At 40.2% G+C, this 72089-nt stretch overlaps 2 protein-coding genes across 5 annotated transcripts in view; one reads left to right on the top strand and one right to left on the bottom strand.

Moving 5' to 3' along the window:
- epha7 (eph receptor A7) overlaps positions 1-19343 on the bottom strand; it is a 205492-nt gene extending 186149 nt beyond the window's left edge. For 2 of the 3 annotated variants that reach the window (XM_061927748.2, XM_061927749.1), the window contains exons 1-3: positions 19035-19343; positions 15473-15537; positions 8284-8953 (exon numbers count right to left, since the gene is read on the bottom strand). In XM_061927748.2, the coding sequence (XP_061783732.2) occupies positions 8284-8953; positions 15473-15537; positions 19035-19128 (829 nt within the window). In that variant the 5' untranslated portion in view covers positions 19129-19343. The remainder of the gene's footprint in view (positions 1-8283; positions 8954-15472; positions 15538-19034) is intronic. The other variant, XM_061927750.2, reaches the window with a different exon arrangement.
- Positions 19344-36359: 17016 nt separating this feature from the next.
- ufl1 (UFM1-specific ligase 1) lies at positions 36360-69456 on the top strand. 2 transcript variants are annotated; one of them, XM_061929230.2, is made up of 20 exons: positions 36360-36603; positions 39465-39610; positions 45143-45171; positions 47501-47598; positions 49581-49695; positions 51729-51859; positions 51949-52007; positions 52089-52235; positions 55402-55577; positions 55651-55830; positions 56912-57038; positions 57233-57355; positions 59462-59582; positions 59668-59831; positions 61994-62124; positions 64403-64483; positions 64796-64881; positions 64954-65134; positions 67436-67630; positions 69080-69456. In XM_061929230.2, exons 1-20 carry the CDS (start codon positions 36527-36529, stop codon positions 69332-69334), a joined length of 2622 nt encoding a protein of 873 aa, XP_061785214.1. In that variant the 5' UTR covers positions 36360-36526; the 3' UTR covers positions 69335-69456. The 2 variants fall into 2 exon arrangements, with proteins under 2 accessions (XP_061785214.1, XP_061785215.1); XM_061929231.2 differs by lacking the exon at positions 69080-69456 and having other exon boundaries at positions 67436-69049.
- Positions 69457-72089: the final 2633 nt, after the last annotated feature.

The raw sequence follows: 72089 nt of genomic DNA, 5'->3' as shown, positions 1-72089 counted from the left end.
AAAATATGACCCCTTTAATGCGCCTTTTGTATGAAAAAAGACCTGAATAGAGCCCGCTCATCGGCAGTGCGCCCTTTAATCCGGTGCGCCCTATGGTCCAAAAAATACGGTACGTCACTGTATTTTAATTTTGGTCATTACAGTGGTACTTGGAAAACCAAGTGTTTTCTGAGGTGGTACTTGGTAAAAAACCACTGGTTTATAGAGTATAGCCTCCCATGGTTGACTTAATTTCATTAGTTCACAAAAATGCAAGAAAAGACCAACCTTGTGTGCTTATTAGAGGATATTTAGCTGTTCACTGCACTTAAAAAAGTGCTGCATTATTGCTTGAATTAAAGCTAATATCAGAGATTTTAGATGCAAGTGCAATGGAGGCCAGCCACTGTGGCTTAATCATATGTACGTTGGTGAATCCCCCTCCATGTCCACCTCAAGAGCAGTAATGGCTATTGGGTTGACCAGGCGGTTATCAATATCAGCTCAAGACACCCCCAACCAGAACAGTTCTATTCATCATTTTGATGATCATCATTTTATCATATTGTAATTATATGCATGTTCGAAAAAAAACTAACCATAACACAATAACGCCCGCATTTTTCAACAGTTTCAAACCATTCATTTAAAACATACAGGCTATCTATTTTCAATATTCCAAAAATTCCTGGTTTTCGTAAATTCCAAATTATTCTGCTCAAAGATGTTTCACATTTTCTAACCATTCCAGCTTTATAACATTGATGCTAACATTTTTTAAAAATCCATAAATGGCCACTTTTCCCATTGCTCCATATTTTCTATACATCATTTTAGTTCAGTTTCAACATTTACATGCAATTTCTACAGGAATAGCCTATTCTAGTATAATAGAAACTTTTGAGTCTGACAGCTCCCAACCAGGCTTTGACAAGCAGTAGGAACAGGCCTGGAGTGTAAAGACACTGTATTATTTTCAGGAAGCAGACTCAGACAATGACAGTTGTGCTCAAATCCATCACTTATATGTTTTTAAATGTTTATGATAACCAACCATTTGGATCTCCTCAAGATTCCATTGCATGTTATATTTAATCTGGTTGTCAGTTTTAATATATTTCATTTGATTATTTTGATTGATACCTGAACCTTCAGAGTGGCATCCACATATATCAGGAGCTCCTGACTGGAAGACTTCTATTTTTATTACGGAAATGTAGTTTGTAATTGCTTGACTGCTTAACAAAGGGCACATTCATCAGTCAGTCTCTACCTTGCTCCGTGACAGTCAAGATGGATGGTAGCAGCATCTTTGGTATTTTGTCTAAAGCATTCTTTATGTTCATGCGAAGACTCTTGTTCAGATTTGTTTTACTTTGAAAGTGTGTCACTTCCACATCTGGGTTATGTTATTAGTTTTGACTCCTATTACATTAAATAGTTTGAAATTGAATTTGATGCATTGATGGCTACTCTTAAATCCGTTTAACTCACGTTCTGATATTGTTATAGTCAATGTCCCCTGGCCCTGTTTACACTGCACACTAAATCTGATTTTTTTGCCCTCAAGTAACACCGATCAGATTTTTTTTACCAGTTTAAACGCTCCAAAGTGCTTCAAATCGGATCTTTTTGCATCAGATTCAGGCCACATCAGGAGGTAGTCCAAATCCAATTGGAATCTGATCTTTTCAAATGGGACTGCAGTCTAAATGCAATACGACCTGAATGCAACCCGTGTGTGACTTTTTCGTCAGCTTTGGGCAAACTACGTCATTCGTGTGCGCGGGGAAAGATTCAGACCGCCAGAGGAAGGGGATACTTCATCACTACATCCGGTTTTGGTGAGCCAAATTTTTGGTGCGTCAATCGTCAATAGCCAAATAATAGGCTACCGGGTATATGTAATTTATGAATATATATTTTTATTACGAAGAAATAGCGATTGTTGATGGACCGGAATTTATGCTGTTACCATGATCCGTTGCCCGAATCATGTTTTATTTTAGTTTGACTCCCTTAGTTTTGTTTTCAGCACCCCTAGGTGTGTGTTTCTTAGTTGCCATGGGTGCTGATTATTTTCACCTGCCTCTGATTAGTGTTCGGGACGCTCACCTGCTCCCGGGCACTAATCAGAGAGCTTTTATTCATGTCTTTCACCACACTCGGTCTGGCGGTCTTCTTTGCTTCACGCAACAGTTACGTTCGTATACCTTTTTGATTCCTGTTCTGAGCTTCGCCATAGCTTCCGCGCTATCGGCACGCTTTGGCTACATTTTGTGTATTCCTGACTGAGTTATGGAAAATAAATCATTTTCCGACCTGCACGCTGTCTCCTGAGTTCTGCCTGCATCTTGGGGAAACGACCAGCACATTAACATGCGACCCCACCGTAACAGCTAGAGCCTTTTGAAATAAAGCTAACGTGGATCCACGCTGATGTCTGTGCCTCTTCTACTTAACAGCCATAAAAATATTAGAACCCTCCCAAATATATTACACACATATATATATATATATATATATATATATATATATATATATATATATATATATATATATATATATATATATATATATCCATTCGTACATTTTATTACTTTTGTTTATTTTCACGTAAAAAAAAAAAAAAATTGAGTTGAGGGAACCGTATCTATGGTGGCGACTTTTATTTTATTTTGTAGTAGAAGTAGCAAATACGGTCAACTTATTTTGTTTTCAGTTTATCGAACTGCGCATGCAAGTAAAGTCGAGGCCACATTGGGGCCACATTGGGGCTTGTGCACCTTTACACTTTACACTGATAAAAATCAGTGGTGTAAACAGTCGGCCGGAAGAAAAAAATCGGATTTCGAAAAAAATCAGATTTGGGCCACTTTGGCCTGCAGTTGAAACGTAGTCATCATGGCCCCAAAGTTGTTTCTTAGTGACCGCAAAAAATTCTGAATGTAAGATTAGGCAGACATTAAAATTTTACAAGAACACAATTACAAAGTATTTGCTTTGTCAACTGTAACACAAATATTAGGCTGTTAGTTTTTAATTATATCTAACTGTTGAGCATATATGCATTGTTTGTACATTTAATTAAGTAATTAAAAAGTTAATATAATCAACACATGAAGGCCCCGGTATCTTTCCATTTTCTGTATTTGGTCTTTTGTGGTTTGGACACCCTTCTTTATAGTTGGAACGACAGCTTTGTTTTAATTAGTAAGTAGTAGTAGTATAGAAATTAGCACATGCTGATTTTACGACATTATAATTGACACTTAAAATATGCAAGAACATTTTCTGCCATTGTTGATATTACATCTTGGCGTACCGTATTTTTCGGACTATAAGGCGCACTTAAAATCCTTTCATTTTCTCAAAAATCGACAGTGCGCCTTGTAACCCAGTGCGCCTAATGTACGGCATAATTGTGGTTGTGTCCCGTCCTTGCACGCTACACCGCTACAACAAAAATGACGGGGAGAAGACGCTGTCGAAGGTGAGCCACGTAGGTAAGACCGCCCACAAAACGGCGCATACTGAAGAGACGCTCAGAAAGCTACTTGAAAATGGTCTGTAAAACATAATTAATTCAACACTTTCACCAAAGAACCACCATTACATCTAATGTAGACCACAAGATAGTGTTTTAAATTGAGAAAAAAATCATAATCTGCCCCCTTTAATGAGCCTTATAATCCAGTGCTGTCACGATGGGGTCGCATATTCATGCGGGATCGTTCCTTCAGTGCACAACACGGACACTCCGGACAAAGACGTGAAGGTAAGAAATGATTTAATTACATAAATCATAGGCAAACAGAAAACAATCAAAAGAAAAGCGTGCCGAACGCACGGGAAGCTAAGGCTAAACTTAGCACAGGACTCAGGAACATGAAAACAAAAACGTGAATGTAGCTTACCGCAAACAAGGAGCACAGGACGAGTGAACAGAAAGGCAGGCTTAAATAGTGTCAGTGATGGAAAACAGGTGCGCGTCGGGAACACAAGCGGCAGGTGAAAATAATAAGTAACCATGGTGACGAAACAAACTCACAGGTGCACAAGCAATAACTAAAGGAGTCCAAAACTAACCAAACATAACTAAACAAAACATGATCCGACCACGGATCATGACAGATCCCCCCTTAAGGACAGATTCTAGATGTCCTAAAAAACAAAACACATGCAGGGTCAAAAGTCACGGGAGGGCGGAGGGAGGACTTGGGGGTGGGTCGCCAGGCCAAGTGTCCCCGAATCCACCGAGGCAAAGTCAAGTTGCAGCGGCGAGTGGAACGACGATGCAGCCGGCGAGGCGGGCGCCCAGGGAATGGCCACATTGGTGGCCGACTGGGAGGTGGGCGCACTTGGCAAGGCGGACGACCAGGGAGCGGCCACATCCGTGGTCGACGGGGAGGTGGGTGCGTCGGCGCCGTCATGGCAGGCTTGGACGCAGCAGCAGACGAGTCAGGCGTGGACGCAGGTACAGGCGGCGAAGCTTGGCGTGGTGCAGGCACAGGCGGCGAAGCTTGGCGTGGTGCAGGCACAGGAGCTTGAGCCAGCCGAGGAGCAGGCACAGGAGCTTGAGCCAGCCGAGGAGCAGGCACAGGAGCTTGAGCCAGCCGAGGAGCAGGCACAGGAGCTTGAGCCAGCCGAGGAGCAGGAACAGGAGCTTGAGCCAGCCGAGGAGCAGGAACAGGAGCTTGAGCCAGCCGAGGAGCAGGAACAGGAGCTTGAGCCAGCCGAGGAGCAGGAACTGGAGCTGGTGCTAGCCGAGGAGCAGGAACTGGAGCTGGTGCTAGCCGAGGAGCAGGAACTGGAGCTGGTGCTAGCTGAGGAGCAGAAACTGGAGCTAGCCGAGGAGCAGGAACAGGAACAGGTGCTAGCCGAGGAACAGGAACTGGAGCTGGAGCTAGCCAAGGAACAGGAACTGGAGTTAGCCGAGGAACAGGAACTGGAGCTAGCCGAGGAACAGGAACTGGAGCTGGTGCTAGCCGAGGAACAGGAACTGGAGCTGGTGCTAGCCGAGGAACAAGAACTGGAGCTGGTGCTAGCCGAGGAACAGGAACTGGAGATGGTGGCGTCTGCAAGCCCACCGGAGATAATGGTGGCGTCTGCAAGCCCACCGGAGATGATGGTGGCGTCTGCAAGCCCACCGGAGATGATGGTGGCGTCTGCAAGCCCACCGGAGATGATGGTGGCATCTGCAGGCCCACCGGAGATGATGGTGGCGTCTGCAAGCCCACCGGAGATGATGGTGGCGTCTGCAAGCCCACCGGAGATGATGGTGGCGTCTGCAAGCCCACCGGAGATGATGGTGGCGTCTGCAAGCCCACCCGGGCTGAGGTTAGCCATGAGCATGGCGGAGGCGGTCTAGCTGGGGGTTGCGGCTTGACATGCCGACGGACTGGTGGTGGAGGACGAGCTGGAGGTTGCGGCTTGGCAGGTCGAAAGACTGGTGGTGGGGGCCGGGATGGAGGTTGATGCCTGGCTGGGCGCAGCTGAGCAGCCCCACCAGCACAGCTCCCGGCCCCAGCCCCCCCCCCTCAAGGGGCGGATACCAGACGCGCTCCGGAACAGTCTTTAAGGGTGGGTGGCGGGCGGTAAGGAGGGGGGTAGAATTCTCCCCTTTAAATTGTCCAGAAAATCTTTTTTCCTCCCCCACCTGAGATTATGTGGGAGGACAGAGGGAAAAAGTCCTTGACGTGGGCGGGGCTAGAGTCCTTAGGGGCGGAGTCAGAGTCACTGGGGGCGGAGGTGATTGAAGTTGACAGAATCTATTTTCAGAAAAAGTGTCCTGATGGTACTTTATTTTTGGAAAAAAGTCTTTTGGAGATGGCTGATAAAGGGAGACAGACGGAAAAAAAAGAAAATCCTGATCATAGTCTTCCCTTGACGACGCCGGCGGAATGATGTCATCGCCGCGCGCCGTTTCAGTGACGTCCTCGGAAGTGGGCGGAGTGACGTCATTCAAAATGGATGGAGTTATGATGTTGTCAGAGCTACTGGTAATTTGGCTTGCAGCCCAATCTAAAAATTAAAATGAGTAACCGGATTACCAAACAACTGAGGGGAGGAAGACTGAGCTGTTTGTGGTGACTTGCTGTCCGGAGGAGGAGTTTGGGGGAGTGACGCATTTTGGCGGCGAAACGAAGCCTTTTTGGCTGGCTTCCGTCCTCGCCAGCGCGTCTCTATCTCCTCGAAGCCCGGGGCGAAGGAACTGTCAGCTGTGCTCCTTCTGTCACGATGGGGTCGCATATTCATGCGGGATCGTTCCTTCAGTGCACAACACGGACACTCCGGACAAAGACGTGAAGGTAAGAAATGATTTAATTACATAAATCATAGGCAAACAGAAAACAATCAAAAGAAAAGTGTGCCGAACGCACGGGAAGCTAAGGCTAAACTTAGCACAGGACTCAGGAACATGAAAACAAAAACGCGAATGTAGCTTACCGCAAACAAGGAGCACAGGACGAGTGAACAGAAAGGCAGGCTTAAATAGTGTCAGTGATGGAAAACAGGTGCGCGTCGGGAACACAAGCGGCAGGTGAAAATAATAAGTAACCATGGTGACGAAACAAACTCACAGGTGCACAAGCAATAACTAAAGGAGTCCAAAACTAACCAAACATAACTAAACAAAACATGATCCGACCACGGATCATGACAAGTGCGCCTTTTGTATGAAAAAAGACCTGAACAGACCCGCTCATCGGCAGTGAGCCTTTTAATCCGGTGCGCCCTATGGTCCGAAAAATACGGTATATGTATGTTAAAATATAGACATTAAGTTCTGTTTATTTAATGGCAGACTACACAAGATTGTGTGCTTTACTTTATATTAGATACTAAAATATTACACCATGTGTACACTTCAAAGTCCACAATTAAAAATTGGTTAATCCATTTGATGACTTTGTGTTCTCTGACCGGAATTTACATACACCAGTTTCAGAGTTTAATAGCCAAATCACAAATGTCTCCTCATTTTGTCCCTCAAGAAGAAGTACAAGAATGTTAGACAAAGATGTTTTTTGTTGTTGTTTCATTTTTCATTCAGCAAGGGTCAACACTGATTTATCAGTTGCAAAATTTTGTCATGAGTCAAATTCTGACAGTGTACATTTATGGGTAAAACAAAGGCACAAATGTCCTCCCACAAGGTCCCTCTATCTCTCCCTATCTATCTCTCTCTCTCTCTCTGTAAAAATGACTTTGACTTTGAAAATAGAATGAGCATTGCATGGGCTGCCTCCAGTGCAACACCAAACCTTACAAATGTACACAGAGAGCAGCAAGTAGAGAAAAGTGACATGTGCCGACACATACCATATAATATTAGGAAAAACATAGATGTTACTAATGTTACTGTTTTTTTTAAATATATGTATGACATTTTTGGGTTTTGTGTGGACTATGCAGCTTTTACCATGGAGACACTAGATAATTTACTGCACATTCATGTTATTACGGTCCTGCCTGTGGTGTTTAAATGCGTACATGGGAGAGAGGCTGCTATTACTGTCCTCAAAACGCAAAAGAAAATGCATACTTCAATGAGTTTTTTAAATATAGGAGATATGTTAATAATACAGTATATATTCTAAATGGAAGAAATTATTGTTATTCAAAAAATGCCAGCAGACACCAAAACGCATCAATTGAACTCGATGCCCTTTAACTCACCCAACGTGCAGCTATAAAATTTTAAAAGAATCTTGCTGTATAGACGATGTGTCTAATATTTTTTATTACTGACAGACCATGCCACTGGTTGACCGACACATTGCTTGTTCCTCGTCGGTCTGTGCAGCGTGAGCACCAATCCTGCAGTGGTCTGTGTAACTGTCAGTTTGCGCTTACTTTTCAGAGGTACTCGATAAAACGCTAAATAGTGATCGCAAAACAGTGATGACTGTTGATAAATCACATTGCATGTGCTATTTTGCTCACTTAACAGACGCAATCCACTTTGCACACGTTCAGTGGATCAGCTTTGTTTGTGGTATCAAGTTTACACGTGTTTTAGCTAGGAAAAACCCCGGTATACTGATGAAAGCCATGTTTATGTGTTATTTGCTGCAGGCCAACAAAAAACTGTACTGTGGACCAACAAAAAAGATAGCTGCATACCGCAAAGGGCCCCTTGGGCATACTTTGGACACCACTATGATGAGGAAGCTTTGTCTCAAAATGTGACCATACAGTATATATTTTTTTTTTAAAACATACTACCACAAGTGGAAAATACCATACTGAAGGCATAGGTAAATGATTTGTGATTGTGAAAAAATTAAAGCAACTCACGTTCACATGCATCTCCTCTCTGATGAAATCCTGCTTTGCATATGCATTTTCCAATGGGCACCAGCCATTCCCCCTCAGCGCTGCAGTGCATCTTGGGAAAGTTGTCCACCTCCTCCTCTGCGTCATTCACACATATTCCCTCAACCTCCACCAGGGAGGAGAACTCAGATCCTGTCACGGTGTCTGGGAATATAGCCAAGTTCTCTATGATGGACCAGCACTTCTTGTAATACACTTTGACAGACACCAGGGCAATGCACGCCCCAACATCTTGAAAGGCCAGGTAAAAGCCCTGTTTGGATAGGGGGCCAATTATTCGCACTTCAGTGTTGAGCTTCATCTTCCGTTCCCCCAAGTCGCCCTGAGTGAAGCTTTCATCAGCTGCAATGGTGTCGATTTTCACGTACTGGTTCTCTCGCATGCTCCGACCCAACTCTGAATCTGTTTCTTGATAATACAAGTTGAACGTCTCCTTGCAGCTGCCTACCACACCAGGTAGACTGTTACAATCCCTTAAGGTAAACTTGAGTTCCACAAAAATTCTTTGGGCCTTGCCCTTTTTAATCCAATTAGTTCGAAGCCAGTTATTCTGATTAGGTTCCATGACTTTGCACACCTGATATGTGCGAATGGGTGTATAATTTTCATCCACGCCGCTGATCTCTTCCCACTAGGAAAAAAAAAAGATGCATTCATAAATTTGTAAAGGAGAAAAGTCAAAAACACTAATTGCCGAGTGGAAACAGCAAAACTATAGTGTAGCTAATTGTGTAGAAATACATTCTATTTCTCTTATAGCTGAAAAACACCCTACTACAGGGGTGTCCAAAGTGTGGCTCACAGCTCGATTTGTTTTGCTAGGGCAGGGGTGTCGAACTTGTTTTCATGGAGGGCCACATAGCAGTCATGGCTGCCCTCTTGTAACAGTGAATGTAAGAATATAAAATATATATTGTTGTCTATGCATTTGGTTATTTGATTTTTCTACATACAAATTGATGGATAACTTGCTTTGAAATCGTAAGTCAAGGTGACAAGCAGATATTTAAGTATTTATTGTTAATTTTACAAACTATCATACGGTATATAATAGGGATGTCCCGATCCAGGTTTTTGCACTTCCGATCCGATACCGATGTTGTTTTTGCACTTCCGATCCGATACCGATACTGGCCGATACTGTATGTATTAAAGTTTAAAGTTATTTAGCCTACTTAGTTGTCAGATTCATGTTGAAAAGGGTTTTAGTACTCTTGATAACAACTAGCCAGCTGAATTAGGTGAGTTTGAATAATACACAATGGTTGGTAACAAGAAACTGACCTGTTTATTCAAGGATAAACACAAAATAGACAAAATTATACATGACAAACAGAAATGGCATCATTGAACTAGGGCTGGGCGATATGGCCTTTTTTTAATATCGCGATATTTTAAGGCAATATCGCGATACATGATATATATCTCGATATTTTGCCTTAGCCTTGAATGAACACTTGATGCATATAATCACAGCAGTATGATGATTCTATGTGTCTACATTAAAACATTCTTCTTCATACTGCATTAATATATGCTACTTTTAAACTTTCATGCAGAGAAGTGAAGTGAAGTGAATTATATTTATATAGCGCTTTTTCTCTAGTGACTCAAAGCGCTTTACATAGTGAAACCCATTATCTAAGTTACATTTAAACCAGAGAAGGAAATCACAACTAAAAAAATCACTATTTTTTTTCATATGGTGTTGATCTGGAAATGTTTGCCTCTGCATTTTGATGGTGTGGGCGTGTGGCACCGAATGGAGATGTTGACGTGCAGAGTTTCAAACACTATTCATTCACTAGCAGGGGACTTTTCCAAATGATGCTACATATTAGCAGTAATGCTACTTTTTATAGCAACGCTTTTGCTCTACACTTGACAAATTACGGTTGTCTGTTCGACATATTCCCACTTGAAGCCAACCGACCGCCAGACGATGGACCCCCTGCTGTTTTTTGGGGGAATTAATTCTTCCTTCATTCGTATAACCACTCACATGGCTGCGCTAGCATCACAGCTAACGTTAGCCATGCTGCTACCTCTCTGCTCCGCGAGGGCGTATACGTATGTGACGTATGACGTGACAGTATGTGACGTGTGTAAGAAGGTGCGCTTGCTGTCTGTGAGAAGGACAGACAAGAAAGAGTGAGGAGTCTGTCGTGTAATGCCAGCAACTAAAAGCAACTGCGTGAGAACGTATACTCCAATATCACCATATAGTCATTTTCTATATCGCACAGAGACAGCTGACATTTTTACCGGTAACTTTTAATTCACATGGCCGTCTTAACGGTTAGGTCACAGACCTGTGGATGTGTTGAAGGTGTGCTGGAAAATGCGGAACGGAAAGTAGGGAGCGGCAGAAAAGTGGAATGTATTATTTAAATCGGTGCGTTGGAAAACACGGACCGGCATTTTTTTAAAAACTGGATCTGGATCGGCATTTTCCCATGCCTTGCCGATACGCATTTTTTAGCAAATATCAGCGGCCGATCCGATCCAAATATCGGATCGGGACATCCCTAGTATATAATAATTAGGGGTGCTAAAAAAAATGTTTTTATCACTTTCGAATCCTGATTTTTTTTAGTAATTTTCAAATATCTGCTGCCCTCTGGGAAGCGCTACAGGTGCATTAAAACCAAAACAAACAGGCTAAAGAACAGCTTCTTCCCCAGGGCCATAACCATCCTGAACGGACTGCCCCATTGTCCCTCATAACTGCCTTCTCTTCGGTGCAATAACACATTCCACCAACCACCCTGTTTTTGTTTTGTTTTTTCATGTATATATTCATTTCACACCATATTCATTGCACTTCTACATTTTTTAAATTTTTATATATTTGCACATTGTTTTTCTAGCATGCACACATCGCACTGTATGGAATGGCCTCAATCTCGTTACCTTGTGTAATGACAATAAAGCTGATTCTGATTCTGATTCTGATATCAATTTTTCATTTTCTTTTGACCAATTAATTAAAAAAATAATAATTTTTAGGCCATCTCTATGCTTACTTGATGCACGTATGTGTCATACGTCAGCAACCAAAAGGAGGTTTTGTAACCTGGAAGCTGTTTGTTAAGGTGTTGTTATTATGATACCAAATAATACATTGCAAAAATCTGTTCAAATCGATAATCGTGTTGAATCAAGTATCGATTATAAATCAAATCCTCACCCCAAGAATCGGAATCGAATGGCAAAGTGCCCAAAGATTCACACCAATAACAATTGAATATTTGTATAGAAATCAAAGTTTAAAACATATGAAATGTCATGTATATATGTATAATTTTTTTCTGTCAAAATGGAAACAATGAAAACATTTAGTAAGAAATATGAAGTATCCACATTATTCCCCAGCTTACACGGGCCACATTAAATGACGTGTCGGGCCGGATCTGGCCCCCAGGCCTTGAGTTTGACACGTGTGTGCTAGGGAATAGTCTATACCAGTGATTCTTAAACTGTGGTATGCGGGCTCCATCTAGTGATACCTCAAAGAATCACTTGAATAAAGTCCAGTGTTTTATTTTTCTATATTCATACAAAGTGTTACTGTTCAAACTGTGAGTAATGTTACAGTGGTCAAAAATATTAAATATACTTGTTAAATTAAACCTCTGCCTTGTTTTTAATGAATACTTAAGCCTACCACGCTACTGTATTTTAATGTTGGTCATTATGGTGGTACTTGGAGAGACAATGGTTTGCTGACATGGTACGTAGTGAAAAATTATAAGTATTAAACAATATATCACATTAAATTACCAAATTAATGGGAGAATTGTCACACTCAAAGGGAATTTCTGTTATGGAAAATGCGGAATTCCGGGAAAACTGTGAATTTTTGGAATGCAGAAAAATACATAGCTTGAATGATTTAAATCAGCAGAGAATTTTGTTGCTGGAATAGTTTAAATCAGTTCAGAAATGTGAAAGTAGTAAGAATTCGTAATATCAATGGGCCCTTTTCCATCGCATTAACATTTTCAGGAACTATACTTAAAGTTCCCCCTGTGTTTCCCTCTTACCCCGGTTAATAAAGCGTCCTCTGTGTTTCCACCAAAATCTACCCGGGTAGATTTACTTCTTCAGGAACCTTTTGGAGTTAATCCTAGCTAGGTGGGACTTTTCAAAGCGACCAGGAACCTTTTCGGTGGATGGTTGTGCTGTCGAACGCTGATTGGTTGAGCACAGTTGGGGGCGTTGGCACACGACCGCCATTGGAATATACGCTGCGACTTGTTTATTTCTTATTTCTTGTGTATTTCTATTACAACAAACTTGACAACAGAGAGAAAGAAGAACGGAAGAGGCTTTCAAAATGCAGAAACTTTTGTGGGGCGTATTTGTGGTAAAGTATGCTGATCAGTGGAACTATTTTGGAGTGTTTTTACTAAGCTGTAGTCTTTAAACTATATGCAGTTTATTGTTGTTTATGAAATTTTACAAATTTAATTTCGTTACGCGAAGCTACGAGAAGGGGACAAACTCTTTTAAACGTATTTACAAACAAGTATGAAGCCGTATTCGAAGCAGCGACCTCAGCTGCTTACTACTCTGACTTTGTTGGAAAAAAAGGAGGCAGCACACAAATGTAATGAAGGTAAATTACATCAAATATTAACTATTTACTTTATTACATGTTGTAAAAGTGACACTCCATTTGTGTAGTTATTAGCCTCATCCCGAGTGAACAGACTGCTAATGCTAACAAGCTAACACTATAGCCGATGTGTTTGTGTTGTCGGCGTGAGATAAACGCTGACATTTATTATTTCTATAATGTTATTTACAGCTGAAATGGACCAAAAGGAATCACCTGACCTTCATGAATTCATAATTTACTGAAAGGAAAACTTTCTGACTGTTGGACATTGCGGACAAAAGCCTGACTTTTTATGAACATTTTGGTACACTTTATTTTATAAATCATATCGTTTTTTTGTATATTATTGCTTTGTATTTCAATGACTTACTTTTTAGTCAAGAACTGTGACCTAATATTGTCTGTTTATTTACATGATATAAGTATAGAAATATATTAAACCACTCTTCAATACGCCATCAGCCTGATTTGTAGAAACTACCCTGAACTATAAAATGCGGTGGAAACACAAACCACACACACAACCTAAATATCCAGGAACCAGAGGTTCCAGGAACCAAAGGTTCAGGTGGAAAAGGGCCTATAAAGAATTAGAGAATGTAAAATTACAGGAAAAGTGGGAATTTTTGGTTGAGTTTGGTGGCGCTTTTAACTGACGTTCTTCCGGTTACACACGTGTATACAAGCATTGCAAAGCAGTTACAATACCAACACAAATACAACCACACTGCCCCTGTATATTACATTTGTACGTACTCCTTTGTTAGTGTGTTCCAAAAGATTGCATGCTCTAAAATACCGTATTTTCCGGAACATAGGGCGCACTGGATTATAAGGCGCACTGCCGATGAGCGGGTTTAGTCAGGTCTATTTTCATACAAAAGGCACACCGGATTATAGGGCGCATTAAAGGGGTCTTTTTTTTTTTCACTTATTATTTGTAGTTTTAATTACTAAATACTGGTATCATATGTTGTATCTGCTGATGTAGTTCTGTTTTAGCTGTAAAATAAAAAATAAAAACGATACCAAGACCAATACCGATATACATCAAAATGTCTAATATCGGCATTAATAATCGGTCGATCTCTACTATTAATTATCCATACATCAATTTTCTACTGCTTGTCCCTCTGTAGGTTTATTTGTTACCCCAAATGTTTTCCAGATCACGTAAAACTATTTTATTTTCAGTCTTACAATACGATGGTCTACAAAAGAAAAATCTCAAGGAATGACTAGAAAGTTTGTTTAGGGATAAAATGTCAAAAGTCTGTCTTGTTGGCAACCTAAACTGTAGCAGATCGGACTGTATGAAAACACATATCTCCATTTTTTTTCATGAATTCAGGTAATATCTACCGTGTTAGATCAGAGTTGGATAAGTTTCAGTTTTGCACACATTTCTTTTAATTTAATAAATGTAATGAGAATGAACTCAACTGTTTCTTTTTACAAATGCACTGTTTGTAAAAGTTGCAAGTGATGAATGCTTATTCAGTGAAACGAAAAGAAATGTAAAACTGCATCGATATGCATTAATTAAAGATGTATCAATCATCGATTTTTAACCAAATCGTAACTCCTGAATCGTAATCGTACCCAAAGATTCCCAGCTCTAGTATTCATAGCAAAAATATATTATGAATATCCACACATACATGCAAATACATGAATAGATAATATTGGAATGATTGTAATTTCTGTGTTAGCATTAACTGTGTTTTAGTAGATTCATATTGCCACATTTTTTTAACCATTCCGACACCAAATATTCAGCTCATTCGTGCAGGACATCAACATAAGCTGAGTGTGTTTTATTCGTTTACTCAATTAATTGAACAGAATAATCAAAAGATTACTATATGCCACCGCTGCTGCCCACTGCTCCCCTCACCTCCCAGGGGGTGATCAAGGGTGATGGGTCAAATGCAGAGAATAATCTCGCCACACCTAGTGTGTGTGTGACAATCATTGGTACTTTAACTTTAACTTTAACTTTATTACTAAAATAATCGATAGCTGCAGCCCTACTCATTTAGTCTATCTATTGTTGGCATTTCAAACATTCTCAATTTTCCCAGTATTCTACATTATCTGTCCCAAAAATCCCCATTGAAATGAACGGCATTTTTCCACATTTCTCAACTCATTCAAACCATTACAATGTCAAAACATTCAGGCTAACAATTATCCAATTATCCACATTCCCAGCATTTTGGTTTAGTTTCAGCTCGACAGGATTCACAGACCATTTCTTCGCCTAGTTTTCAGCATTACAAGTATCACATTTTCATCGTCACATTGTGCCTTTCTGTGCTTTCTTTAAATTTTTTTGCTTTTCTAGTTTAGTTATTTTCTTCAATTGTATTAAAAACCAAACTGCAGGCACAAATGAACCCGCAATGATTGTAATTGCTCTGTTAATGTAACAATTAACTTCACCATTTGACTTACAATATATAGAAAAGGTGTTTAATCCCTTGTATTTGTGCAACAATAGCAGCAGGCATTCGGCACACTTACCCCAATAGGTGGATAGGAAATCCACTCCAGCTCCGTCTGCTGTGCTTTGGAGTCCAATAGAACCACTAGGAACAGGAAACCGAAGGCAGGTGGTTACATTTCACCAGGGGCAACCTATCATGCCATAATTCTATAGCATCTCTTAGCTGTGACCTAATTACTAGCAGCAGGAGCAATGGTGATGAATATCAAATACTATCATCATGAGCTGAACAAGAAAGACCTTACAAGAGATGATGTACATCTCTTGTAAGGTCTGTCTAGATAGATTGAAAGATGATTACATGGCTAGATAGATGGATCTGATAGATAAATTCTACTTTTCCCCCAAATCCCACATTTTCAATTGCAGTGCCACTTCATTGTTCACTTACTGTGGTACATTGAGTACATTAAGATTTAAGTACCCATTTTTTTTTCATGGTAAAACTATGTTGGTTTTAGAGTGTATGATGTGCTTTAAGAGCATAGGAAGTGGTTATCAGTGGATAAGAAAGCTGTGTGGAGGGCTTATAAAGATGTTAAATGCATATAATATTCCTAACACGTTTTAAATAAATAGTGTTGCTACTTTACGGAAATTTACCTACCGGGGCGCGTCTGTAACATGATCCCCATGATAATCAAGGGAACACTGTACACGAAATCTCTTTGATCTTTGGAATTCTTACTACTTGCACATTTCTTAACTAATATGCCTACATTTCGGCTCACTGAAAACCCGGGTTGCACCAAATAATTTAGTTAATGAGAAAAAAGCTTTGATTTTTACCATGTTGCTTTGATTCATCGTTAAATGAGTGTAGCTCATACAAATGAATCAAATCTGGACCTCATGGAGTACACAGAACTGGGAATATGCAGACATCGTTTTCTTACAACGGCTGCAAGTGGTGTGGGGGTGCTGTGATTTCTGCTGCGACAAACAGCAGAGTATTATTAATGCACACATTGTATAAATGCAATTTCAATGTTGATGATGTGTATTTATTTGAAAAAACAATGAAGGCAATGGTAAGCAAAACACATGTTTTTTCAACTATTTTCCCTATCATTCCATTCAGACTATCTATTTTTGTCTTACAAAAATGTGCAATTTTCCCAGGATTCTACATCAGTGATTCTTAAACTGTGGTTTGTGTACCACTCTTGGCATGTGGGCTCCATCTAGTCGTACAACAAAAAATCACTTAATCATCGTACAGTACCGTATACAGATTAGCAGGTACCAGAAGGTAAGAAAAGTTGCTTTTGCATTGCGAAACAAAATGCCAGAAGATAGAGAAAAATAAGAAGCTTATCGACTACAGTGTCAGTACAGACTACAATGGCGGAGGCGCGAACATTTTCAGGACTTATGCAGATCCCAAATACACATCAGCAGGTACCAGAAGGTAAGAAAAGTTGCTTTTGCAAAATATTGCAAAACATTACGCCAGATAATATGTCTTACCTTATACACACACCATAATAATACTCGTATGTTGAAGCACAGTACAAGCGGAGCGGCTTAATAGTTTACCAAAGTCGTACTAAAACATTTTGATAGATTTTTGAGCGCCGTGTGTAATGTTGTATATTTTCAATGGAACATATACAATTTTCGTATTGTTTACTTGAGTCATATTGCAGTCTATACGTATCTCTTATTTGTGACTGCCATCTACTGGTCACACTTATCGTTTCACCATGTACCAAATAAAATAGCTCTGAGGTTGGTAAGCACAACCAAAATGATTCTGTACATTAGTGTTCTAAGGTGCACTGTCGAGTTTTGAGAAAATGAAAGGATTTTAGGTGACCCTTATTTTTCGAAAAAAATATGTATTTTATTTTCCTGAATTCAAACACAGTGTTACTGTTCAAACTGTGTGTAATGTTAAAGTGGCCAATAATAAGTATAATTGTTAAACAAAACCTCTGCCTTGTGTTTTAATGAATACGTAGACCTACTACGGTACTGTATTTTAATGTCGATGATTATGGTGGTACTTGGAAAGCCAAGTGTTGTTCTACATTATCTGTCCTATAAGTTCCCACTGAAATGAATGGCAGTGGCAGAATTAAAACATTCAGGCAAACAATTTTCTATGTTCCCAATATTTACACATCCACATTTTCCGAAAACAGCATTTCAATTTAGTTTCAGCTTGACAGAATTCAGATGCCAAATCTTGAAAAATGGTCTTCCGGAGCATTGTAAGTTTCGTACTTTTCCTCCGTATGTTACATCTACATTTTTGCTTTTTAATCCTTAGTCCTTTTGATTAATTGTAGTATAAGCCACACTGCAGGCACATTTTAAACACCAACGTTGAGATCCGAATCTATTATCTACTTTACAGGTGTCAAACTCAAGGCCCAGGGGCCAGTTCTGGCCCGCCACATCATTGTATGTGGCCCGCGAAAGCCTGGAAAAAATGGGTTTCCCAATAAAATACTTTTTACTAAATGCATTCGTTATTTCAAGTTTAACAGAAAAAAAAATGTAAACTTTGATATTATCTGATCATGCCAATTGTATTATCCATCCATCCATCCATCTTCTTCCGCTTATTCGAGGTCGGGTCGCGGGGGCAGCAGCCTAAGCAGGGAAGCCCAGACTTCCCTCTCCCCAGCCACTTTGTCCAGCTCTTCCTGTGGGACCCCGAGGCGTTCCCAGGCCAGCCGGGAGACATAGTCTTCCCAACGTGTCCTGGGTCTTCCCCGCGGCCTCCTACCGGTCGGACGTGCCCTAAACACCTCCCTAGGGAGGCGTTCGGGTGGCATCCTGACCAGATGCCCTCTCGATGTGGAGGAGCAGCGACTTTACTTTGAGCTCCTCCCGGATGGCCAATTGTATTATTATATACTATATTGCAAAACTATTTTTGTGAGATAAAAACAAATCTTTAAATATCTGCTCGTCACATTTATTTATGGTTTTAAAGCAATTTATACATAAAATAAATCAAATAATCAAATGCATATACATTTCGATTAATCGTGATTAATCACAGGTTATTACCCGCTTGCGTAATGTCAATTAATTTTTAAAAAGCAGCCATTACTGCGATGTGGCCCTCAATGAAAATGAGTTTGACACCCCTGATCTACTTAATGTAAAAAATTAGGAGTTATGGTGTGAATAAAATATCAGTTAAAGACATGGAGAAGGGGTAGGAATAAAAATATAAACTCGGTTTCTTCCTACTGCTTTTCAGATATGTTGAAAAGTTCAAATGTAACCACATAATGTTTCTTCATGTAACAAATAATCCTCCTTCAAGTGATGCCATATTTAAAATACTCTAACAACCTTGCTTTAATCACGCGTGTACATTCACGCGTCCTTACGTCAAACAACTGATGTTGAGGCAGGAATTCGTATTTGCAGTAACGACAAATGACCGACAGTTGTCCTCGAGTGGATAACGCTGACATTCCCACGCACCGACCTTCTTGCACATGACTCACATAAAAAGATCCACGTTCGAATGGAACCGGAAAGAGGTGAAACAAACACGGACAACATGACGCGTTCTGTTGGTTTTGCCGCGATTATGGCAACTTTGGAACTTACCTTCCTTCGCATTGTGTGCATCCCCGAAGTCCACGAGAGAGCACAAATGAAGGTACAAGGCTATCTCCACACACGACAGGAACACGGAGAGCATGCTGCAGCCTCGCTGTCGACCTAAAGCAAGTCACTCGTTATCCCGCCGTCCACTGTGCTTCCCACAGAGGACACGGAACCCACTAAACGGTCCAAATTGTGTTGTCCCCCCCGCAAAAATAGTCTGTTGCCACTGGGAGGAGACAGCCGCTAAGGCGGTGTCAGTCAAATAGACAGACGGTGGACTTGTCCAATTGTGGCGGTGGATTTTGGAGAAAGTGGCGTGGGCGTGGGCAGCATAAACGGATTTAAACTGAGATGTAGTTTGGTTTTTCCGAATAGCTAGGGAATACCGTCACGTGGACAGTTTGGTTTGCGGCTCTCTTTCTCTCGCTTTCTCTCTCTCTCTATCTCTCTCCTCTTCCTCTCACACACACATTTTTATATTGCACCCTATACCTGCAGAACGCAAGTCCTCAGTCCCATTTTTGACCCATTTAACATTAACTTGTATGGATGGAGCATTCTACATTGCAGGAGTCTCACACTATACACATAACAGAGGAAATTTAGAAAACACAAATAAAAAGACTAAATTAAATAAATAAATACAGGATATACAAAAATAAATCTGAAAAGAAAGTCTAATCCAGTGGTTCGCAAATGGGGGTACGCGTACCCCTGGGGGTACTTGAAGGTATGCCAAGGGGTATGTGAGATTTGTGGCTGCATGCCCTGTCTGCGCCAGGAGCAAGGCTTCCCATCAGGCTACCAGGGGTTGCTGCAGCCTCTTCCCATCCCCTCTCGTCCATGGTCGCACATTACTCTGGACTTTGTCACAGGTCTACCCATCTCCAGGGGGTTTTCTGTCATCCTCACCATTGTAGACAGATTCTCTAAATTCACACACTTTGTCCCCCTTCGTAGACTTCCCTTTTCCCTGGAAATCGCCAAACTTCTGGTCACCCATGTGGTTCGCCTTCACAGGATCCCAATGGATGTGGTGTCAGACAGAGGTCCTCAATTTTCATCTGCTACATGGAGATCATTCTGCAACCTGTTGGGGGCCACCATCAGTATGTCATCAGGATACCACCCGCAATCTTATGGACAATCTGAAAGAGCCAACCAGGATTTAGGGGCAGCCTTGAGATGTGTTTGTCACCAACATCCATCATTGTGGTCCACCTATCTCCCTCGGGTGGAGTATGCCCGTAACCCTCTCGTTTGTTCACCACCCTTTTCATGTGGTGCATGGATTCCAACCTCCTATATTTTCCTCTCAGGAAGTAGAGTCTGCAGTCCTTTCCGTGACTGCCTTCCTGCGCCGGGTGCACCGTTTGTGGCATGATACCCGTGCCGCCCTGTCTCGCACTGCCAGACGAAACCAAACCATGGCAAATCGTCATTGCAGACCAGCCCCAGACTACAAACTCGGCCAGAAGGTTTGGCTATCATCCAAAGGTATTACACTGCTAGGAGAGTCGAAGAAACTGGCACCGAGATTCATTGGACTATACGAGGTGAAGCGGATGATTACTCTCGTCACAGCTTGACTCAAGGTACCCAAGTCTTTCCCGCCTGAAGCCTGTCGAGTGGAGCGACCTTAGCCCTCCATCAGTGTCTCCCCCAGCTCCTCTGCAGGTGGAGGGTCATCCGGCCTTCAGAGTCAACACCATCCTGGTTGCCAGGAGGCAAGGAAGGGGAGTGCAGTTTCTGATCGACTGGAAGGGTTACCCCCCAGAGGATCGCTCCTGGATCTCATGTTCCCTTATCATCGATAAAACACTAATTACCTATATACATCACAGATTTCCTGAAAAAACAGGAAGTCTGCCAGGTGCCGTTCCTTGATTAAGGGGGGGATACCGCCACCTTGTGGTTTGTATTCAGTTTTCCTTTGTTGGTGCAGTTGACCTTGTTTGTTCACTTCATTTCTCCTTCCCCTTGGAGTTCCTGTGTTCCCATTGTGAGCGGAGTTGTGAGACATGCACAGCTGCTCCCAATTTACCCGGGTGCTATTTACGCAGCATCTTGGCAGCTAGATGGCACTCTGTGATTCCACTCCTTGGCTCTCCACACCTGATGACTTCCATGCTTTGTGTTTTTGCTGCTTGTGATCCTGGCCACTCCTGGTGCCAACCAACATGGTGTCTATGTCGGAGGTAGCACGTCTTGCAACTCCGACCCAAGTTTGTTTTATGTTTATATATACTAGTTTTTGTTTTCTCCACGGTGCACATTTTGTGTTCTCCTCTTTGCACCATTGCCTTTTGTTCCCTCCTTTGAGGAGCGCCTTTTGTGAGTACGCAACTCTAGTAAAAGAACTGTTCGGCTCACCTTCTGTCTGCATCCTTGGGTTCCTCTCAAATTGTGTTATACAGAATTGTGACACCGGCGACATTACTCTGGAATGCCCTACCGGTAACAGTTAGAGATGCTACCTCAGTAGAAGCATTTAAGTCCCATTTTAAAACACATTTGTATACTCTAGCCCAGAGGTGTCAAACTCAAATACAGAGTGGGCCAAAATTTAAAAGTGAACAAAGCCGCGGGCCAAGGTTGAACAAATTAACCTTTTAATATCTAAACAAGTTTTGCATTGAATATTGAACAAGCAAGGCTTATATAACTTTATAGTGACACGCAAAATCGAGTTTCAAATAATAATAATAATAATAATAATAATAATTAAAAAATATCAATGGCATATCAAATACAATTTAAACAAAAATGTAATGCCTCTTTTCTATTTGCAGCCTTCGAGGTAAATATCAACATGAACTTTTTCCACAGGCTAATAAATTAGAAAATAAAATAACAATGAATAAACCAACCATTCAGGACTTTAAACTGCTCAGTTTGCAACACACTGATCTAATCTGATGTGCCCAAGCCAGATACCTGCCATCTTTTCTTGGATGCTAGTTCATTAATGTCGGGGCTCAAGCTTTATGCTGAGGCATCTTTCATTATCAAGCGAAGTTGTTCATCAGTCATTATATCTCGTCCACCCGGACCACAGTCTTGGGGGCGTGCTTTAAAGGCACTGCGTTTATCGTCCTCTACGAGCTGTCGTCACGACTGCTTTTCATCCATTCTAACAACGTGCTGGCCTGATCACAAAATATGCGCGACTTCAGCACGCACGCACACGTAAATGCAAGCATACTTGGCCAACAGCGATACAGGTTACACTGACGGTGCCCATACAAATAACTTTAACACTGTTAGAAATATGCGCCACACTGTGAATCCACACCATAAACACAACAAAACCAATACCCAGAATCCCATGCAGCTGTAACTCTTCCGGGCTGCAATATACACCCCCGCTACCACCAAACCGCCCCCCCCCCGTGCGTCGGTTGAGGTGGGCGGGGTTGTGGGGGCGGGGTTTGGTGGTAGCGGGGGTGTATATTGCAGCCCAGAAGAGTTAGGACTGCATGGGATTCTGGGTATTTGTTTTGTTGTGTTTATGTTGTGTCACGGTGCGGATGTTCTCCCGAAATGTGTTTGTCATTCTTGTTTGGTGTGGGTTCACAGTGTGGCGCATATTTCTAACAGTGTTAAAGTTATTTATACGAGTACCGTCAGTGTAACCTGTATCTCTGTTGATTAAGTATGATTTGCATTCACGTGTGTGTGCGTGCTGAAGCCGCACATATTATGTGACTGGGCCAGCATTCGCTGGACTGGGTGAAAAGCGGATGTGACGATTTTTGGGAGGGGTTGGCAAGTATGAGAATTAGCGGTGAATGCGGTGTTACGCCGGCACCGCCGCTGTATATAATCGGCGGGCCAGCTCTAGTGTTATTTTGATATCGCCTCAAAGGCCAAATTTGGCCCGCGGGCCAGAGTTTGACACCCATGCTCTAGCCTGTAAATACACCCCTATTTAGACCAGTTGATCTGCCGTCTCTCTTTTCTGCTCTGCCCCCCCTCTCCTGTGTGGAGAGGTTACCAGGGAGCAACGGATCAGCTTCCAAGGAGGAGGCGCTTGCTGTTCCAAGTTGGGACTGGGGCACAGAATGCATCAGTTGGTGACGTCTCTGCGCTGCTGACTCATCTGCACACAAGATGATCCCCTGCTGTTCCCACTATGGACTGAACTCTCACATTATGAAGTCGGGCACGTGGACCACTCAGTTGGTGACGTCTCGGTGCTCCGACGTGTCTACATGCAGAAGCATCCCGTGCTGGCCCCACTATGGACTGGACCCTCACGCTATTAACCATATCCACTCGGCATCAACTGCACCAGTCGGGGGGGGTGGATCTGAGCCAAGGATGACCTTATGGCTTGTGCAGTCCTTTGAGACATTTGCGACATTTGAGACATACCTATACAGGTAAAAGCCAGTAAAAAAACTTGATTTATTTCAGTAATTGCATTCAAAAGGTGTAACTTGTACATTATATTTATTCATTGCACACAGACTGATGCATTCAAATGTTTATTTCATTTAATTTTGATGATTTGAAGTGGCAACAAATGAAAATCCAAAATTCCGTGTGTCACAAAATTAGAATATTTTGTAAGGGTTAAATTTTGAAGACACCTGGTGCCACAAACTAATCAGCTGATTAACTCAAAACACCTGCAAAGGGCTTTAAATGGTCTCTTAGTCCAGTTCTGAAGCCTACACAAACATGGGGAAGACTTCAGATTTGACAGCTGTCCAAAAGGCAACCATCGACACATTGCACAAGGAGGGAAAGACACAAAAGGTTATTGCTGAAGAGGCTGGCTGTTCTCAGAGCTCTGTGTCCAAACACATTAATGGAGAGGCAAAGGGAAGGAAAAACTGTGGTCAGAAAAAGTGTACAAGCGATAGGGATCACCGCGCCCTGGTCAAAATTGTGGAAAAAAAAAACATTCAAAAATGTGGGGGAGATTCAGAAGGAGTGGACAGCTGCTGGAGTCAGTGCTTCAAGATCCACCACCAAGAGACGCTTGAAAGACATGGGTTTCAACTGCCGCATACCTCGTGTCAAGCCACTGTTGACCAAGAAACAGCGCGCAAAGCGTCTCACCTGGGCTAAGGAAAAAAAGAGCTGGACTGCTGCTGAGTGGTCCAAAGTCATGTTTTCTGACGAAAGCAAATTTTGCATTTCCATTGGAAATCGAGGTCCCAGAGTCTGGAGGAAGACAGGAGAGGCACAGAATCCACGTTGCCTGAAGTCTAGTGTAAAGTTTCCACCATCAGTGATGGTTTGGGGTGCCATGTCATCTGCTGGTGTCGGTCCACTCTGTTTCCTGAGATCCAGGGTCAACGCAGCCGTCTACCAGCAAGTTTTAGAGCACTTCATGCTTCCTGCTGCTGACCTGCTCTATGGAGATGGAGATTTCAAGTTCCAACAGGACTTGGCGCCTGCACACAGCGCAAAATCTACCCGTGCCTGGTTTACGGACCATGGTATTTCTGTTCTAAATTGGCCCGCCAACTCCCCTGACCTTAGCCCCATAGAAAATCTGTGGGGTATTGTGAAAAGGAAGATGCAGAATGCCAGACCCAAAAATGCAGAAGAGTTGAAGGCCACTATCAGAGCAACCTGGGCTCTCATAACACCTGAGCAGTGCCAGAAACTCATCGACTCCATGCCACGCCGCATTAACGCAGTAATTGAGGCAAAAGGAGCTCCAACCAAGTATTGAGTATTGTACATGCTCATATTTTTCATTTTCATACTTTTCAGTTGGCCAACATTTCTAAAAATCCCTTTTTTGTATTAGCCTTAAGTAATATTCTAATTTTGTGACACATGGAATTTTGGATTTTCATTTGTTGCCACTTCAAATCATCAAAATTAAATGAAATAAACATTTGAATGCATCAGTCTGTGTGCAATGAATAAATATAATGTACAAGTTACACCTTTTGAATGCAATTACTGAAATAAATCAAGTTTTTCAAAATATTCTAATTTACTGGCTTTTACCTGTATAGACCTTAGGTCTATATAGGTACATTTCTATTGATAAACCAGGGCTTTTTGTTGTTGAATGTGCAGAAAGTCCTGGTCTGCACACACGTGTACCTCCCTGCTGACACTCAGCATCAAGGGTTGGAATTGTGGGTTGAATCACCAAAAATGATTCCCGGGCGCAGCCACCGCTGATGCTCACTGCTCCTCTCACCTCCCAGGGGATGCTCAAGCGTGATGGGTCAAATGCAGAGAATAATTTCGCCACACCTAGTGTGTGTGTGACAATCATTGGTACTTGAACTTTTTTTTAAGAGAAGATGATGTATGATGTCACAGTGTCAGTGAGTTTTTCAAGATTTTCGGATCCAACTTCAAAGACACTCCAATCAACACAATCAAAGCAAGCCTGTAACTGCTACTTTGATTCCTTTGACCATGGCTTTACAGTCTTTACTATAGGCTTTAGCAGTTTTCCACTTCTGCCTGTAGGTCGGGATGAGGTGAGTTATACAGTGATCAGTGAGTTCCAAAGCTGCACGGGGAACAGAGTGATGGGAAGCCTTGATTACTGTGTGGCCGTGGCCCAGTGTGTTAGCTCCCCTGGGGGGGGCACTGGAATTGGCTGTGTTAACATCCCCCAGAATGATGAGAAGGGAGTCAGGATGCTTTTTCTCTATGTCTGCAATATGGTCAGCCAGGTGATGTAATCCCTCTGTTACGCAGACCTGAAGTGGGATGTAAACAACGACCATAACAAACAAGAATAACCTCAGTGGTGAATAAACCTGTTAACAGTTTATTAAAAACAACTCCAGATGTGAACACTGTGACATCTGTGTTCCAACCTTCATTATTGTAGAAGCATACTCCGCCTCCCCTCGTCTTTACAGACAGCTCTTTTACGTGATCCGCCCTGAAGAGCTGAATAAATAATCAGTGGAGTTCACATGAATAGATAGTTATCAATAAATTGTGGCATACACAATTCAATGATTATGTGATGAATTATATATTATGCCTCATATTTAAAAAAAAATCATGATGAAAATGGATGAATGGATGGATGTTTATTCGGAAGCATCTTCCTTTTACTTTGTAAACACTTTAGCCTAGTTTTGCGTTCAGGGCATTTGCATTAAACAAAGAGAGCACAGTTTACGAAGTCAAATTCCTTGTGTGTTAAATATACTTGGCGAAAAAATCAAATTCTGATTCTGAAAAAAATAAAAACAGGACTAAACTAATTTGGTTTAAAAGGGTCATACATATTATGATTTTTTTTTACAATTATAACACTTCCTTGTGGTCTACGTAACATGTAATGATGGTTCTTTGGTCAAAACTTTTACAGACCGTTTTCAACCCGCTTTCTTGCCGTCTCTTCAAGATGCGTCGTTATGTTTGCAGTCTTACTGTATATATATATGCCTCAATTTTGACTGTGTTTTCTCCCTATCAGCCATGTTGTAGTTTTTAGCGTTTCCATATGGAGTCTACTGACGGATATAGGTTTAAACTAGGGTTTTACAGTGTACCGGTACTAATATAGTATCGCAGTACTAATCAATCAATCAATCTTTATTTATATAGCCCTAAATCACAAGTGTCTCAAAGGGCTGCACAAGCCACAACGACATCCTCGGTACAAAGCCCACATAAGGGCAAGGAAAAACTCACCCCAGTGGGACGTCGATGTGAATGACTATGAGAAACCTTGGAGAGGACTGCATATGTGGGTAAACCCCCCCCCCTCTAGGGGGGGGGGGGTTAATGAATCAAAAACGGTTCTATACTCTGTTTGAAAAGTACCGGTTCTGTCTATCTGTGTTGACCCTGCATTGAGGTGGCGACTTGTCAATAATGCAGCTGAGATAGGCTCCAGTACCCCCAGCAACCCTGAAAGGCACAAGCGGTAGGAAAGGGATGGATGGATGGGTTCCCAATTTTTATTTTTTTATTTTTTTTAACAGGCATGACGGAGCGCCGCAATGTCATTACATTGCTGGGTTTATGAGCAGAGGAGCATGGTCGGCAGTGCATAATCACAGAGTACTTACAAGCAGACACAGTGTGTAGACCGGAAAGGGAGAATGGATGCATTTTGGCTTATAAACCAATGATAAAGGTGAAGCTATAACACTGTAATGCCCTCAGGAAGAGGTGCTTTATGATATGGCTAGCTAGTTAGCAGCGAACATCCATCCGCAGTCGGCAGTGTTTGAGCTTCTTCTAAATCACTAATCTTCGCCTCCATGGTGACAAAAAAGGTACGTTTCTTACAACTATCATCCCTGCAGGACAAGGAATAGCTAAAGGAGGATACAACAGCTCACCAGCGTCTCCGCTAACAAAAGCTAGCGCGCCTGAATGTAAACAAATGCCATGGGTGGCTCTACACCTGACATCCACTGTAATGATACCAAGTACAATAGCGTACATAGTGGATACTAAGATGAATACATTTATATTTTTTATCGTCACAAAATATTTTTTCCTTTTTTTAAAATTCATATTATGTTTATAAACTCAGTAACTACATCCTTGGACACATGAGGACTTTGAATATGACCAATGTATGATCCTGGAACTACTTGATATTGGATCGATACTTAGATTTGTGGTATCATCCAAAGCTAATGTAAAGTATCCAAACAACAGAAGAATAAGTGATTATTACATTTGAACAGAAGTGTAGATAGAACATGATGAAATGGAAAATAACCAGATATTAACAGTAAATGAACAAGTGGATTAATAATCAATTTTTACAGGTTGTCATTTATAATTTTGACAAAATAATAGAATGAAAAATGACATAATATGTTACTGCATACATCAGCAGACAAATTAATAGCCTTTGTTTGTTTACTTACCACTAAAAGACAAGTTGTCTAGTATGTTCACTATTTTACTTAAGGCCAAAATTGTTCTTCGATTGCAATACAAAACATATGTTTAATGTACCCTAAGATTGTTTGTTAAAATAAAGCCAAGGATGCCATTCTTTTGTGTTACCCTTAAATTAGAAAAGTATCGAAATATATTTTGGTACCTGTACCAAAATATTGGTATCGGGACAATCGTAGTTTGAACTAAACGGTATTAGAAATGGCAACAGTGTCATGTGTGGATCATGTTTTGTTTAAGTTATGTTCTGTTTGGGTTTTGGACTCTTTTTAGTTCCTGCCTTTTCACTTCCTTGTCTTGTTTCCATGGTTACCCATTAGTTTCACCTGTTCCACGTTTGGACTCACACACCTGTCACCAATCATGTCACTGTTATTTAAAGCCTGTCTTTTTCTGTTGGTCGGCCTGCCGACATTCACTCTGTTTACCTCTGCGCACTTCATGCCATGTCAAGTAGGTTTTTTCTATTCATGCCACAGTTAGCGACTTTTGTTCATGTCCATAGTTTTTTGCCCACGTGCAAGTCTTTTTGTTTTGTTAGTCAAGTTTGTACTTCCGCCTTGAGCGCGTTTTTTGTTCCTTTGTTAGTGTAAAATAAATAATGTATTTACCTTCACGCCTTGCCCGCGCTAACTTTCATTTGCATTCCGGGAAAACAAACCCCAAAGTCCAAGTCTTGACAAACAGCGGAGGACGCATTTGCATGTATGTCCCAGTCAGCCCCACAGCAAGAGGACAGAGAAAAAGAAGGAACATACTGATCACAGCCTCAGTCTACAATGACGGACTTGCACAAAGTTCTTTGGGTAAATCTCTGCCATTTTTGGAGATATCCACTGATGTCACACTTATAAAAAACATTACAAATTGGGCGAATTCCAAACGGCTCGTTTGGTGGAAGCAAAAGGAAAGATTGTTTTATAAATATCTCCGCCGTGACTCCATGGTTTGATTTCAAAATTTAACGACTTACAATATGCAGGTCCCAAATGCACAAAAACAGGTACCAATAGGTATGAAAAGTTTGTTTTGCATAATAGTTCACCTTCAAACTAATCCACACTCATCCAGTTGCTTTCTGAGAAGTCACTTAACTTCAAATTTACTAACTCCAGACCACAGATTCTCAGAACAAGATAATCAACAACAACGTAAATCATGTTTTGGAAGTCGAACTGTGTAAAGGTAAGGGTAAACCTGGGATGGAATTTTTCAGTGTACATTTAACCACTGTGTATGTGCGTGGAACTGGAGTTAGACTTCCAATCTAGAATGAAGAAAGAAAAAATAAATTGTTTAAAAAAAAAAAACTTCAGTGAAAGCAAGAAGAAACTTTTTAATCAAATAATTTCATTATTTATTTATTTGTTTGTGTTAAAGATTGACTACTGGAAGTGAACAAATGTGTTAACAATTGCTATGAAACAGAAAAGGGCTAAGATGAAGTAAACTCTGCTTCTTTTAACTCCTTTTCGGACATGTTGCAATGCAATTATGTACAAAGCAAACTATAACCTGCTACCCAAGTGTCACGGCGTGGGCTCGAACCTGCTTTTCCCCGGCAGCTGGGTCTGCTGGCACCTCCGATGGCAGCGCGCTCAGACACGCCCCTGCTCGCGCTGAGCGCAGCACACCCACGCAGCAACAAGGCTGCAGACAATCGCGGATCAACGCACCTGGACCTAATGAGAGGGAGCGACATAAAGACCAGCAGACCCGAGGAACCTTTGCCAGAACGTCGCTCATCTTTCCAGTAAGCATCACGTCTGGCATTCCCTCCTTTGTGCTTTGCTCGCCTTCTCTGTGCTCTTTCCGTGTCTCACTCGTTCATGTCCCTCATGTTTTCCGCAGTGTCTTTCCCATCATCTGTGATTGTGTTTTGCCTCTCGACGTCCATCTAGATCTCTGACTGCCTTCCTCGATCCTCGACCCTTGCTCGGACACGAACTACGCTGCCTCGCTCCTGACCTCGACCCCTTGCCTGTTTACGGACTGCCTTTTTGCCTTGCCCCCTTGATTCGACGAAGGACACATTCAACACTCACAAACAACCCCTGGTAACACTTACACAATTAATTCTACACATCGTCTACACCCATTCACTTAGAGTAGCATACACACGCCACGTACTCATCAAAGGTTTCAATAAACCTTGTAAACCACAGTTCTGCCTTGTTTGTCGCCTCCTTCCCTTCTCAGTACATAACACCAAGAATGTAAAAAAAAAAATCTAATTTAAAACATTTGTATGCTGTTACAACACTTAAAACATTTAGCATATCCGTATGTGGAATTAAATTATGGAATGGAATAACCCAAGAAATCAAGTTAAAGTACCAATGATTTTCACACACACTAGGTGTGGTGAAATTTGTCTTCTGCATTTGACCCATCCCCTTGTTCACCCCCTGGGAGGTGAGGGGAGCAGTGGGCAGCAGCGGTGGCCACGCCCGGGAATCATCTGAACCGAGCCCACACCCACCTAGACAAGCCTGCGAGCAGTGTGAGGGTCATGTTTTTTTTACCTCTCCAGTGCTTTCGATACCATACTGCCCGGACTACTGGGTATGACGATAGAGACGATGCAGGTGGAGGCCCCTTTGGTGTCCTTGGTTGTTGATTACCTGACTGACAGACCACAGTACGTGCGACTGCAAGACTGTGTGTCTTGGACAGTCCTCTCCCCCTTCCTCTTCACCATCTACACCACCGATTTCCACTATCAGTCAGAGTCCTGCCAACTTCAGAAGTTTTTTGATGACTCTGCGATAGTGGGGTGTATTAAAGATGGTGATGAGGAGGAATACAGGGCACTGGTGGAGGACTTTGTCACATGGTGTGGAAAGAACCACCTCCAGCTCAATGTGACGAAGACCAAGGAGATGGTTGTGGACCTGGGAAGGAGGAGGAGTACTCCGGCGACCCCTGTTTCCATCAGGGGGGGTCGATGTGGACATGGTTGGGGATTATAAATACCTCGGAGTACACATCGACCACATGCTGAATGGGTCAAAAGACGCTGAGGCACTCTACAAGAAGGGTCAGAGCCGCCTCTACTTACTCAGGAGGCTAGGATCCTCCAACGTCTGTACAAAGATGTTGAAGATGTTCTACGAGTCGGTGGTGGCGGGAAATAAACTGAAACTGAACTGAACTGAACTGAAATGTGAAACTGTAAATATGTGATTGTGCCACAATGTAACTATATGAATGTTCCAAACTAATACCATAACTGTAACATCCTCCAGCGCCTCAATCAGACTGATTTAGTGCATGAAAAAATACCCCCTTATGCACCCAACTATAGTCTAATATTCATACTAAAAGCCCATACTTTGCCAGGTCAAGCGCCTGTTATACCAGAGGCAAGGGACCCATCTGCTGTACAAAGAGGAGTACTGAACGAGCATTAAATAGGACGTTAAACACAGCCTTCTACTTCATTTGTAGCTCATTATTACACAAAATTATAATGCAATTGTTGTACAAATTCGAATCAGAAAAAAAGACACCGCAATGTTTTGTTTTTGTTTGTATTTACACACAATGTATTTATAGACTATTTTTTCTTGGACTACAGTGTGCTATTTTAGACATCTGTCCTGTCTATCATGTGGTATTATTTGACTAATTAAATACTATTTGTGCTATGAATACATTGAGTCTGCACCAAATCTTGAATTCTCCCTCACGCCAACTGTAACATAACTATTCCATAAGAAAATAAATAATTAATCAAATACTGAGATTGAAAATATTAATTGGAATGCAGAGTCAAATTCATTTCATGTGAAATAAACTAAGATAAGTATCTGTTAAAATTATTCATAGAATATACACATGTAAAAGCATAAAAAAATTATCTATGAATAAAATGTATCTATGCTGTATGAAGGCTACATTTATAAACACTCATGTTTTTATGCACCGGTAAGTGGTAGACAATGGATGGATGGATGGATGGATAGCATACAGTCTACTTTTGGAGCATTTAGATATAGTTCATGTCAAAATATGAAAAACAATTAATTTATATCTCGTAAACTGATATGGCATTGCTGCTGAAGCCTTGAAAAATGGCTGCCGTATACATACATACATATGCACATTCATAATTCCCATATGTTCAAACATACATACATACATACATACATAAATACATCCACAGACATGCACATATACATTATGTAAATACATTCATGCAATCACGCTTCAGAAAACATATATTCCTGCATACAAGCGTACACGATCATACAAATACACACACAAATCACAAAACATGGCATGCTGCTAAAGCTTAACCTTTTTTTTTTTCTTTTTTTTTTTTTACAATAACAATGTAAAAGGTTAGTAGAGACTGTTCCTTTTTCTTTTTCCTCCTCTTTCTCTCCTTTTTTTTGTAATTCAAGTGTTCATTACATACATGTATTGTTGCATTTGAAGCAATTGTAATGCCGATAACAGATGTAATTATTGTTATTCATTATCAATATTGGTATTTCTATTGGTAATATTATCGGTCCATTGTAGTGCAAAAATATTCATTGTGATTATTGTGTTATTACTATCTACTTGACTAATTTGTTCTTCTTTATAATATTTGGTATCATATTTGTTTATATCATATTTGCTGATGTGGTTCTGTCGCTATTATTTTGTTGTTGCTCTTGTTTCTCTCTGTCTTGTACTCCTCTTGTCCCCGCAATGCCCCTCTCTGTCTTCTTTTTTATTTCAGTATATCGTATTTGCTGATGTATTGCTGTCGTTGTATTTGTTTTGCTGTGGTTGTTGTGTCTTTTTGTCTTGTCACCCTCTTGTCCCCACAATTTCCACCTCTGTCTTCTTTTTTTTCTTTTTTTCTATCCCATCCTCCTCCGGTCCAGCTGCGCCAAACACTAAATATATCCAAACATTTAACAAAGTCAAATACAAATAGGGCAATGAGAGGAACACTTCTTCTCTTTGTAAAGTAAATATGTACAGAAGATATGATGGAAAAGGAAAAAATATATTCTATATGATGATGTATGTTCTGGCCAATTCGTGAGCCGATTTACACACACACACAAACACACACACACACACACACACACACACACACACACACACACACACACACACACACACATACATATATATATATATATATATACACATACCCACATACATATACATACAACATATATACACTATATATATATATATATATATATATATATATATATATATACATATATGTATATATATATATATATATATATATATATATATATATATATATATATATATATATATATATATATATATATATATATATATATATATACATATATATATATATATATATATATATATATATTAGAGATGCGCGGAGTTCGCGGATTATCCATGGATCGGGCGGATGAAATTAAAAAAAATTAGATTTTATCCGCGGGTCGGGTCGGGTCGGGTCGGGCGATTGAAATAAAAAAAAATTAGATTTTAAATAGATTCAGGCGGGTGGCAGTTAAACCAATTGGTAAATATATATACATAGTTAAATGTTGTTACCCACATACGAAAAACGAGCAGGCACCTGCTGCATATGCCACAACAGAAGAAGAAGAAAGAAAAGAGATGGACACTTTTACGGAGCGGAGAAGGGACGCCTCGCCGGGGTCCGGGACCGAGGCCCCTTCCCCCAAGAGGGCCCCACCGGGAGCCGTAGCTGAGGCGATCCGCGAGAAGGGCCCGACGCACGTCCAGGGTCACTACCGCGCCCACCGCACCGACACCCCGCCTCGTCCGCCTTCGCCGCGGCCGGCGTCACGCGCAGCAGGTAAGCAGCTTACCTGCCCGCCACCCCCGTGGCCGGGGGCTCGTAACATGGGTCACTCCGCGCGCTCCGCCCGCGCAGCTTACCTGCCCGCCACCCCTGTTGCCGGGGGCGCGTAACAGGGGTCACTCCGCGCGCAGTGCGCTCACGAAAGGGGTGGGGCTCACCCTGGTTGATATAGAGAGCAGGACGGTGGCCATGGAAGTCGGAACCCGCTAAGGAGTGTGTAACAACCCACCTGCCGAATCAACTAGCCCTGAAAATGGATGGCGCTGGAGCGTCGGGCCCATACCTGGCCGTCGCCGGCAGCGAGACGCGCTTGGAGGTGCGCTCAGCGCGGCTCCCATATGATTGCGCACTGGTGTGCGTCTGGGTCGTGACAGCGTGGCACGCGAAAGTCTGTGCTGCATTGGATCAGTCTCCTTTCTTTAACAGGCAAAAGCTTTATAACCTCACCATACCTGCCAACTTTTGAAATCAGAAAAACCTAGTAGCCAGGGTCCAAGGGCCGCAGGCCCCGGTAGGTCCAGGACAAAGTCCTGGTGGAGGGTTCAGGGCTTCGCCCCCCGACGCAAAATGATTATTAGCATTCAGACAGGTTAAAATGTTGCTAAAACCATCACTTTTCTATCAGTCACAGTGACTTTTCAAAACAAAAATATTACAGCAAAAATCATATGGGTTGATTGGCATGTTTATTCTGTAAGCTAACTTCAATAGTTTGAAATTATTTTGACAGTTAATGCCAGTTATCCTGTCAACCTTTCACAAGACTTCAATTTGTTAATTGAAAGTATAAACAGTATAAACACTTTTTACAGTAAACAAATGGTAAAACAGTACTAAACAATTCCATAAAAAAAAAAATTGGTGTCATTATTAACTTTCTGTCCAAGCTTGTATAATCTACTGCCTTGTTCAATTGTAAAAAATATTCTGTGCCTAAAATTCACATTTCTATCACAATTATCATACTGTAAACATGGTAAGCTAACTTCATTAAAATTAATAGTCCTGTCAATAGCATGGAATTACAATTCAAATGTAGTTTTTTTGTAAGCCTTTCAAAAGAATTCAAAATATGAAAAATTAATGAAAATTAATTTAAGCCATCAGACACTTGAAAAGTGGCACATCACATCTCTAATGTAATCATTTGAACTTTTCAACAGAAATAGCACTGCAAAAATATTAAGGACATACTTCTGTATTTTGGTAGTTATGCTGTCAACTTTTAACAAGATTTCTTCAACTTGGACTTGAAAGCATAAATAGTATAAACACTTTTAACAGTATGTCGTGCTGTGAAATACAGCCAACAGGATTGCGCACCAAACACAAAGCAAGGCCAAAGCGCATGCATATGGTGCAGGAGAACAAAGGACTTCTTTCATTTAAGGTTTGTGATAAACCATCAAACTCATTCGTTAAAAGGACTCTATAGTAATATAAAGCCAATTTTTCTGGACATTATCATGCAAGAAAAGTTTATTTTTGGGACCGCGATCACCGCGTAATGATTTTTAAAGGTTGCATTACAAACATTTAACTGTCCCATGTGATCAGCCAGTGCGATTGGAAATCCATGCTCAATTATTGCCTCCGTAAATAAAACTTCGGCATTTATCACATCCAAAGAATCTGTTTGGGCGACGAAAAACGTTGAAAGTTTTCCACTTGTATCGCTAGCAACGGCATTAGACTTGTGTTTTTTTGTCCCAACGTGGTCTTTTACATCGCTAATTCCTCCGTGTCCGATCGAAAAATCTTGTCTGCACAAGGTGCAATTCGCGTAGTTTTCACCCTTTTTTTTTTTAAATTAATGAAAAACCGTATTTTTTATCACTGCAACCGTAACCCGGAATAGGTTGATGAAAACCGTACGAATTACGGGAAAACCGGAGTAGTTGGCAGGTATGCCTCACTAATGCCTTGCATCGTCTATATTAGATATATAACAACGGGCGGGTGCGGGCGGATGGCGGGCGGGTGCAGTTCTGATCAAACGTTACATCGGGTGGATGGCGGATGGTTGACGACTTTCTGACGCGGTTGCGGATGAAATAAATTGCCTATCCGCGCATCTCTAATATATATAGTGTACATAGACTATATATATATATATATATATATATATATATATATATATGTATATATATATATATATATATATACATATATATGTATGTATGTATGTATGTATGTATGTATGTATGTATGTATATGTGGTCAGATCAGCCAAAGAGTGGAAAGGCTCTCTTACGGGAGATTTAACTCCATGTTCAGTGGTAAGATATATATATTCTCAATATTTCTAAATCTTTGCAAAAAAGGCAGCCGATGAAAAAACACATAAACAGCAGCTGTTACAATATTTTATTGATTTACATGTTAAAAACGCAAACAATTTGCATTTCATAAACATTGACTCATTTGATTTTTTTTCATGTCCATATTATTGTTTTTTTTCTTCTAGTAAATACGCTTTTCTCTTTTAAAATAAAAACAACTTTCCAAAAACTATCACAGCACGTGACGTCACAGAAGCTCCGTTGTAAAAAAAAAAAAGAAAAAGAAGTCAAGTGAAGGAAGTGACGTACTATTTACGCGCTCTTGGAACTATAGTGTTTCCGGTACGGATCGTATAGGGACAGCCTTCAGCCTGCTGGCCGTGCTACAAGTTGACGTGTCGTAAAGAGTTTGCTAGCGAACCGGAGTGAACATCTGATTACAAGTAGTTTATATAAGTTTATACCTTAGTTTATATAAGTTTATACCTTAGTTTATATAAGTTTATACCTTAACAATGGCGGCTGACTGGGAAGAAATTCGACGACTTGCAGCGGATTTCCAAAGGGCACAGTTTGCCGATACTGTGCAAAGGTAAATACATTTGACACAAGCTATATTTAGATACTTTTTATTTAGCTTACTATCAAAATGATGAATATAAATTTAAAGGAGTGCTGTGGTCAAAATGTGTCATTGTTGCTGACTAGACTTTTTAGGCTGGTTTGATTTGGATGACGTTGAAAGGTTCATAACACGTCTACAGACAGTTTACACAGACACCTATTTGTTCTCGAGTTGACTGCTTATCGTGTATGCTAGATACCTTCCGATTCGTATAATTGTTACAAGTAAAGTATGTATTTGTGGTAGAAAATTGATGGATGGTAATAATCATACATTATTTACAGTTCAGGCCAAAAGTTTGGACACACCTTCTCATTTCAATGCGTTTTCTTTATTTTCATGACTATTTACATCAGGGGTGTCAAACTCATTTTAGATCGGGGGCCACATGGAGAAAAATCTACTCCCAAGCGGGCCGGACTGGTAGGCACGATAACTTAATAATAAAGACAACTTCAGATTATTTTCTTAGTTTAAAAATAGAACAAGCACATTCTGAAATTGTACAAATCATAATGTTGTTGTTTTTTACACTTTCATGTTGTGGTTAATAGTATTCTATCTTTATTTGTCGTTATTTATATTTTCTGAATAAATTATGTGATAATGTTCACAAGTCAACTCATTGGTGTTAATTTTCAATCTATCAAGATAAAACAATGATATCAAAATCAAATTACAGTCTGTTATTTATGTAGTTTTTATCACGTGGTTTGTTTTGTACATATGTAGCATCATCTACAAAGATATAAATAATTGCTATGGCGACATCCAGTGGACACATTTAGAACAGCTGTTTCTTTCATTCTAAATTATCCGGTTAATTTTTATACTTGGCAAACTCATCCCGCGGGCCGGATAAAACCTGTTCGCGGGCCTGATCCGGCCCTTGGGCCGTACGTTTGACACCCCTGATTTACATTGTAGATTGTCCAAAACTATGTCACTTCTGAGGTGAAAACCATTTTAGGTGACTACCTCTTGAAGCTCATCGAGAGAATGCCAAGACTGTGCAAAACAGTAATCAGACCAAAGGGTGGCGATGTTGATGAAACTAGAATATAAATCAGGTTTTCAGTTATATCACCTTTTTTGTTAAGTACATAACTCCACATGTGTTCATTCATAGTTTTGAGATCTTCAGTGACAATCTACAATATAAATAGTCATGAAAATAAAGAAAACCATTGAATGAGAAGGTGTGGCCAAACTTTTGGCATGTACTGTATATAATATTAGATATATTATAAGGCAAAGAAGAAAGCATACACAAACCTCTTCACGCCAGAAAAATGTCCAGGAAAATAGCAGCCCTCATCTGAAGTGGGTACAAATGGTCTTTTCCTTTGGACTTAAAATGCCCATGAATCCACAGAGATTATTGTATGAACTTGGAGACATTCATACATTTTCTTTCCATTTTTCGTTTGAAAATTCCTTCAAAACATCTCTCTCTCACCTGTGTTTGTTTTGGACCTGCATTCAATCCAGCCATTTCGTGACCTTCTTGGTCGTAGTGTCATGTTCGTAGCACAATCTAAGATAATGTTCTGATGCTGTTTGCTATTCGACATCAGCATAGCCATTATAGACGTAATATCTGTAATCTGTGCCAATATTACAGCAGACATCAGGTACAACAAGAACTAGGCTTGTAAGGGGCCGCAAATATGGCTTGTTTTGGTGTGATGTCATAGGTCAACCGGAAAAGCAATACATTTACCCAGGCTAAAGGAAGTAAGCGCCTCCCCCGCCCAGTGTACGGGACCTCTTTAAAATATCTGACACATTTAGTGCATGGAACCATAGTCAGTTGGTTTTTTTTAGGGGCTGTATTTCTGCAAAGAGACCAGGACAGTTGATCCATCCATCCATTTTCTACCGCTTGTCCCGTTCGGGTTCGCGTGGGTGCTAGAGCCTATCTCAGCTGCATTCGGGCGGAAGGCTGGGACACCCCGTGTAAGGGAAAGAATAAATGGGGCCATGTATCGTGGGATTTTGAGTGAAACGTGGCATCAGCAAGGGCATTGAATATGAAACGTGGCTGAGTCTTTCAGCATGACAATGATCCCAAACACACCACCCGGGCAATGTAGGAGTGGCTTCGTAAGAAGCATTCCAAAGTCCTGGAGTGGCCTAGCCAGTCTACAGATCGCAACCCCATAGAAAATCTTTGGAGGAAGTTGAAAGTCTGTGTTGCCCAGCGACAGCCCCGAAACATCACTGCTCTAGAGGAGATCTGCATGGAGTGGTAGAACTTGCACAATTGCTGACTGACTAAATACTTTTTTGCCCCACTGTGTGTGTGTGTGTGTGTGTGTGTGTGTGTGTGTGTGTGTGTGTGTGTGTGTGTGTGTGTGTGTGTGTGTGTGGGTGCGTGTGCGTATGCGCGTGCGCGCGCGCAGAGTTGCAAATGTAAAAATATTTACAATTAAATGCAAATAATCGTTTGTGCATGTATGTATTTATGTATGTTTATATATACAGTACAGGCCAAAAGTTTGGACACACCTCATTTCAATGAGTTTTCTTTATTTTAATGACTATTTACATTGTAGCTTGTCACTGAATGCATCAAAACTATGACACCTGTGAAGTGAAAACCATTTCAGGTGACTACTCATCGAGAGAATGTCAAGAGTGTGCAAAGCAGTAATCAGAGCAAAGGGTGGCTATTTTGAAGAAACATATAATTGTTCAAATTCTGTGTACATCTCCTGTGATCAAAAGGGGTACAAGATAGCACTATCAGTGTTACAGATGCCTGGCTTATGTGTTTGTACCACAGAGAAAGTTGACTAACCCTCAAATGATTATCTTCTTCACAGGTTATCCGAGAGGGATTGTGTCGAAATTATTGCCAGACTGGTTCAAGACAAGAAACTTGATGTGGTGCACACACTTGATGGAAAGGAGTATGTCACCCCAGCACAGATCAACCGAGAAATCAGAGATGAACTTCACGTTCATGGAGGTCAGTCTGAAAACCAAATTGAATGTGTGTCAATAACTGTTGTCACAAGACAATAATTATTACAAAAATATAAAAATAATTAGGGCTACAACGATGAACCGATTTTCTTTGATTTATATTCTATTATGGGTTTAACGGTATTGTCGATACCGCTGTGTTTCGGTTTCAAAGTCTTTACAATAATACCGTGACTGTATCAAATTTAAAACTTAGTGTTTAGTTTTTTTCTGGCGCTTTACTGTTGGCCGGGTCTGAAAATAAACATCTCCTAGAATCCTGCGCAACGCAGGACGGCAAGGTGGGTGCGTGGAATGCCGTAAGCAGGAAGGGAAGTGTGTTCGTAGTAGCAATTGTTGTTTTTGGGCATTTCATTTAAATCTGTCCATTATGTTTTGAGTTATGTTGCTAACAAACAGACAAATAAACCCTGGCATAAACATAACCTCTTTGGCGCAGGTTAGAAAGTCTGCCTTCTGCAAAGCATAGCGTCTTTCGTCTCGATCGTTTCCAAGGCGACACAGCCAGCCGGTCACGTCGCAGCGCACGGGGGGAACCACAAAAAAAACTACACAGCCAGAAATACGAGTGAACTGAAAAACGACTTGATAAATCCTCAGTCCATCCATCCATTTAGGTAGGTAGGTAGGTCTTTATTGTCATTGCACAAGTACAACAAAACTTTGTTTTCAGCACAAACTCGTTCAAGATTAGACAAACAAACAGTGTACAGGGTTACAGAACAGGAACGCTGATGGGTCGCCACAAGGCGCCCCGTAAAAGATGGGAAAAAGGTCAACGCTGGGGAAAGATGAGTAAAAAAAATACAATCTAGACAGTCTGGAGTGGGGGAAAAAACCTCCATAGCAAAGCACATATACACAAACAGTTTTCGACCGGGCCGTGTGTGGTCCGGTCTCGCTGCTGTGACAATGTGCCATTCAAGGTCAGCATACATTATGTTATATAGCCTACATTTGATTTAAATTTGATAGCTTAAAATAAACGGATTGTTGTATCCAAACACAAAACCACAGTACTGGACATTCAATCATTTGCACGCGTCAAACTGGTCAACACAGTCGCCCTCAGTATCGGCCCAGAGGTAAGGGCTGTACAGTAAGTCGAAAACTGTTTGTCCTCCATGCAATCGCCCCACCAGTGCTCGCACCTGAAGCCAATTAAAAGAGGCTACCATGGCAACCGCACCGTAGCAACGGTCCCATCCCTGTCAACACTTCCTGGTTCTCAAGAGGAAGTGGGCGGAGCAATCTGCCGAATAGGAAATTCAGCATGAACTGAGGCCAGCAATCAATTAGAGAAAACAAAATAAAAACAATATAAACAAATAGGGAAATTTGGCTCCAACATACATATTACAACGTACATCTCGAGATATCTAGCAACAGAGGGGAGGGAGTGAGCGGCCATGGTGGAAGGCTGCAGCTCAAGCGCTGCCCATCCGTCCATCACCCCTATGGGATTTGCGTCAAGGGCGTTGGATTGGGTGTGGGGTATGTCTGGGGCGTATATCTTTTGTGGATGCATGAGTGTGTGTAAGCCTGCAGTGTGTCTCTGTTCTGTGGCCTTGATGTTGTGAAGCCGATAGTCAGTCCAAAGTCAACAACCACAGGTGTGTGTCCATGAGAGACAAGAAGGGAGTTTGTTGTGTCTTCGCCGCACTGTCCTTCGGGAGAGTCTCGAAGCCAGGGAAACAATCCAAGTTAGAATGTTTTGTATGCGAGTGAAAATAAAATTAGCTTTTCACTCTAAATTGTCTATGACTGATCCTCAAATCCTGCGGGGCAGACAGTCCGATGTGATCCAAATCACATGAGTGTCCACAGTTCTTCCCGCATCATCCAATCATTTGTGGCAGCTTTGGGGTACTTTGAAGACTGCCAGCAACTTCCAATTTGTCGACAAACCAGAGCAACGCTTACTCCAATCAGCAGATGTCATAATTTCGAATAGGTAGATATCTTCACGTCCTCGACTGAAAGGGTTGCCAGACACGCGGCACTCCTTCTCCCAAGAGTTTGTCGTGTGTCCAGCAACAACCGCTCCATCACGACAAGCAGGTTCCCCCAAACCCAAGATCTTGTCAATTTCGTTGAGGCCAGTTAAATAGTTCAAATGTTTAGATTTGGAGAGCAGTGCAAAAAGAGGCAACAAAAAAGTTAAGTTAAGACAAGACAAAGAAGCAAGCAGGAGAGATAAGGGAGAGGAAAGGGGAGCGTCCGCCCTCGATGAGTGCCAGTGAGAAATGTTCCACCGCATAGTCTTTCTTGATGTCGCGGGGGGGCTGGAGCCTATCCTGCTGGGCTCGGATAGAAGGTAGTATACACCCTGGACAAGTCGCCACCTCACTAACCCATTGATCCATTTTCTACTGCTTGTCTTTTTTTGAGGTTGCTGGGGGGCTAGAGCTAGGATTGACTTGTGAATTGCAATTCCCTTCCAAAACACTTAAAGGCAGTGTCTCCAGAAAGAGCAACCACAGCTGTCGTTGACTAGACCTTCTTATGAAGCACCCCCCGCAACCTCGAAAGGGACAAGCGGTAGAAAATGGATGGATGGATGGATGGATGAAGCATGGGCAATGACAATTGTCAAATCGACACAATTAACCATTCAGAAACATCAGTTTACTTTTAAATTGACTGTTTACTCATAAATCAGAGGAAAAGACATTCCTGAAGATGGATTTTGACTGCAAGACATACTTGATCAACCGCCATACAGGTCACACTGAGGGTGGAAGTATAAATAACTTTAACACTGTTGCAAATATGCGCCACACTGTGAACCCACACCAAACAGGAATGACAAACACATTTCGGGAGAACATCTGCACCGTAACACAACATAAACACAACAGAACAAATACCCAGAAACCCTTGCATCCTAACTCTTCCGGGCTACAATATACACCCCCGCTACCACCAAACCCCGCCCCCCCAACCCCACCCACCTCAACCCCGCCCCCCACACCTCAACCCCCCAATCTCCTGAATTCAAAGGTCTCAAAGTTGGCAAGTATGCCTATAGGAGTCACTATATTCTGTCTATAGATCCCTGAAAAACATCCAAACATCTCCATTAATGATTTGTATACACACTGTAAGTATATATGTTATGTAGTAACAGGCACATTCATAATAACATTTAATATTTACGTATTTTGATCATTTTAAGCAGACTGCAGCGCATCCATTTCAAAACCGCATCACAACGTTCGCCTTTTGTTTCGACAGTATCACCGATTCTTACTCACTGCAGACTTCATGACAGCCAACAAATATAATAAAACATCACTTACTGTACAATGTCTGTTGTCAGTCTGTTAGGATGTTGATATTTTCCCGTTTAGTTGATGAATGACTCAGTCCTCACGAAGGGTAAAAAAAATGTGGGTGCAAACTATCATCTTTCGCATGGCTTTCTCGCTATCTACGGGTCTAAATTGTCTGTCAAAGTTGACCAACTTTTCAGTTTATGTCCACATCATTTTACTATCAAGGTGAAATGCATTGTTTATTATCTAGAATTAACTTTCACAAGCTCCAAGGCAAGAAAGCAGGGGCTATGTCAACATAGCAGAAACAAGCTTGTTAGCTCTCTGTGACAATGCGCCACTAAAAATAGTTTGTCTGCGTTAGCGCTTATAACAATATCACTAATACTTGGTTTGAAATTCAGGCAACGAAATGAAAATGAAGTATTGTTGGCGCTTTTTGGATGTTCTTTTTAAAGGTCTTCATTAGCGGAAAAGAGGGCCTCACATTAGCTCCATTGTAAGCTGACTTTTATTATTATTTAGGAGTTAGAATGCATTAAAAAATACACCTGTTTTCTTGTCTCTCATAATGATTGTGAACGACAGGCAAAATTAAAAAAAAAAGTGTAGTTCCCTTTAACACAACTGTTAACTATTATAACGACCTGCTGATGGTATTTATTATGTTCATGTGTTATTGATGTAAGATATTAAGTAGACAATATCAGTTTAAATCACGTTAAAAGTGCAATTTCAATGTTAAAGATGTGCTTTTATTTGGAAAAAAAGAATGTTTATGGCATGCATGAAAATAGCTTTTTATTTGAACTATTTTCCTTTAATGCGCATCGAGGGTATAAAATGTGTTTTAGCCGATCACTTGATTATTTTAAACAATCTCATCGATAGTTTACTCAATAATTAATATAATCGATAGCTGCAGCCCTAAAAATACTTGTATTCTTTATCGGGCTGCACAAAATATCGGAAAAAAATTGCAATCTCAATTTACACTAGCATGCAACATACAGTGGTGCCTCGGGATACGAGTTAAATTGTTCTATGACGCAGCTCGTATCTTGAAACAATTCAATCCGTGCTTGCCCCCACCAAACACCACAATTTTATATGTAATATGCCTTAAAAAAATACAAAAGAAAAACTGTAGATATTGTATGAAATGCAACACAATATAATTAATTACAAACAACTATAATAGTTTTGTAAAGTAAGGTAATAAATAACCTGGGAGGGCGGACCTTCACATTATCTACTTGGAGCTTCTTCTCCGTCAAACACAACATCGGCAGCGTCTCCATATTTTCATGAATAAATGTCTGCTTTTAAAAAATATTTTAATGTCCTTGGCTGGCGTTATGGACTCCCGTCTTCGATTTGGTGCAGACTAGCCTTGCTACAATCGCTACACGCTCCGTTAGTGCTGAGCGACGGGCGTGCGTGGTTGTCATAAGGTGCATTTAAAACAAAATCATCCTTCATGTAAGTTTGCTCTGAGTTTAAATATACCGATACATAACGAACACGTCATTGAACATGTAATATATCACTATATTGATGCACAGCTTAATGTTGGACCAAACAAATCCGGAAGCGACATAATTTTGCATATTTGAGAAACCTTGGAGGGGACCGCAGATGTGGGGGAACCCCCTCTTGGGTGACCGGTGCAATGGATGCCGAGTGGATACGGATACTAAAATGGGCCTATTTAAAGGGTAGGGTGTATAAATATCGTTATCATTTTATCACCCCCGCCCTACGCTCGTTTGTTTCTTGATGATTTTTTTTTTTTTTACTCAATAAATGTCATATAGTTCTTCTCAGCACAGCTTTTCACACTAACTTTTTTTCTTTCCAGTGGATGAAAAACCAAGTTATGTAAATCTATAGCTTTAAACTAATGCTAGCGAGTAAGGCCTGCTGCATTGGTCGGATCTTACTGGGTTCACTGTGACATACGGCAGCTTACGGTGGGGAGGCTTGTAACCCGAATTTTTGTTCGCAACCTAAAGCATAACAATTATCCAACAGACCAGACTGCTCGCATTCCGGAAATCTCGTGAACTAGGACACTGGGGGGTTTGCATCAATTAATTGAATTTTCTTGTGTATGCGCTGTCAAAAAATTGTCCCAGAGAGTTGCTGTGTCAATTTTTCAATTCACCATCCATATACTTGCAGCCCTGTCCTGTATTATATTGTTGCCAACATAACACAAATGTTGTATTTTTCAGGGCGAATCAACATTGTGGAACTCCAGCAGGTACTGTGTAGTCCATTGAAACTTTGACATATGGTAGCTTGGCTTCAAGTTGGAAGTATAACATTAGGTATTGCTAGCTACTCTACTCTAAGTGTTATGATCTTCTTTCTTCCAAAGTCCAAAATGTGTTAGATTTATAGATAAAGTCCTTTTGGTGTATTCTTACTATGCACAATTTAGTGCTTAGTGGTGCATTCTTTAGGCCCTTTTCCACCAAAAGTTTGGTTCCTGGAACCTTTGGTTCCTGGATCTATAGGTTCCTGTAGAAGTGTGTGGTTTGTGTTTCCACCGCAGTTCACAGTTCAGGGTAGTTTCTACAAATCAGGCTGATGACATATGGAGGAGTGGTTTAATATATTTCTATACTGATACCATGTAAATAAACAGACATTAGGTCACAGTTATTTTACTAAAAAGTAAGTCATAGAAATACAAAGCAATCATATACAAAACAAAATATGATTTATAAAATAAACTGTACCAAATTGTTCATAAAAAGTCAGGCTTTTGTCCGCAATGTCCAACAGTCAGAAAGTTGTCCTCATAGTAAATGATGGAATTCATCAAGCGATTTCTTTTGGTCCATTTGAGCTGTAAATAACAATATATAAATAATAAATGTCAGCGTTTATCTTACAACTTCAACACAAACACATCGACTTTAGCGTTATTTTGTTAGCATTAGCATTCTGTTCACTCGGGTTCAGGATAAATGGAGTGTCACTTTTACAACATGTAATAAAGTAAATTGTTAATAATTGATGTCATATTCATTCGTTCCACTCGTGTGCTTCCTCCTTTTTTCCACATTTATCCAATGAAGTCAGAGTAGTAAGCAGCTGAGGTCGCCGCTTTGGAGTCCAGCTTTATACGCATTCATAAATACATTTAAAAGAGTCCGTCCACTTCTTGTAGCTTAGCATATCGAAATGAAGTTTGTAAAAATAACAAACAACATTAAACAGCATAGAGTTTAAAGACAATGGCTGAGTAAAAACACTCCAAAATAGTTCCACTGATCAGCGTTCTTCAGCACACAGATGCCCAACAAAAGTTCCTGCATTTTGAAAGCTCCTTTTGTTCTTCTCTCTAAGTTTTTTGTAATAGAAATACACAAAAAGTAACAAATAAACAAGTCGCAGTTGTGGGTTTGAAAGAGAAGTTTTAGGAACGCCCCCAACTGTGTTCAACCAATCAGCGTTTGACAGCACAGCCCTCCCCGAAAAGTTTCCTGGTCACTTGGAAAAGTACCATTTAGCTAAGAGGAACTCCGAAAGGTTCCTAAAGAACTTTTAAATCTACCCGGGTAGTTTTTGGTGGAAACATAGGGGAACTTTATTCATCCCGTTATCCGGGTAAGTGGGGAAGTTCCTGCTGTGTGTTGCGGGCGACCAGTCTTCCTCTCAGGGAATAAAACACACTGGTCAATCCTAAGTTCCTTTGGATCTGTTGAGTAAAGAGGACCACCAAGACAGAATAGTACTTGGTCAAGTTTTACTAAAGCTTTAGGAGACCAGCCCGTACAATGCAACAATAGCATCAGCAACAAGAGGTCTAAATCCAAACAAATAGTCAGCCTATGTAGAGCGAAAACAGCCCCTTTCGCCCAGAAAGGAGTGCAGCTGCTTCTTCAAAACAGATTTGGAACTGACCAAAACAGCTTTGTGAGCCGACAAACAGGAGCCCTTAAGACAAAACAAATAATTTACTAGCGGACATAAGATAAAAGCAAAGAAGTCACGAGAAGACACACTACATGAGAAAATACTAGCTGATTTAAACATGACTATTGATTAAAAGAGAACACTTAAAAATATCTCATTCTCACAGGTGGAATAGGGCCTATTGTATAAGACATATTTCCATAATATTTTAACATATTTATATTCCCACATACTTAAACATGACTATTGATTAAAAGAGAACACTTAAAAATATCTCATTCTCACAGGTGGAATAGGGCCTATTGTATAAGACATATTTCCATAATATTTTAACATATTTATATTCCCACATACAACAGTTGGGTGCCTTTCATTCTTGTCAACCAAATGTACAGTACAGTTTAAATATTCTATTATGGGTTTTTTTCTGTGCCTTCAAACAAGCGTCATACCAGGCTTCCTTGTCAAAATACTCCTGTATTTGTACTTTCCAGGCATTAGTTTATCTGTACTTGTTTCCTTGCAATGGGCAACTAAAAAATTATAGTATTTTGAAATACAGCCCTTTCCTCTATTTTTGATAACAGTGGTGTTGAATTATTATTTTTGGATGATGTGTAGCTTTTCAATTGTAAATTTTTATATTATGGTCTTCTTCTATACAGATTGTCAATGTGGATTGGGTCCATGTTGAAAATAAAGCGAATGATATTGCAAGAACTGATAAAAATATTCAGCTTGTGCTGGGACAACTTATCGACGAGTGAGTATGACTTTACCTATTCTTGTTAATTTGGATTAATCATTAATCACAGGTAATTTCTTGCTTTCATAATTTAAATTACGGTAACTTTAGAAAGAGGCCACAATTAGGACACCATTTTATTGTCCGAATATCATTAAGGAAAATGTTTTTAATGTACATCATTTATTTGCTTAAAACTTGGTAACCATTTTATCTAAAGTCCCTACGGGGTGTATTTTCAAATTTGCCAGCGAGCACAACAGTTGAAGTCACCTTACTGATGTGTGCACTGACATATGTGTTGACCTGATCACTGACCGTATAACAATTCATGGTGAAGGTAAAGGAGCACATATGATCAAAAAAATGTCGGATAATAGTAATATTACATTTAATTTATAACATGCTTTCTATATCTAGAATATCAAAAGTGCTACTGAGGGGAGATAATACAAAGTATTATGTAGGAACAACAAAGGTTAAAAAGAAAACCTACGGATATTTTTTAGTCAAATGTTTTTTTTAAAAGAAAATAAGTAGGATGATGTGGCGACTTGTCCAGGGTGTACCCCGCCTACCGCCTGAATGGATGGATGAATGGAAAAAGAAAATAAGACAATTGTTTTAAGTTTCGTTTAAAAACAGCTGTTGTCTTTGGGGCCCTTAGGTGGTCAGGGAGGGCATTCCACAGTCTAGGAGCAGCAGCGGAGAAGGCTTTGGTTCTTTGAGCTTGGAGGTTGTATGTGGATATAGAGTGGAGGGAGGGAACGTATGGAAGTCTGAGGCATATGGAGGTATAAGGTGACATGTCCATGAATGAATGCACTGGTGGGTAGGAAGGGAGACCTTGTATTCAAATCTGAGTGAAATAGGGAGCCGGTAAAGGGACTTCAGGATAGGGGCGATGTGGCCAAATTTGCGCACCCTCATCAGGATCCTGGCAGCGCCATATTGTATGTATTGAAGCTTCTGGATACTTTACCCAGGGATCCTGATGAGGAGTGCAGTGCAATAGTTCAACCTGGAGAAGATGAAGCTGTGGACAAGCTTCTTGGCACTCACCTAGGGGGAGTGAGGAACGGAGTTTGGTGATATTTCTGAGGTGGTGGAGAGATGTTTTACAGAGATGTTTGATGTGAGTAACACGCAGATTGGTGACAGATGTGGAGAGGGAGATGTTTTACCCAAAAAAATAATGCTGGTGATGCTGGAAGATGTGTGCTGGATGAATTCTGTTTTGCAACTCTTTAGCTGAACAAAGTTTAGCCTCACACACCCCTCAATTTCCTCCAGGTCAGTGTAGGAGGAGAAGAAGAAGTGAGGCTTGTCTTTAAATTAGAACTGCGTGTCATTAACATAGCAGTGAAATTATAGCCCATGCCTGCTAAGGAAATCACCCAGGGGGAGCATGTAGATGGTGCCCAGCACTGAGCCCTGGGGGATACCGCCGTTAACATCGTGGGTGACATGCGATATGCTCAGTTCTGCCAGTCAAATATTAGGTAAACCAGTTGTGAACATGTCCTGATAGTCCAATGGTGTAGTGCAGGCGGTGGGGTAGGATGTTGTGATCAGTTGTATCAAAGGCTGCTGTTTGGAGTTTAAAAAGGATAGGTAAGCAGTGTGTGCTGCCATCGGGAGGTCTTTGGTGACCCTGACAGGGTTGTTTCTGTGCTGTGGCCAGGGTGTGGAAACCAGACTGAAACTTCTCAAAAGGGTTGTTTTGTTTGAGGTAATCCTGCAGTTGAGCTGTAACTTTTTTCCCTAGAACTTTTGACAGGAATGGAATACTGAAGATTTAAAGATGCTGTGTCCTTGCTGCATAATTGCATAATTTCGCTGGACACATTCTTTGGAATCCTGCCACGTGTCCATCCAAGATTACTTTTGTAGTCATTTTTTGATAGAGAGAGATGTGAACATTTAAGGTTTGAACTTTTTTCGTTTTTTTTGTGCTACCTTCATATTTTCCAAATCGACCTTTGTTCTGTGGTCTACAGCACCTACCTGAACCATTTAGCAGAAGAAACAAATGACAGACTACAGGAAACTGGTTTGATCAGCATTGCAGAGCTTTGTAAAAGCTATGATCTTCCTGGGGACTTCTTAACTGAGGTGAGTGAAACTTTTGCCATTCTTTTTCTTCAAATAATTACTCAAACTGTGAAACAGTCTATGACTGCTAGTCCGTTAGAAAACTGACAATGAAATTGTACTCATTGTAGTTCTCCTTGAAGAATAAGATTACTTTGGATTTTGCCAAAAAGGTGTCAGGTAACATGTCAAGAGTTTCGGATATTTTGGTCGGCGAAGGGCAAAGGTAAGATTGATGTTGTAGGTCTAATGATTGAGGATTATTTAGTTCAATCAGTCACGCCTATATTAATTTCAAAGTGCAGTGACCCACATGTCAGATGTGGTTGAGGTCAAAAGCCCAATTGACAAATAACTCATGTTGATCTTCAGTTGAAGAAGTGACTACTGGCAGGTCGTTTCTTTTCATGCACAAATTGTATGCATGTTCAAAATAAAATAAAACTAACACCAAATTGGACGTAGTCTCTCATAAACACTGCTTGGCTGCAGCTATCGAATATTTTAGTAGTCCAGTAATCTATTTATTAGTTTGTTTGATTAAACCAATTAATCAGATAAAATGTTACTGAATTTTGGGGAAAATAACTGAAAAAAATCAACGATGTTCCTATTTGCCATAACTTTCATTCTTGTTATGTTAAATGTTCCTCTTTACCTGAGAGCATTAATCATGAAACTACAAGTAAAAAAACTGACTTCAGCTTACAACTAACAAATGAATAAATAAACAGATCAAATCAAACAAAAATGCTATCTGCTAAAGTATAAGAATGTTGGTTAGGTAGTTTTTACCCAGTTCGAGACCTACCCACCGATGCCATACTGTTCTAATATGTTAATCAAGATTTTATCATTAATTGTATCAAATGCTTTTGTTGGGTCCATAAACACTGCAGCTCCACACTTGTTTGTGCATTGATCATTTCCTCCATTATTTTGATTAGTGTCATCGATGTTGAAATGTTAACTCTGTATCCATAATGGCTGTTCGAAAGTATTCCACTTTTATCTATGAATATGTGCATTCTCTTGCAAAATATGTATGGTTTCTGAAATTTTGGGAAATAAAAAAAAAGGTCTATAATTTGTAAATTTGTGTTTGTCTCCAGTCTTATAGATTGATACAACTTTTGCCATTTTAATTTTGTTTGTTCATTTATGGTTCTGAGATTTTTTTTTTATAACCCTTTCTATCATTTCCATATCAATTCTGTTAAAGTCAATTGAGGTCTTGTATTATTTCCTCTTCTGTCATTTCTGTGAGGAAAATCGAACTAGGATTTTTGCTTATGGTATCATTGAAGTCCTCTATGACAAATAATCTGGAATATTTTCTTCCAGTCATGGTCCATTATTTACAAAGTAGTTATTGAAGGATTCAACCACTTTGTTTGTATTGTCCATTTTTACATTTCCATCTGAGAAGAAGTATTGTGGGTAATTCTTCTTGGAATCATTCTTACTGATTCAGTTCAGGATGCCCGATGTTGCTCTCATGTTGTTTTTCTTCCTGTCTAATACGTGGCTGTAATATTATTTCCTACATGTTCATAAAATGCTCGTTAGGTTGTTTTTACATGTTTTGTAGCCTACTTATTTTCTGCCACTTTAGACCTTTGTGTTATCAATATCTGATGCGTTTTTCTTGTTAAAATCAATTTGTAATCCCTTAATCATTCATGGTTAATTTCTCTTTTTAGTAAGTTGTATGCATGAACAATGTTTGTTGTGGATTATAATGTAAATATTTAGAAATTACCATATACTTCATCTACATAATTTTCACTAGACGCATCGTCCCAACTTTGTTCTCTCAGATCAGTCTTCGTTTTGAAATGTTTGTATCATTTTTATACCAAATTATGTGTTGTGATATATATCATTATCACAGGAGGCAGCAATATATATTGAGATATAGATTTTAGGTCATACCCAGATGGAAGAGAGAAATATGTACGGTATTCTAAATTTAATGTAATTTTTTAAAGTAAATGTACCTATAAAATGGTGGAAGCAGAAATTCTGACTTTGCTCTTTTTCATGAACCATAGGAGCTTACAAAGCGTCTTGGGAGAGTGATCCAGGGAGAAATGGATCAGTCCAATCAAGGGGTCATATTTACTCCTGCCTTTGTCGCTCGCCACAAGGCCAAAATAAGAGGTCTATTCAGTGCCATCACACGGTAATATACTGAAGTTCAAACCATTAACCTAAACTTGATTGTGTTTTGTTTATATATTTGAAATTATTCAGTTACTCTTGAACTTTTAGGCCAACACAAGTGAGTGGCATGATTGGTGCATTTGGACTACAGGAGCACTTACTATACTGTAAGAAAAAACTGCTTTTCTTGTTTTGTGTTGCTACTGTTGATGCTTGTTACCATGTTGTAATTGTTTCCATGTGTCCAGCTGTTGTAGAAGAACTGGTGAATACCGGGCGCCTTAAAGGAACAATTGTTGGAGGGCGTCGAGACAAAGCTGTATACATCCCCAATATCTACTCCAAAACACAAAACACTTGGGTGGATTCTTTCTTCCGACAGAATGGATATTTAGGTATTTTTTTTATCTATAACATTTTTTTCTGAAATCATTCTATTTACTTTTAAGTATGCATCCTTGGTTATTTTTGGTTATTAGGGGGGAACGGTATACCATAATCACAGTTTGGAAATTTCCTTGGTCTTAAAGTCAATGTTCAGTGTGTGCTGCTGTGTAATTGCACATTTTGTAAGTACAATAGTGTAAATGGTATGCTTGTAATTGTTTCATAATGCAAAAAACTGAATTGTTTCAAAGAAAAAGCCTAATTAAAACTTTATATATGAATTTAAAGATTAATGTTTGTGTTATCGTTAACTTATTAGTGCGATGTTACTGATTTTACTTATGACATACCCGTCCTCAAATCTTACAGGCTAACCAAAAAATGTCAATAAGCTCCATTTATTATTAGGGTAGGTCAGGTTACAAGTAAGGCAGTCAAATGATTAAAATATTTAATCGCAATTCATCACATTGTTTATAGACAACTCAAAAGTAATTGCTATTAATTGCAGACATATATCATTTTTCATCATTAATAAGTGTACCCTAGACAGATAATTTTCAGGTTTTAACACTATGAACGGACGATTCATTTACTTTAATGAAATGTATTTTAAACTTAATGCTTTTTTAAACAGCTCAACACAAAAAGGACAAAAATAATAAATGCCTACTGTGTGTTGGTGTCTTGCCAGATTTTATAGTTTTTTAGAAATACAGAATTTGTATACCTGCTTTAGGAGCACTTGCATTAGAGGAGGAGCTACACTTCCATGTTTATAACAGTTTCACACATAAATACCACAATGCGAATTGTTATGATCATGATTTGATTGTCAAAGGACTCGACCAGAACATGTTATAAAATAATTTACACATATTCCTTAACTGATGTACTAGCATTTCTTTAAGTGCAAATATCACAAAATAACATTACAACACATCCCTGACAAATAGGGATGACTACTTTTCACATTTAAACTGGGAATAAATACTCAATGGTACCAAATTGTGTTACTTTTGTGTATGTTCATGTGGTAAAAAAAATGTATTTGTGTAATGATGAAATCTTAAAATGTTTGAATGTAACATATTTATTTCTCTATCGATCAGTCATCAAATATATCTAAACAATATCCAATTATTCATATAGTAACATGTTTGCAATTGTTAAGTGTTATGTTGAAGAAATTTGCTAAACTACAACAATGCCGTGTTACTTTCTTAGTATTGCACAAAATAAAACCTGGATTCATGTACTGCTTTCTTTTTCCATCTGGAATATATTTGATAGGGGTCAATGTAGACAATTAGCGTATTTTTCGGAGTATAAGTCGCTCCGGAGTACAAGTCGCACCGGCCGAAAATGCATAATAAAGAAGGAAAAAAACATAAATAAGTCGCATTTTTTGGGGAAATTTATTTGATAAAACCCAACACCAAGAATAGACATTTGAAAGGCAATTTAAAATAGATAAAGAATAGTGAACAACAGGCTGAATAAGTGTACGATATATGACGCATAAATAACCAACTGGTATGTTAACGTAACATATTATGGTAAGAGTCATTCAAATAACTATAACATATAGAACATGCATGCTATACGTTTACCAAACAATCTGTCACTCCTAATCGCTAAATCCGATGAAATCTTATACGTCTAGTCTCTTACGTGAATGAGCTAAATAATATTATTTGATATTTTACAGTAATGTGTTAATAATTTCACACACAAGTTGCTCCTGAGTATAAGTCGCACCCCCGGCCAAACTATGAAAAAAAACTGCGACTTATAGTCCGAAAAATACGGTAGTTTAAAAACAAATAAGCAAAGGAGGATGGGGTAAAAATAAAGACCTTTTTTTTTCAAAAGTATTAAAACTACAAATGAAAGCAAAGCGAAAACTTTACATTAACATTACAAAGTACAGAACAAGGAACTGCGCTGATTATGATAACTATTGATAGTTAAAAAGCAAAGTTAATGATTACAGTAGGCTTTTACCTGGAGTAGACGTAGATGATGATGATGTCGCTGTTATCGTCACCAAATATTAACGTCGTTTCTTACCCCGTGTTGTTGTGGACAAGTCGCTAAATGTGCCAAATGCAGGAGTTGCAGCTGTACATCTAACTTGGCTGCACTCTTCAGCCATGAGAAAAATACTGTGTTTAACAAGGTGCTTCTTCGGCTTGGAAGTATTCCCGCCACTTGCCTTGATATTGGCGAAAAAGACTCCTTTCTTGCCATGGCTTTCAACCTATTTCCATAAGGTAGCCTTTCCTTTGTCCATTTCTGCTCATGTGTGGCTCATCAGTAGCAAGTGAACTACAGCAAAGTTCCCCCCGCTACGGCATTGCCCGAGGCTCAAACAGGACGCGTTTGCGTTAATCGGCCGTTAAAAAAATTAGTGCCATTAATGAAATTTATAGTTAAAGCGTTATCGCATTAACTTTGACAGCCCTAGTTACAAGCAATTATACTGTAATATTTTAAAAAAAAAGTCATGTTCATCCAAAACAACATGTACTTAAATAAAATGTAATATTCATTTTGACCTAAATCTAAATAAAAACAAATATAAAACTAACATAAAACAAAATATATACCCCTATCATGAATCTAAAATAAATATACAAGAAGGGCGTTAAGAGCACTTTTCCTTTTGAGTATAAAGACAGAAAGCCTAAAGACAGAAAGCCAAAAGACTGAAAATGTGTGCGACAGGAATCCTACTTTTTTAGTGGTACTATATTTTATTGCATTTCATTTTGTTGTTCTCACCTCTAAACATCAGTTTTCTTAGAATTGCAGATTTTCACTGTCCACTTTTCTTTTACAAGCAAACTTTAAACATGCCAATTTTGTGCTATCTATGCGCTGACAGTTGTCGAAGTGTCGATACGCAAGAGGCTACAAGAATAAAAGTGACAATGTGCCGTATTTCGGGCTGTATGATGTGGGGGCATGGTTAAGCGTATCAAAAACCAGCATTTGTACTTACTTTGACCTATAGTCGGTCTGTGTTCTATGTCCCAATATTGTAAATTAAAAGCCTCAGAATAAGTCTCACAAGAAAGTTACAGCATAAGATACCTAATATTTACCGCATCTTGTTGTTTGGGTTTCTTTGTTTTGACCTGTGTAATATTTTTATGGTGTGTTTCACAGAATTTGATGCATTGGTCAGGCTGGGCATCCCAGACCCCAACAGTTACATTAAGAAGCGCTTCAAATCCAGTAAGCTGCTTTTCCTCAGAGCAGCCTGTGTGGGCCAGGGACTGGTTGACCAGGTAGAAGCCTCTATAGAGGAAGCTGTAAACTCTGGCACATGGACTGACATACAGGTACAGTCTGTAGATTTATTGTTACCTAATCTCTGGCAAGTTTCTAATGCTCTGTCACTCATGACTGGTTTAGCCAATTTTGCCAAGCTGTCTGTCAATGGAGGACATTGGGATGTTGATCAACCAGGCCATGAGGAACACAAATGTGCACTCCGCGTGTCGAGTATTGGGAGACACAATTGTAGTTACTGAAAAATTCATCAGTGGATGCCTCAGTCTATTTGACGACGCCATACATAAGAAAGCTCAGAAGGTATGTAAGTCAGTTCAGTTTACCGTACAGAGCGCACACCCACCAAATTTTAGAATAATTAAACATTTTTCCACTATAAGCTGCTGATATATATGTTGTGAAATGAGATATTTATACAAATATTTTGTAAATATATATTTACTCACCTTAATTGTTTCCTAACAGTGCCGGCAGTAAAACGGTTGATCTAACAAAACAGAAAAGTAATTGTCATTGACCCACTTGCTGCTGAAACTAGCTCTCCTAACAGCTAAACAGACTCAATAACTCCAGGGTGTCATTTTGGTGAATTTGTGAAGCTAAAACAATACAAAAATAATGCCGTTGTATGTTAATACCAACACATATACTTGTAAAAGTGTTAGCTTATTAGCTGATGTTAACAACGCTAGTTTCATTACATTACGATAGCACCTACAAATATGCATGAAAACACTACGATCAAACATGTGACATTTAGTTAATATGAATTGTTTAGGTTATATTGTAAAACTTACAAACCTTGTAAGTGATGAATGAAGAAACCATATGAGTAGAAACGTTATGGACAACTAGTAGACTGAACGGCACTAATACTCTCAGTTCAAGGCACGGCATAGAAGAACATATTGCAGACTTTCAACCCCCAGCACCTGCAGTGAGCAAACTCATCCAAAAGATGGTGCCACAGCACAAACAATCACACCATTTCAGTTTCTGTCAGTGTTACTACTATGTAAGTTTGTTGTATACAAAACATTATGGCCATTAGCAAAGAAAAATCCATAGATTAGACGCACCGTAGTATAAGCCGCATGGTTCAAAGCTTGAGAAAAAGGTAGGGGCTTATAGTTTGGAAAATACTGTAATTTGCTTAGGGTGTACACCGACTACTTGGACTCTGTGTGATTCCTTCTCCCTTTTTTGGCCCTTGGTAGTAAGTTAACTAGGTCAGCTACATGTAACAACATTCAATCCACATCGCACAATGCATGTTGGACATAACTTACTTGTATCGTGTCTAGTGGAAACAAGATTTTAAAATGTGTAAACATGTCCAAGTGAAGAATACAACCTTATTGTTGTGTGCTGTGGCTCTTAGGAGGTCAAGAGCAATCCAGTGTTGCTGATCACGGAAGAGGATCTGAAGCAAGCATCTGTGGTAGCTGAAAATGTAGGGCTGTCAAAAAAAGAAAAGAAAGAAGTAGAGCGCAGGAAAAAAAATGCAGGTTTGAACCTTTTTAAAGTTGATTAAACATTTGTGTGTTATGTATATCAAGATATGTGCATTTGCATTGTCCTTATACAGTGTTGCAGCTACTGGAACTTTATTTCCCTGAGAGTACACGCTGAAGGGATCATTAGTTATATCAAATCTAATCTACTCTGTGATTACTATATATTATGTTAAATGTTTTCCCAGAGGGCAGTGGCACTGTAAAATCAAGTGGAGGAGGCAATGCCAGAGAATTCCGAACTCGTAAAACAAAGAAGAAGGGAAGAAAAGATGATGACAGCGATGAAGAAACCAGACCTTTGCAGAAAAGTATACACGCAAATCATTCTTACCTATGCCCGTGGCTGCTATTCTAACCTTTATACACACACATACAGTCGTGATCAAAAGTTGACATACACTTGTAAAGAACATAATGTCATGGCTGTCTTGAGTTTCCAATAATTTCTACAACTCTTATTTTTTTGTGATAGAGTGATTGGGGCACATACTTGTTGGTCCCAAAAAACATTCATTAAGTTTGGTACTTTTATGAATTTATTATGGGTCTACTGAAAATATGACCAAATCTGCTGGGTCAAAAGTATACATACAGCAATGTTAATATTTGGTTACATGTCCCTTGGCAAGTTTCACTGCAATAAGGCGCTTTTGGTAGCCATCTACAAGCTTCTGGCAAACTTCTGGTTGAATTTTCACCACTCCTCTTCACAAGATTGGTGCAGTTCAGCTACACTTGTTGGTTTTCTGACATGGACTTGTTTCTTCAGCATTGTCCACATGTTTGGGAAGGCCATTCTAAAACCTTATTTCTGGCCTGATTTAGCCATTACTTTACCACTTTTGACATGTGTTTGGGGTCATTGTCCTGTTGGAACACCCAACTGCGCCCAAGACCCAACCTCCAGGCTGATGATTTTATGTTGTCCTAAAGAATTTGGAGGTAATCCTCCTTTTTCATTGTCCCATTTACTCTCTGTAAAGCACCAGGTCCATTGGCAGCAAAACAGGCCCAGAGCATAATACTACCACCACCATGCTTGACGGTAGGCATGGTGTTCCTGGGATTAAAGGCCTCACCTTTTCTCCTCCAAACATATTGATGGGTATTGTGGCCAAACAGTTACATTTTTGTTTTATCTGACATCACATGGACAAAGATAAGACCTTCTGGAGGAAAGTTCTGTGGTCAGATGAAACAAAAATTGAGCTGTTTGGCCACAATACCCAGCAATATGTTTGGAGGAGAAAAGGTGAGGCCCTTAATTCCAGGAACACCAATCCTACCGCAAAGCATGGTGGTGGTAGTATTATGCTCTGGGCCTGTTTTGCTGCCAATGGAACTGGTGCTTTGCAGAGAGTAAATAGGACAATGAAAAAGGAGGATTACCTCCAAATTCTTCAGGACAACCTAAAATCATCAGCCCGGAGGTTGAGTCTTGGGCGCAGTTGGGTGTTCCAACAGGACAATGACCCCAAACACTACGTCAAAAGTGGTAAAGGAATGGCTAAATCAGGCTAGAGTTAAGGTTTTAGAATGGCCTTCCCAAAGTCCTGACTTAAACGTGTGGACAATGCTGAAGAAACAAGTCCATGTCAGAAAACCAACAAATTTAGCTGAACTGCACCAATTTTGTCAAGAGGAGTGGTCAAAAATTCAACCAGAAGCTTGTGGATGGCTACCAAAAGCGCCTTCTTGCAGTGAAACTTGCCAAGGGACATGTAACCAAATATTAACGTTGCTGTATGTATACTTTTGACCCAGCAGATTTGATCACATTATTAGTAGACCCATAATAAATTCATAAAAGAACCAAACTTCATGAATGTGTTTGGTGACCAACAAGTATGTGCTCCAATCACTCTATCACAAAAAAATAAGAGTTGTAGAAATGATTGGAAACTCAAAACAGCCATGACATTATGTTCTTTACAAGTGTATGTCAACTTTTGACCACGTCCTGGTGTCCGTGGTCTGGTAAACTCCTGGTGCAGATAGCTACTGGGATAGTGTTTCTCCACCTAGCTCCTCTGTACTCAGCCATGCATTCATTTGTGTGTGTGCGTGCGTGCGATGACTGGGGATGTGGGTCATCGGGGTTTTGTTTTTAAGTCTGTAAAGCACTTGGTGTTGCATTTCTTTTATATATGAAAAGCGCTTTATAAGTAAAGTTTGACTGTAGTATGGAGTAGGGCTAGATAAATAAGTTGTGTTTTCTTTCTACTCCTTTTCGGAAATATGTTTGTGGCTGTGGAATCGGGATATAACTCTATTGTGAATTGGTATGCATGTTTAATAAAATAAATGTAAATGTCTTTACCCCTAAATTAGTTACTGCATGTAAACTGTCATCATGCAAGATAGTTAATTGTGGTTGCGCAGCAACTAATTCTGGGGGTTTGCTTTCTCCACAGATCTTAGTAAAAAGCAACAAGCCTCGTTAATGACCCAGGAAGAAATACTCGCTGTGTTAGAAGAGCGAGTGACTGACTGTCCACAAGAAATCTGTTCTGAGCTGGCAGAGCTTTTAGTACGGTAATACATATGTATTTGGCTTTTCTTTCTTTTGCATTTTCTCAAACTTCCAAGTTTAAGAGCAAACAATTCCCTTTCGCTGCAGGCCATTGAATAAAGCCTATCAGGAGGTGCTACAGAGTTTGTTCATGTCCAGCTCCAGCTTACTTTCAGGGGGCAACAAAAAGTCTGTTAAGGATCTGCAGGAGGAAATAACCAACCTGTACAACAACATCAGGCTTTTTGAAAAAGGCGCACTTTTTTTCTCAGGTAAATTTACAGCTATCTACTCATTCCCCTCATTTCAGCCATCACCATCAATAGCCACGTGTGCATGGGCAAAATGTATTTAATCTGATCATAATTTGGATTAGAATGTTACTGTGTACATGGACCTTGAAAAAATGATCCGATTATGAAGTGCATTTTCATCCAAGACATGCACCTGGGGATAGGTTGATTGGCAACACTTAATTGGCCCTAGTGTGTGAATGTGAGTGTGAATGTTGTGTGTCTATATGTGTTGGCCCTGCAATGAGGTGGCGACTTGTCCAGGGTGTACACCGCCTTCCGCCCGAATGCAGCTGAGATAGGCTCCAGCTCCCCCGCGACCCCGAACGGGACAAGCGGTAGAAAATGGATGGATGAATTTTCATCCATCACACCTTAAATTGGAATACTTTATTTTGAGATGCGCAGCACACACAGTAAACCGAACTAGAAGAAGCAGTGACTTCCCCTGTGCATTTGTGCTTGTCCGACGTCACAATTACAAGTATATTACCCATCCATCCATCCATTTTCTACCGCTTGTCCCTTTCGGGGTCGCGAGGGGCGCTGGAGCCTATCTCCGCTGCATTCGGGCGGAAGGCGGGTTACACCCTGGACAGGTCGCCACCTCATCGCAGGGCCAACACAGATAGACAGACAACATTCACACTCACATTCACACACTAGGGCCAATTTAGTGTTGCCAATCAACCTATCCCCAGGTGCATGTCTTTGGAGGTGGGAGGAAGCCGGAGTACCCGGAGGGAACCCACGCAGTCACGGGGAGAACATGCAAACTCCACACTGAAAGATCCCGAGCCCGGGATTGAACTCAGGACCTTTGTATTGTGAGGCACATGCACTAACCCCTGTATCACCGTGCTGCCCAAGTATATTACCCATTTTAACTTTTTTTTAAACGTTATTTATCCATTTTTCCATCAGTTGCTACTTTTGTTTTACCTCTCTTTGAAATGAAGAAGTGTTTACATGCGCTCCAATCTGAATGACTGTCGGCACAAACCACACATCTCAATTAGAATGAAATTCTGATCTGAACGTCTGTGTGTGTGTGCGTGTAATCGGGTCAGAATATTCCGAATGAAGCATTTTATTCCGGTTAGGCTTTTAATCTGATTAATTGTGTCTATATGCACATAACTAATGTTCACCATTTCGGATAAATACATTTTTTTAAATACAAAAGTTTTTCAATTATCTCAACGGCTTATTGATATTTGGTTCCCGTGGACACGGTATATCCCCTTCTACTCCAGATGCGTGCTATGTCAGCATGTTAACAAGCCATGGTGATCAGGTAGTGTTGAGTATTAAACAGTAAAACTAGTGAATTAAATTATAAGCACAGTCAGAAAACAAAGTCCTCGGATGGATTTATGACGTTTGTCCAATTGGTGACAACAGCAGATATCTCCCTAGATGGTAAAGATTTACCCGAAGAGCTTTGCGTGAGCCTGCCATTGTAGTCGGACGTTGTAGTCAATAATGTACTTATTTTTCTCTATTGTCCTGTTGTGGGGCAGACTGGCTCGTTTATGCACATGCATCCTCCGCTGTTGCCATTTCTAATACAAAGTAGCATATAGTTCGAACTTATATCTGTCAGTAGATTCCATATGGAAGCACTAAAAACATGGCTGAAGGGGAGAAGACCCAGCCACATGGATAAGACACAAACAGTGCATCTTAAAGTGACGGTCAGATAGCGGTTTGAAGATCGTCTGTAAAACATAATCTGTGCAAAATTTTGACCAAGGAACCACCATTACATGTTATGTAGAGGAAGTGCTTTAAATGAAAACAAATAATAATCAGAATATTACCCTTTAAAATTCACTCAGCAGTGACTTCTTGCACCCATAAAACGTTACCAATCGTAACATTAGTAAAGCTGGAAACGAATTTGGCAGTTTCAAAGTAAAAGGTTTAAAATTGAAAGTCTCCGCATAAACATCCATAAATATTGAGCTTTCTTAAAAGGTAGCGGCAAATTCATTCATGGCACAGTTCTTTCACATACGCTACACATTATCCATTTGCAACTGCTTTTTTGATGTCATTGTACACAATGTCTTCAATGTCAGGTATATCAGATCCAAGGATTAGAGTGTGACAGTTATGTTTCCTTTCCATCCTTACAGAGGAATCCCAAGTCCCCATTGCCAAGCATGTGTTAAAAACTATATGTACAGACATTACCAACATTCTGGTCAACTTCCTTGCCGCTGACTTGATGATGTCAGTTGAGAACCCTAGCACCATAACCAATGAGGTCAGAGGAAAGCTTTGTCTACTTCGTTTTTACAGCTTTTTTTGTCTGCAAATGTGCTTGTGCCAGCGTTGTTTTTGTCGGCCATCATAAGTTTTGTCTAAGTCTTTTGGATGAAAATGCTTGAGTTTTAGTCCCATTTTAAACATTTCTGTATGTGCTAGTTTTAGTTGACGAAAACTGTTTTAGCCGAGTAATTTTTTAGTAAAATAAAAATAACCAAGCCATAATAATTATGATAATGATGGATTACATTTATATAGCGCTTTTTTCAAGTGGCTCAAAGCTCTTGACTGAGAACCCATCGTTCATTCATTCCACATTCACACCTTAATGGTGGTGAACAACATTTGTAGCCACAGCTGCTCTCGGGTAGACTGACAGAAACGTGGCTGCCAGTTTGCGTCAATGGCCTCCCCGACCACCACCAAACATTCATTCACATTCATACACCAGTGTGTCAGGGCACAGGAGGCGGAGTGGGTGAAGTGTCTTGCCCAAGGACACAACAGCAGTGACTATGATGGCGGATTAGTACCAGGAACCCTAAAGTTTCAGGACAGCCGCTCTACCATCTGAGCCACGCTGCCTCAAAACAATAGCTGGATAATAAGGGCCAGTCCCAAAACATCCCCTCTCCCTACTTTTTAGCCCTATTCCTACATGTGCGTTTCCGTGAAGGTAGTGGTATTCCAATGACTCTTTGCATTTAGGGGTAGTGGGCATAACGAGGGTTATGGTGTACAAATCTAACCCTTGACAGGGAGGGATTTCAGATGCTGACTCGCTTAGGTAGGGGTCGGGAAAATTCCACAATTTCTGCACAAGTTACTTGTTAGTTTGTAACGTTAGCCAGCAAGCCACGCTAGCTAACGTTAGGTTAAAATACTAGAAAAGATGTGAAAACCTTCAAAAAATTCACAAGAGACAACAGTCGTAGATGGCGGCTTTTTTTCGTGTAGTTTTTTGTTTATTCATCAAACTAAGCATGATGAATGATAAAAAACGATCTCATCCTATGCTGCCGGATTTGTTGTTTCATAGTGGGACTAGGGTTGTACAGTACACCGCTACTGATAAAGGACTGCGATACTAATGAATTAAAAAGTTACTACTGCCTTTGGAAAATACCGGTAGTTATTTTTCATCCACATATGCTGCCGTGCGGCGGGGATTTTGCTGAACCGAGACGCGCCGCATTTGTGTGTCAAAATGCACACATTGAGTGTATACAAGCGGAAAAGTGTTGAAAGGAATATAGACCAAAAAAACAGCAAGTCTACTGGTTAATAAAAAGGGTGCGTGAAAGGCAGTATAGAATAGAATAGAAAGTACTTTATTGATCCCTGGGGGAAATTCAGCACCACAGTTCGCTCACAATAGACAATAAATACTATACAGCATTATTCACATGTAAATAATATAAATATATTATCCATATATTCTACATCATACAGTCTGATGGCTGTCGGTATGAAGGACCTCCTATGTCGTTCCGTGTTGCATTTTGGGAGTCTGAGCCTTCCACTCAACGTGCTCTTCTCTCCGCCAGGTCCGAGTGTAGTGGTAGTATGAAGGTATTTGAAGTGAAGTGAAGTGAATGACATTTATATAGCGCTTTTTCTCAAGTGACTCAAAGCGCTATACATTGTGAAACCCAATATCTAAGTTACATTTAAACCAGTGTGGGTGGCACTGGGAGCAGGTGGGTAAAGTGTCTTGCCCAAGGACACAACGGCAGTGACTAGGATGGCGGAAGCGGGGATCGAACCTGCAACCCCCAAGTTGCTGGCACGGCCGCTCTACCAACCGAGCTATACCGCCCCATTTGGACTTCAAAACTATCAATAAAAGGTGACACTTTAAACACAGAAGCGTGGCGCTGCTCTAAAACATGCCTCGCCAAATGTGTCAATACAGCATTACCACCTTTGCTTCAAACTTAGGTAAAAATAACAAATATATTTAGATCTGTACAAGAAGTTTAAAGAGGAGCAGGTAATATAATTAACAGCTTACCCCGTGCACATATACATATGTAGATGTTCAAACAGCTGCTTGGCTTGTTGAAAATGAATAGCGAGATAGCTAAAGACTTTTCTTTCTATTTTGGTCTCTGCACATTCTCTGGGAGAATTTTGGAAATGCCGTGAAAAACTTTACCTAAGTTTGGGGCTTGCATTTACAGTTACTTGGGAATGTATATGAACAAAAGACAGATTTTGAATATTTATGAATTATGCATATTTCTTAGCACTAAATCTTTAATGTTTGCCTTCAGGTAAGAGTAAAAATGTTGGGCAAACTGCCGGATGAGCTCAAAGTACCCCTGATGACGCTGCACAACTGTCTTAATGGCAAAGTAAGTATGTAGCCTGTCACCTACTCTGCACACTGATACTGTGTTTCATTTGTAACAGGTTATCAATTTAATAAGAAAATAAAAGTTTTTAAAAAATGTATAATTATTGTAGAGGGGCTTTCACTTCCTCCTGCTCTTTTATAGAAGCCAACACCTTAAAAAACAACTTCCATCACAATTTTGGGAAAGGCTTTTACAAAATCAATCATTTAAGTCTGTGTGTGTATATCAAAAAATGCTGGGGGGGCATGCTTGCTTTGATGTGAATATGCAGCAAGGGTAAGCAGTGCCCTATCCATTTCTACTTCCCAGACAATCGAAGAATTTCTGAAAAATCTCGAGATCTCTGCAGAAGTGTGTGGCTTCATGCTAAAGAAGGCGGACAAGAAAAAAGAAAGGTAGTAATGATTGTCCAATTTCTGTTTTTGAGCCTTAATTTTTGACCTGGGTTATTTGTTTTTCTTTTTTAGACAAGCCCTACTACTGCATCGCCAGACTCTGATTCAGCAGTTGATGGAGACCGAGGACCCTGCTCTGGTCCTCCATCTCACCAGTGTGCTGTTGTTTCAGGACAGCACTCATTGCATCCTACACGCTCCAGGACGCTGTGTACCAAATATTATAGGCACCCTCACAGGCCGGATACCCGTGGTATGTGCCTTACTCTGTTGATTGCTGTATACACATCTACCTACCATTTCATCATTCTATCCATTCATTCATTTGCGATACTTCTTGTCCTCATTCATCCCTGTCTGACCTTGGTCAGTGTCTTCAACTGCTTTCATTTGGCGGTTGAATTTCAGGTGTTAATTTCGTTAAGTAATAATTTTCGTCCTAGTTATCGCCAACAACCTATTTTCCCCTGATGACAATAAGATGATAACGAATCAAAACAAAATGCACGTTGACTAAGACAATAACCAAATTAACTGAAATTTTTGTCGATGAATAAATCGAGACAAAAATGTTAGCAGAAACAAAAACTAATAGTAGACGGGTGGGACACGTTGGGAATATATCCAATCACAGCTCTAACAGTATATATGAAAGTTAGTTACAAAGGGGAGCCAATCAAATGTTTTTCCTTGTGAGATGAGGAAGTTGAATTTTTCACCGTGAAAACAATAATGTGTGGTTTTAACGTGTTCCATATCGTAATATGTGTACACTTGGGAGAACGTGACACATTTTATTTTTGACGCTATGATGCCATCAGTAGGCGAGTCATTGTGTTATCTACACCAGGGTTTTTTAACTTTTTGACATGTGGGCCCATCTTTTCCACCTACTCAAATATTAACACTGAATTATTCATCTTACTCTTGATTTTACGCATTTTCAATAATTATTGCTAACCTACTTACAGTTTACAACTTTAAAAATTATCTATTTAACACATCAACTTTAGGCTTAGGTCAGGCTGATTGGAAAAACAAGTACTAATTAAATACACTGGAAGGGACTCATAAATAACTGACAAAAAATGTATTTACATGTTGTGCCAAACCGTAATAAACTGAATAATTGACAAATATGTTTCTTAACTTAACTGTCAATAAAATTTGTCTAAGGCTTTCGACGTGGTAAATTGTGTGGACCATACTGTCTGAATGCGGATGCGCTGCTAAATTCATTCGCATGATTCAACTACTACATTATGGCATGAAAGCCACCGTACTGACTGGAATTTATTCTAAAAATTAGGCATTCGACCTTACTGCTGGAGTCAAACAAGAATATGTCATTTCACCTACTTTGTTAATTTCTGTGATCCTCCATCTAGTCAAAGACAAGCTACCTGATGGCATTAAGATTGTCTATAGAATGGATGGGAAGTTGTTACACCTTAGACTAAAAGCAAATACCAAGACTTCTAGAACGTTTGTCATGGAACTCCAGTATGCCAATGACAACGTTGTATGTGCTCTGCCTGCTGACGACCTTCAGATCATCTGGAGTGTTTTGACCGAAGCCTACGAAACCCTTGGCCCTGAGCAAAACATCAAGACGACCAAAGTAATGTTCCTTAGAGCTACTAAAACTTCTGAATTTTAACCTAATTTAAATCCCCAAATCAGAATTAAGAACGCAGTTCTGGAAAATGTACAGCCACCTCTCGGTGAATGCCAATATTGACGTGGAAGTGAAGCATAGTCTTTGGATCGTTTAGAAAATGAGTATTCGAGAATTAAAGTTAAGTTAAAAGTTAAAGTACCAATGATTGTCACACACACACTAGGTGTGGTGAAATTAGAACACAGGTAATATCCTAAAAACAAGTTGTGTTTAATGTTGCAACATTTCTTAAATACTGCACAGAAGCATTTTTAAGTACGGTAAGTACCAATGATTGTCACACACACACTAGGTGTGGTGAAATTTGTCTTCTGCATTTGACCCACTCGACATCCATTGCATTCGGTGTGCCCTGACACACTGGTGTACCACATATGCGGTCCTCTCCAAGGTTTCTCATAGTCATTAACATCGACCTCCCACTGGGGTGAGTTTTTCCTTGCCCTTATGTGGGCTCTGTACCGAGGATGTCGTTGTGGCTTGTGCAGCCCTTTGAGACACTTGTGATTTAGGGCTATATAAATAAACATTGATTGATTGATTGATTGATCTCCTTGTTCACCCCCCTGGGAGGTGAGGGGAGCAGTGAGCAGCAGCGGTGGCCACGCCCGGGAATCATTTTTGGTGATTTAACCCCCAATTCCAACCCTTGATGCTGAGTGCCAAGCAGGGAGGTAATGGGTCCCATTTTTATAGTCTTTGGTATGACTCGGCCGGGGTTTGAACTCACAACCTACCGATCTCAGGGCGGATACTCTAACCAGTAGACCACTGAGTAGGTCTAGTGGCCTAATCTGGGCTAAGGTCTCTCTGTGTGGTCTTAGCAGACTCTTCTTTGCTGCCTTAACCCTAACACATCTGGATGTGTTGCAGGACAATCACCAGCTACTTAGTCTCTATCAGAGCCTGGTGGTGAAACAATTGACGAGCCAGAGTCAAAGAAGGAAGCAGGCGGAATGGCAGGAGGAGGCAGAGGATCCAGATGAGGAGACGCAAAGGATCCTAACGCAGTTCAAGCATTTGACGCCTCAACTCAAGGAGCTGGTGCTAACCCAGCAGAAGGCACCTGTGAGTGAGGAGTGATCCCTTTCACAACAAATAATAGAATATACAGTATGAGCCTAATTTACTAAAGGTTTGCATGTACTAAGACATGTGCAAACCTGATAGCGCACGCAAAGCTGATCTACTAAACGTGTGCAATGTGGATCGCGTGTGTTAAGTGAGCAGAATAAGGCTTGCCGTTCATTTTGCGTCTCTGTCTTCATTAATATGCTGATCATCAAACAGCCACAATACAGGGAGAAGAAAATGCAAATATAATTATTTAACACGCGCAATGTGATTTATCAACACTCATCCCTGTGCGAGCACTATTTAGCGTTTTATTTAATACTTGCGAGAAGGATGTGCAAACTGACACAGTTTCACACACGGCTGCAGGATCAAATAATAAATGCAGCAATGTAAAAAATACATTTTGACTTTGTCTATTCAGCAATTTCCTTTTATAATTTTAGAGCTGCTGGATGACTTGTGGGACTGATTACAATTAATTCAATTTATATTTTGGTGTCTGCTAGCGTTTTTTTTTTTTTTTAAATGTCATTAGGTTTTTTTAATTTAGGAAGTATATTACTATAATATATCTCCTACATGTAAAAAAATGTCTTTCATTGTGCATTTTCTTGCAGTTGAGTCATTCCAGTCGTACGAATGCGCTGGTGAGTGTGCTGATGTTTGTTGTCTAGATTGCGATTCAGAAAAAGTGTTACAGATTATAGATGTGTGCTGCCGGTTCAACACATCGCACACATGTAGTAGCATGATAACATGAATGTGGAGAAAATGATTATCTCTTTGATAAAAGCCCCGTATGCACGCTGAATCTTCATTTGAATAAGGTGTCTGCACCCCGTTTAAATTGCACACGCAGTCTTAGCAGATCACACTCATAGTACACGATATATCGTTTTTTTTTTGCACACGTTTTTTGCGTTGTATTTGGATCTTAGTAAATCAGGCCCTATGTGTATGTATGTATGTATGTATGTATGTACTAGTGCTGTCAAACAATTGTAATATTTAATTGCGATTATGACATTTTGACCACAGCCAACTCATAATGAATGGTGATAATCGCATTTTTTTTATGTACTTTTTGTCACCAGACAGATTTTAGGTTGTTTATTACTCTCATCAAAGGACTGGACAATTATTTTGATGTCTGCATATGTTTGTTTATTAGACATTGTGCTTTTTTACACAGCTCAACCCATCACGAACACACTCTTTTACACACGTGCACACACACACAGTTTAGTACGTGTAATGTGTGTGTGCACACCTGTAAGGTGTGGTGTGATGTGAGTGGGAGCTGGGGAAGTTGAGCTGGGTTAGCATGAGTTTGCAGTCTAAAAGTGTTGAGCAGCTCCGATGTGTAATTGTTCTCACTGAGTGTAATTGTTAATAAAGTGTCTGAGTGCATTTGTGACTGTCTTTACTTCTCCCCTGCAGGTCAGTACAATACTCATCTTACTGGCGATGCTTACTGGTGGACTTTTCGGCGTGTTCCTGTCTGTGTCAGACCAGGGTATTTTCTTTCGTGATACCACTGGTTTTCTTTCCAATCCGATACAGAGTAAAATTCTATCTGGTATTGGCGATATTGAGCTTAAACTGATACTTGTGTCAAGTACATTTTACAAAGTATTTGAAAAAACAGCTCATTGCATAAAGAATACTAAAACAAAAAAGGTATTTATTTATTAGTTTAAACTTACCTAAATCAATCTAGGCTATTCTGCCAGTGAGAGATTAGTGTAGTGGTATATTATACATAACATCTCATAAATGTAGTTCAGTGTTTAATCCTGTTCATGACACATCATCTTAAATGAAAGTATTGATATTTTGATTCAATAATCGATGGGGCATAAGTGTGTGGCACACAAGGTGTCAAAATAGTGCCGCTAAAGGGAATTACCGTTAACTTGTAATTATTGCGTTACTTTTGACAGGTCTAGTATTTGGAAATGTTGGCACCAAGTAGCGCCAACAGCCTCTCCAGCCACCACCGAACATTCATACACGCCTTGAGAGGTGCTGCAAAGAGGAATGGGCAAAACTGCCCAAAGATAGGTGTGCCAGGCTTGTGGCATCGTATTCAACAATACTTGAGGTGGTCATTGCTGCCAAAAGTGCATCAACAAAGTATTGAGCAAAGGCTACGAATACTTACGAACATGTGATTAAGGTTTTTATTTTAAATAACAAATAAAAAACTTTTTCATTGCCATTTTGGGGTATTGTGTGTAGAATTTTTTTGGGGGGGGAAATGACCATTTTGGAATATGGCTGTAACATAACAAAATGTGGAAAACGTGGATGCTCTGTACCTGACAGGAAATTGAATCCAAATGTTTGCAGATATTTTGTCTGGCACCACTGTCAACAGCACTAAATAGTACTCATTGAAAAAGAAGTGTGTGAGACACAGGTGAGGAGGGAGGGGACTTTGGGATGCTGATGTGTGCTAGAATCACCAAGAGAAATCCTCGTCTCCGACATTGGGAAGTACAAGACTGGAAAAAGGTGTTGAACCAGAAGTATTACTCAAAAGCCAACGTCTACTTACAGCATGTGTGACCCATTCTGTCAACAGAGAATTTGAGAAATGTGTCCCTTTATGTCTACGTGTATTGTTACACAATAGACATTTTACTGTGGTGTTCGTATTTGAGATTGTGTCAAAATCCACACAACAAAGTGGCAACAGGAAAGGAATTTACCTTTTAAGCTTTGAAATGGGGCCAAAGACCCTTTACCGAGGTTCATTTGTGAACACTTTTTTTTTTACAATCATTGAATAAAAATGTGTGAGCAAAATTAATTAAAAATTCAGTTAAATTATATCGATCCATTTTCTACCGCTTGTTCCTTTTGGGGTCGCGGGGGTTGCTGGGAGCCTATCTCAACTGCATTCGGGCGGAAGGCGGGGTACAACCTCGACAAGTCGCCACCTCATCACAGGGCCAACACAGATAGACAGACAACATTCACACACTAGGGCCAATTTAGTGTTGCCAATCAACCTATCCCCAGGTGCATGTTTTTGGTGGTGGAAGGTCCGAATCTTAAACAGCAACAAAAGTGAATTTAGTACAAAAGTTTTATTTACCCATAATCAAATGGTACAAGATTGGATTGAATTGCCATGCAAACAGACAACGTCCTCCGGGGACATTGGATATATCGAGAATCATGCAAATCATACATAGACTTGGTCTACTTGACCATTTATGTTTCTCCCTCCTGTGTCAAGGTCCCGTTGTTTTGGACGTGTTTATTCTGCGACCTCCTTGAATCCTTTAGCCATAACAAACAATCAAAACATTTTGTAGAATGGTCAGGCCGACCATATATTCAACTCACCCACATATGCTCCTTCAATGGTACAGAATAGAAAAAAGAGAAACGAACAGACATTCTTAATGCTTTTCGACCTCGCTCTCTTTTCGGACTTTGACAGATACAAAATATGGTTCAAAGGTCAGAAATTCCACCACATACCCCTCTTCAAGGGTTTTAGAACCCTGGACCATAACGATTTCTGACCTAGGCCTCTTCCTTAAAAAATCTCTACCACAGATAGAGGCGAAAACCCCAATGTTATGCGGGGCGAAATTCCTCTTTGACTCTCACTGAGCGATCGCTGTTATCAGCCTGCAGTAAAACCGTATCACAGAACACAATTAGTGCCCTCACCTTTAAATTAGTAAAATGGAATAACAGAATACTTTGATCATGCACATCATTGAACATAATTAGATGATTATATATATATATATATACCGTATTTTTCGGACTATAAGTCACAGTTTTTTTCATAGTTTGGCCGGGTTTCAGTGCGACTTATATGTTTTTTTCCTTCTTTATTATGCATTTTCGGCAGGTGCGACTTATACTCCGAAAAATACGGTATATATTTATATATATAAATATATAGATATATATATAGATGTACAGTATATTTATATATGTACTTATGCAGATGTATTTCACATTAATGATCAATCAAACAAAAATCTCTTTGACAATGATTATAGACTTATGACTGTAAGCTGTTGCAGAATTATTTTTTCGGCATTTGCAATGAATGTAGTTACCAATATTGTTGCTATGTGATTGATTTTGAACAAAAACTGAATTTCATATTAGTCCATGCTCATGTAGACCCCTCGGTGGTGCCTCAGGCTGGTGGCCAGCCGACACCTCTTTGGGCTATTGGCTGCCTTGGTGGAGAAGGAGATCCACTCAAACAGTCTGGCTCTGTCTCTCTTTGGGGTGTGGCTCTGTCCATTAGGCAGGCTGTGCAGTGACATGTGCGCGCTGGCCGCTTTGGGGAAGGCTGAGGTAAAGTTGGAGCTGTTGGTGCTCAAGTCCAGGCCCTCGGCTTGCTTCAAGGCCTCCTCGCCGCTCGGCACCCCGACACCTCCTTCCATAGCTGCTGGAGGTTCGACGGACA

This window comes from Nerophis lumbriciformis, linkage group LG34, assembly GCF_033978685.3.
Source record: "Nerophis lumbriciformis linkage group LG34, RoL_Nlum_v2.1, whole genome shotgun sequence".
NCBI lineage: Eukaryota > Metazoa > Chordata > Actinopteri > Syngnathiformes > Syngnathidae > Nerophis > Nerophis lumbriciformis.
The sequence above is the reverse complement of the archived record's forward strand: the minus strand, read 5'-3'. Positions and strand labels throughout refer to the sequence as shown.

Bases quoted from the DNA above. Each gene is read 5' to 3' on its own strand.
- ufl1 (XM_061929230.2), top strand. From the start codon at position 36,527: ATGGCGGCTGACTGGGAAGAAATTCGACGACTTGCAGCGGATTTCCAA. The intron at 55,578-55,650 runs GTACAGTCTGTA...TGACTGGTTTAG, and splicing joins GCACATGGACTGACATACAG to CCAATTTTGCCAAGCTGTCT. The intron at 59,832-61,993 runs GTAAATTTACAG...CCATCCTTACAG, and splicing joins AGGCGCACTTTTTTTCTCAG to AGGAATCCCAAGTCCCCATT.